This window comes from Corylus avellana, chromosome 6 (genome assembly GCF_965113065.1).
Source record: "Corylus avellana chromosome 6, dhCorAvel1.hap1.2, whole genome shotgun sequence".
Lineage (NCBI taxonomy): Eukaryota > Viridiplantae > Streptophyta > Magnoliopsida > Fagales > Betulaceae > Corylus > Corylus avellana.
This window is the reverse complement of record NC_142495.1, coordinates 23,054,919-23,122,472: the sequence shown is the minus strand read 5'-3', so window position 1 is coordinate 23,122,472 and position 67,554 is coordinate 23,054,919. Positions and strand designations below refer to the sequence as shown.

General features: G+C 35.0%; 5 protein-coding genes across 9 annotated transcripts; 3 read left to right on the top strand and 2 right to left on the bottom strand.

Annotated features, from left to right (window-relative positions):
* Window positions 1-20,622: 20,622 nt before the first annotated feature.
* On the top strand, window positions 20,623-23,103 carry LOC132187284 (Ribosomal protein L7Ae/L30e/S12e/Gadd45 family protein). Of its 2 annotated transcripts, none has more exons than XM_059601547.2 (5): window positions 20,623-20,694; window positions 20,862-20,898; window positions 21,692-21,983; window positions 22,751-22,816; window positions 22,903-23,103. In XM_059601547.2, exons 2-5 carry the CDS (start codon window positions 20,891-20,893, stop codon window positions 22,960-22,962), a joined length of 426 nt encoding a protein of 141 aa, XP_059457530.1. In that variant the 5' UTR covers window positions 20,623-20,694; window positions 20,862-20,890; the 3' UTR covers window positions 22,963-23,103. The 2 variants fall into 2 exon arrangements, with proteins under 2 accessions (XP_059457530.1, XP_059457531.1); XM_059601548.2 differs by having other exon boundaries at window positions 20,688-20,711.
* A 1,529-nt stretch (window positions 23,104-24,632) lies between these two features.
* LOC132186115 (large ribosomal subunit protein uL16c) lies at window positions 24,633-28,333 on the bottom strand. 4 transcript variants are annotated; one of them, XM_059599934.2, is made up of 4 exons: window positions 28,182-28,333; window positions 25,821-25,879; window positions 25,286-25,738; window positions 24,633-24,826 (listed from the first exon to the last, which is right to left on the bottom strand). In XM_059599934.2, exons 3-4 carry the CDS (start codon window positions 25,701-25,703, stop codon window positions 24,792-24,794), a joined length of 453 nt encoding a protein of 150 aa, XP_059455917.1. In that variant the 5' UTR covers window positions 25,704-25,738; window positions 25,821-25,879; window positions 28,182-28,333; the 3' UTR covers window positions 24,633-24,791. The 4 variants fall into 4 exon arrangements, with proteins under 4 accessions (XP_059455917.1, XP_059455916.1, XP_088374022.1 ...); XM_059599933.2 differs by having other exon boundaries at window positions 25,286-25,711; XM_088517896.1 differs by lacking the exon at window positions 25,821-25,879.
* Window positions 28,334-33,900: 5,567 nt separating this feature from the next.
* Window positions 33,901-38,099, top strand: NIP6;1 (NOD26-like intrinsic protein 6;1). Its single transcript, XM_059602167.2, has 5 exons — window positions 33,901-34,186; window positions 34,325-34,549; window positions 34,696-34,890; window positions 36,673-36,734; window positions 37,727-38,099. Exons 1-5 carry the CDS (start codon window positions 33,962-33,964, stop codon window positions 37,929-37,931), a joined length of 912 nt encoding a protein of 303 aa, XP_059458150.1. The 5' UTR covers window positions 33,901-33,961; the 3' UTR covers window positions 37,932-38,099.
* An 8,313-nt stretch (window positions 38,100-46,412) lies between these two features.
* Window positions 46,413-46,999, bottom strand: LOC148585049 (uncharacterized). Its single transcript, XM_088517669.1, has 2 exons — window positions 46,886-46,999; window positions 46,413-46,802 (listed from the first exon to the last, which is right to left on the bottom strand). The coding sequence occupies exons 1-2, from the start codon at window positions 46,997-46,999 to the stop codon at window positions 46,413-46,415; spliced, it is 504 nt and encodes a 167-aa protein (XP_088373795.1).
* Window positions 47,000-48,173: 1,174 nt separating this feature from the next.
* Window positions 48,174-56,710, top strand: GOS11 (golgi snare 11). Its single transcript, XM_059601336.2, has 5 exons — window positions 48,174-48,367; window positions 50,130-50,369; window positions 50,891-51,058; window positions 55,974-56,087; window positions 56,247-56,710. The coding sequence occupies exons 1-5, from the start codon at window positions 48,329-48,331 to the stop codon at window positions 56,358-56,360; spliced, it is 675 nt and encodes a 224-aa protein (XP_059457319.2). The 5' UTR covers window positions 48,174-48,328; the 3' UTR covers window positions 56,361-56,710.
* Window positions 56,711-67,554: the final 10,844 nt, after the last annotated feature.

Below are 67,554 nucleotides of genomic sequence, written 5' to 3'. Positions count from 1 at the left end.
GTCTCATATGGTTGAAAATGAACTATGTCATCTCAATGCATAAAATAAATATTTAAAAAACAAAGTCGAGAAGTTAAGAGGACACAACCATTCGTTTGTAATGAAAGGTTGAAAATGAACTCTGTCATCTCAATGCATAAAATAAATATTTAAAAAACAAAGCGGAGGAGTTAAAAGGATGGTTGAACTATTCGTTTAACCTATTTTAGAGTTGACAACTATCACATAATAGGCTTAAGGGTGCCACCCTTAAACACACTTTAGGGGTTATTAGAAGACCCCTTCACCATGAAGGGAGGGGTGGTCAGCTAGTAGCTACCCTCATAACAAGCTTGGGGAGGTCAGATGACCCCCATATAACAATCTTTAGAGTTGGTCGACCACTCCAAAGTAGTGGTTGAGGAGGTTTGGATACCCTCTTGCCCGGGGGGATAGTTGTCTATGAGTCTAGCTCATCTCATAAAACCGGTTCAATAAGAGAAGATTGTCCATTCCTTATAAACATGCCCAAGATCTTGTCCACATGCAATGTGAAATTATTCCTCAACACCTCTCTCACATGCAGGCTAGTATTTTTCTAGGTCCTTGTCACGGGGTAAGTAGTGTGTGCCCCATTAGTCCTATGGTAGGCTCTGATATCATGAAGAAATTCGTGGGCCTAACTCATCTCATAAAACCGATTCAATAAAAGGGAATATAACTTATATCATAAAATAGGTTCAATAAAATAGGATTGCCCATTTCTTATAAACATGCCTAGGATCTTGTCCACAGGCAATGTGGGATTATTCCTCAATACCCTTCCTCACGTGCATGCCAGTATTTTTCTGGGTCCTTGTCACGGAGTAAGTAGTGTGGGCCCCATTCGTCCTGTGATAAGCTCTGATACCATGAAGAAATTCATGAGCCTAACTTATCTCATAAAACCGGTTCACTAAGAAAGGGTTGCTCATTCCTTATAAACACGCCCAAGATCTTGTCCACAAGCAATGTGAGATTATTCATCAACACATCCATCACGTGCAGGCCAGTATTTTTTATGGTCCTTGTCATGGGGTAAGTAGTGTGGGCCCCATTCATCCTGCAGTAAGCTCTAATACCATGAAAAAATTCGTGTACCTAATTTATCTCATAAAACCGGTTCAATAAGAGAGGGTTGCCCATTCCTTATAAACATACCCAAGATCTTGTCCACAAACAATGTGAGATTATTTCTCAATAATAACAAGCTAATGATTTAACTATTCCTAAAATTTAAAACATGTTTGGGTGGCCTGCCATCGCCAAAAGCATGGTTGGGGTTGTCCAGCTAACCTCGTGACAAGGTTTAGTGTGATTGACCGCTTGCTAAATATTTTTTTTTGAGTGGTCTGACCACCTCCTTAGCCTTTTTTTCTTTCTTTTTTCCCTCCTTTCTTTTATATGTTGAGGTGATGTAGCTTGTTCCTACCCATTCAAGACAAATAAATGGTTGGGAAGATTTTACCTTTCACAACAAACCACAAACAAGTAACCTTTCTAACACACGAAAATAAACATAATATATTCATAGGTTAGGAAAAAAAAAAACCAACAACAACAACAACAACCAAAATTGACCAACAAGAACTAAAGGAGTCTTTCCCATTTCCCAGCTTGGAAAAAATGGATTCTTGAAGGAGAAGAAGAGGTATGTTACTAATCTATAATCAATTACACTAAAAGAAATTCTAGCTTTTTATTTTTGGTGAACAAAACCTAATTGGCTGAGAAACTAAGAGGTGAGAGGTATAGAGTGGAAGAGATTGAACAATCCATATACTGCATTTTCTCCGGGTCCTAAGTTAATATTTTTTTTTGGGGAAAATGCAGTTTACCCCCCTGAAGTTTCAGGGGTTTTTCAATTTTAACCCCAAAGTTCAAAAATTGGCAATCTACCCCCCTGAAGTTTCAAAAATTGGCAATTTAAACCATCCGTTTAATTTTTCCGTCTAAATTGACGGAAATCTGTGAAATTACATCACTACCCTCAGTCTTTTTTTAAAAAAATTTCGTCCAATTTAACGGAAAAATTAAACTGAAGGTTTAAATTGCCAATTTTTGAAACTTCAGGGGGGTAGATTGCCAATTTTTGAACTTTGGGGTTAAAATTGAAAAACCCCTGAAACTTCAGGGGAGTAAACTGCATTTTCCCCTTTTTTTTTAAAAAAAAAAACAATGAAACAAAAAAAGAAAGTGACTCTTATTTCTCTCACCCGATTTTTAGAAAATAATATTTACCTATGACTAGAAGAACACCATGAAAACACCTAGCATTTTTCTTAATTTGATGTCATCATGTTATTTGAGGATCAATGCTGATCGAAGTGGCATTTTTTTTACCTTGTTTTTACTCACGATGCAAACTATGACAATATTGTGGGTCATACATTCCCTACCCTTTATTTGACAATTGTGATTTTTGATGAATCAATTATATATCTAATAGTATTATAAATTGAAATAAATGTTTCGAACTAAAAATAATGGCTAGTTCAAATTCTTAGCATATGAATGTTATTAGACTATATATATATATATTTTACAAGAGAAAGTTAACTTGCATATGCATGCATGTTTGACATCTCTATAAGAGAAAGTTATGTAATTAAATATTTTCGAAGTGTATTTTCATATCAGCTTTTGAACCAATATTAGTTCTTTACTTTTTCCTTCAAAATATGTGTTTTAATTCTTCAATATGTTGTGATTATAGGATTGTAATGTTTCTCTTATCAAATAATTGCATGGTACCTCTTATCCAATATCATAACCCTAGCCAAATGCATGTACATTATCAAAAGGCACTCAACACAAAAACTCTTCTACTTCCCTAGAGGCCACCATTCTCCTTTATATACTCCATCTAGTTATAAATATACCCTAAAAACTCTTCACTAAAGTACCATATTACATAAAATTTCAAGAGAGAGCATAGAGCAATGAATGAAAATTATATGAAGAAGCTTGTAGCGGTGATGATGGTATTGATAATCCCTATTCTAGTTATAGTGCAAGCCGATGACCATCCCCGCCCTCTCCGTCCTTCATTTCCTTTCTCTTTCTTCTCCACATCTACTCCATCTCCCTCTCGTCCTCTCCATCCTTCGTCGGCTCCTTTCTCTTTCCACTCTACATCCACTTCATCTTTCTCTTGTCCTCCCTCATCCTCTGATGGTGCTGTTATTTTAGCAAAAGAGAAAGCGATCTACCCACTAATCTGTTCAGTCAAAAGATTCATGGAAATACATAGGAAGACAAGAGAGGGGTTTTTCTTCACAACAAAGTTTTCTGGCGTTACAGAGTTACCTTCTAAATCCTATGGGCTTCATTATTATAATGAATGTATGCTTGAATGCCTGAAAGGTTAAGGTATCTCTCTCTATTAATGATTTATGTTTATTAATCATGAGAATTTGAGAGCTAGTTTTTCAATTGAGAGGAGAATATTTAGATTTGCAAAGTTAATGCACTTTTATAAAAATTTGCGAAGTATCATTATAGCAATCGGTATGATGTTAACTTTATAACTTCATAAATTCCATATTTGAGTCAAATTTTACGTTGTCACGCCAACTATGTATATGAAAAGAGACGTGCCATACGGTATGCTGCAATCTTAATTCCCATTTTCAAAATCACTAATGGATTTGTGGAACCCTGTGTGGGACCACATAAATTCCAAATATCTAATGGTAATTTTCCAAAATGGGTAGAGGGGAGGAGGACCGTAGCATACAAATAATCATTTCTCATATTTTCAAATTCTAAGTGATGCTCCCACAAGTTTATGAAACTTAAAACAGTCAAACTTTGGTTCAAAAGGAAAGAAAGGAGTTAAATATTTCTTTTCTTATTTAGAGAAATATGCAAAGTAGGAAAGTAGCAATATAGAACTTATTAGTTTTCTTTTTTCATGCTGGGATTCAAAATAGGTACCGATATATATTGTGTCAAATATTTTATATTCAAGTTAGAATTAAGGATGCAATTGCAACCTTCAAAAGTCTTACGTGATATTAATTTATTTATAGTATAATAATTATTTCTAATTACTATAATACTCTTTGAATGTGGCAGCTTTGAATCAATGTGGAGGGCCATGTGGAAACTTGTTAAACATCCTCAAGAGTCACGAACTTTTCATCGAACTTTAATTAAAGAATAAAAGAAGATGTCCAACCTATATGTGTTCTAGACTAAAAGAAATTCAATGTTATGTATCTATATATCATAGACTTTCATTGAATAATACAAATAATGTCTATGGCACTAGTTTATTTTTGTTTTTTTTAGAGAAATAAAAAAGTTTAAGATATGAACCAAACTTTCTTTTCACTCTATTTAATTACCATGCTTGAAACATCTTCACTCTTAAAAACACAAGCATCATCCATTGAGTCACTTATAGCTTACATGCACTTTACTATCATAAAGATCATGATATATTTATATTGAAGCGTTTAAAGAAAAAGGTTAAGTCCAACATTAGAAAGATATCATAATAGAGTTGTTTAGTATAACTTAATTGGGCAAAAATTCATTTAGCTTAGCTTTTCGATTAAGGGAAAACGTAAAATCAGTTCATGTGGTTACACCAATTTGCAATAAGCTTCATGTAGTATAACACTCTTTAAGAACTTCGTGTCACATGCAAAAATAACAAATAGGTTACTCCACCTAACTTCCGTCTAATTCTTTTGACAAAAACCATTAACTAACAAACACGTCTTATGGGTGACACGCGTCATAATAAGATTGTTGCTGAGTTGGCATTTGTTTATTTTTGTTTTTTTTAGAGAAATAAAAAAGTTTAAGATATGAACCAAACTTTCTTTTCACTCTATTTAATTACCATGCTTGAAACATCTTCACTCTTAAAAACACAAGCATCATCCATTGAGTCACTTATAGCTTACATGCACTTTACTATCATAAAGATCATGATATATTTATATTGAAGCGTTTAAAGAAAAAGGTTAAGTCCAACATTAGAAAGATATCATAATAGAGTTGTTTAGTATAACTTAATTGGGCAAAAATTCATTTAGCTTAGCTTTTCGATTAAGGGAAAACGTAAAATCAGTTCATGTGGTTACACCAATTTGCAATAAGCTTCATGTAGTATAACACTCTTTAAGAACTTCGTGTCACATGCAAAAATAACAAATAGGTTACTCCACCTAACTTCCGTCTAATTCTTTTGACAAAAACCATTAACTAACAAACACGTCTTATGGGTGACACGCGTCATAATAAGATTGTTGCTGAGTTGGCATTTGACAGTTTTTGTAAAAAAAAAAAAAAATAGACGAAAGTTGGGTACATGGACCTATTTGTTATTTTTGCATACCACAACTAGCTCTCAGAACATTCTTGGACCTGTTCATGTGCTATAAGAGGATCACGACCTTTGAACAGAGCAAATCATAAAGAACCCAAAACCAACAGTTTATAAAAATAATACAATTAAGAACATAAATAAATCAGAACCCCAATAACCTAACACATTAAACTTGAAATAAAAGAGGTAGATTACAATTCCCCCAAAACTATCACCACATTTTCACTTACATCCTCAATTTTGACTAACTATAACTCAAATTTTGAATTCTAGTAGCGACAAGTCGATGCTAATGATGTTGACGCAAATGCTCCGGCCCTAATTCTTATCAACGTCGACATTCGAGTCAACACTAATAATGATACATCAGCGATGACAAATTTTTTTGCTGATAATATTTTAGAGTCGATGTTGATGGATTTAGAACCTGGTAAGAGATGTTGAAGCTGATAATAGGCTATCAACATCGCACTAAAGTTAATGTTGATGGCCTATTAACTGCGGTGGCTCTTGAGTTAACACTAATAATTTTTTTTTTTTTGGCAAACATTTATTACAAAACATTCAAAACTATATTTCCTATGCACAATCCAAAATGAATTTTTGGATTTACAGAAAAATCAAAACCCAAAAAAAAAAAAAAAAAAAAAAACCCATAACTACACAACATTAAAAAGAAAAATATTAACAAGTCTCAAATCCAAAACTGGTATAGGCATTGTTTTAGAAATTTGCCTGATTTGGTGTGTCAAAACTTAAAGTCTGTTTTATCTTTTGTTCTCTAAAGACTTGTAGTAATTTGTCTCTATTTCTTACATTCCCAGTAATTTCGTTATGAAACCTTTAGGTCCTTCACGGCAAAGCATTGACAGTTTTAATCAGTAAGGTCATGTTACATTATGTGTCTTTTCGTCATAAAAATGTCATGACAAAGTTTTGATGGTTTTGGTTAGAAAGGTTGGAATACTTTATGTAAGCTTTTGTCATAACGACGTCAGCATCTCGTCATGTTAAAATGTTCCTGAAGCTACTATCTCTTTTCGTCATCATCTCGTCATGTTAAAATGTTCCTGAAGCTACTATCTCTTTTCGTCATCATCTCGTCATGTTAAAATGTTCCTGAAGCTACTATCTCTTTTCGTCATCATCTCGTCATGTTTTCGTCATGATGAAATTGTCGATGAAGCTACTGTATCTTTTCGTTAGCATACCATTATGAAGATTTCATGACGAAATTGCTAGAAAGTGATGAAACCTTAGTAGTTCGTTATGACGTTTCTACAACTGTCATGATGAAATCTTAGATCTACATTTTTGTCATCAAGCCAACCTGACGAAATTCCTCGAAAATGAACAGTTCTAAAGCATTTGTTGCACTATTCAAGAAAAATGTATATATAGTGCATGCGTGTTCATTTTGGAGGTCAAGCAAGCTTATTGTATTCTACCTAAATTGGATTCTAAAGATTATCTTGATTCATTGTGTCTTGCTTCATGGTGTTCTTGCTTCATTGATGTTATGTTTGATTTCATATTTACAAGAGAAGACGTGTTAAGTTGAGAGCTTGCCTTCATTGAAGTCTGTGTGTGTATTTAGAGGAGTTTGTTTCATTTATCTTCTTACATTAAGAGTCTACTGACCGATTAGTAAGGAAAGTTACCAAGTAAAGATTGTCAAGCTTTGAAGCAAGTGGGTTATTTGTTGTCGTACGAAATCTAGGATTTGCAAACACTTGTAAGTTCCTCTTGTTTCTGTATTCTGAATTTTTTATATAGGGATTTTCATGGTTTGGTTGCTTCGAAGTGGGGTTTTTTCCATTGATGTGTTTAAAGGATTTTCAATTTCGTGAACAAAAGCTTTTGTGTTATTTGTGATTGATGTTGTGTTGTTTTTAGATTTGATATTTAATCAATGCATGTTTATTGCTCTTGTTTAATATTGCGGAGGTAGAGCCCTTCTTTGGGTTTTACACCGTGAATGTTTCAAATCCATTATTAACAACTTTAAAAAAATTTTAAAAAAGAAAAAAGATAAATATATGATAAATTTCTAAGTAAACGTGTGAATTGAATTCACTCTCACTTTTTAGTTTTCAACTTTTGATGTATGAGTATTCAATAATTCAAAATAGATCACTCTGTGACCATTTTGTCCAATTTTTGTAACGACCATTAGTACTATGTCAACATTTTTCACAAATCACCTTAAAATAATATTTTTAATACTTTTTATTTAAATAAAAAAATTTAATTTCTTTTTTTTTAAAAAAAAAAAACACTTGGTCTTCATCTTCCGTTTCTTTCTAAAATTTTCTTAAACACTTGGTTTTCATCTTGATAGCTTTCACAACATCTTCTCTTCCATTAGGGGTGTCAAGGCAGTTAGTGAAATAGATAACCGCCCGCTAACCGCTTTTTTAAAATTGGGCTTTTTGGGCCTTTTTTGTGTATTTTTAGTGTTTTCTTGGGCCCAATTGCTATAAAAAGAGCCCATATTGAAAAATCAAAAATATTTGACCCAAAATTTACATTTACTTGTACTTTAAAAAAATTTCCTTAAATATTAAAACTTAAAAAAAAAAAAAAATTCAACACAACATATAAAAAAAAGTTCTAAATTCAGACAACTATCACAACATATAATGATAATACATTAATACTTAAATTGTGTTTATAAGTAACACATTAATTGTTCATTGTTTAATCCAATGTCAATTACTTAATTTGATATTATACGAATCATATCACCATTGTACATTAATAATATGATTCACTTGAAGTCTTGAATAAAGTATTTGAATTGTCATTGAATCATATGATTAAGTATTGATATTATATATTTATATTATTCATATGCATATGTAGACTTATATAGACTTATAAGTTTATAATATACATTAGAAATAAGTCTCTAGATATTTAATTGTTGTATGGGTATGAATTGGTATACTTATGAGTTATGTCATATTATATATGTATAATTTGTTATTATATAATCAAATGATTTAATGATCAATTAATCATGTGATATAATAATATAAATTATAGTGATAATATATTAATACTCAAATTGTGATTTAATTATTTTTTAAAAAAATTGTGATTTAATGATCAAGTGATTATATGATATAATCATATAAATTACAGTGATAATATATTAATACTCAAATTGTGATTTAGTTGTTTTTTTTAAAAAAGTGATTTAATGATAAAGTGATTATGTTATATGTATAAATATTTTTATAATTATAATTATAAAAATATATTATATAAAAAGCCGGTTAGCGGTTACAATTAGTAAACTTAATAACCGCTAACCGCTAACCGTTAGGCGATTATAGCGGTTAGGCGGTTAGTGGTTAATACGGTTAAGCGGTTAAACGGTTAGCGGTTAGCAGACGATTTTTAACCGCCCGCATTGACACCCCTATCTTCCACTAAATAATTTTTCTTCAGTGGTATGACAACCTTTTCAATCTCTCTTAGCTTTTTTTTTTTTTTTTTTTTTTTGTACATTGAGGTGACATGGCTCGTTCCTACCCATTTAAGACAAATAAATGGTTGGGAAGATTTAGAAAAAAACATAATAATGCGGAAATAATAAAGCAGAATAATAAAATAGTGACAAAAAGATATATATGGTTCGGTTTATGACATATGACCTATATCCACAAGATAAAGCCCTAAAGTTACATTAAGCTCTTATTTTTCTGAGTAATATTTACAATATAATATGCTGCTATTTATATGAGAATCATGTTGGATACAAATAGACTTTTACTCTAACTAGGTTAGCTATGTGATAATCTTTAACTATTCAACTGTAATTCAATGATAGTCTTCAAACTTAGTGATATTCTTCATCTGTAAGTCAGTAAAAGTTTTAAACTGTAACTATTATTCTTGAACTCCATGATATACTCTAACAGATTTTACCTCTCACATCAAACCACAAACAAGTAACCTTTCTAACACATGAAAATAAACATAATTTCATAGGTTAGAAAAAAGAAAAAAAAAATCAACCAAAATTGATCAACAAGAACTCAAAGAGTCTTTCCCCTTTCCCAGCTTTGAAAAAATGAATCCTTGAAGGACAAGAAGAGTTATGTTACTAATCTACAATCAATTACATTAAAAGAAAGAGAAATTATATCAAAACACGTTGGGTAAGCACGCCAAAATTTTTTTGTCCCTAAGTTTTTTTTTTCCGACAATTTACTCCATAGGTCAATCGAAATGCCAAGAAAATTCCTACCGTCAAATTTTGTTAACTGCCGTTAGATTGGTTAAAACGCACCGTTTTGCCACGTCAACATAATAATTTTTTATTAATTTAATTTAAAAATTAAATAAAAATTAATAAAAAAAAAATTAATAACAATTTAAAAAAAATAGAAGGGGTGGCCAGAAGCCACCCCTGGCCACCCCAAGGGTTGCCACCCCTAAACCCTAGGGGTGGCTCGCGGCCACCCCCAGCCCTTGGCCGGAAGCCACCCCAAGGGTGGGCAAGGCCACCCCTTCTATTTTTTTTTAAAAAAAAATTATTTCATTTTTAAATTAAATTAAGGGGAAACTTCACTAAGGCCCCCTAAACTTCCGGCCGATTTTACAGACCCCCCCTGAACTTCAAAAACTCTCATTTTGGACCCTTAAACTTCTATTTTCTCTCACTTTGGACCCTTTAAACTTTTTATACCCATTTTACCCTCGACTAAAACTACGCCGTTTTGGACTTAAACAAAACTACGTCGTTTTTACTCCAAAACTACACCGTTTTGAGCTTCAGAACTACATCACCACCCAACCCAAAACGACGTCGTTTTGGTCATTAATATTAAAAAAATAATAATAAATAAAATAAATTAAAAAAAATAATTAAAAAAAAAAAGAAAAAAAAAGAAAAAGAAATCGGGGGTGGCTTCAGCCACCCCCTTGGCCAAAATGGGGTGGCCGGACCACCCCATTTTTGGCCAAGGGGGTCGCTCAGCCACCCCTGGCTGGTCTGGGGGTGGCCGGACCACCCCCTTGGCCATGGGGGTGGTCCGGCCACCCCCAAAAGGCCGAAAAAAAAAACGCGGGGGGGGGGGGGGGGGGGGGGGGATCGTGGGGGTGGCCGGACCACCCCCAAGGGGCTGGGGGTGGTTTCGGCCACCCCATACGGCCGGTATGGGGTGGCCGAAACCACCCCAGCCCCTTGGGGGTGGTCCGGCCACCCCCAAAGCACCCCGATCCCCTTTTCTTTTTTTTTTTTTTTGGGCCACGGGGGTGGCCGAACCACCCCCTTGGCCATGGGGGTGGTCGAACCACCCCCAGATCGGCCAGGGGGTGGCTCCAGCCACCCCCTTGGCCAAAAATGGGGTGGTCCGGCCACCCCATTTTGGCCAAGGGGGTGGCAGAAGCCACCCCCGATTTCTTTTTCTTTCTTTTTTTTTTTCTTTTTTTTTTTTTTTTAATTTATTTATTTTGCTTTTCTTTTTTTTTAAAAAAAAAATTAATGCATAAAACGACGTCGTTTTGGGCTGGGTAGGTGTTGTGATTTTAGGACACAAAACGACGTAGTTTTGGGGAAGGGTAAAATGGGTATAAAACATCCAAAACGACGTAGTTTAATGTTAAAAGGGTCCAAAGTGAGAGAAAATAGAAGTTTAAGGGTCCAAAATGAGAGTTTTTGAAGTTCAGGGGGGGTCTGTAAAATCGGCCGGAAGTTCAGGGGGCCTTAGTGAAGTTTCCCCTTAAATTAATAGAAAATTATTATAATGACGTGTCAAAATTGTGCCTTTCAACCAATCTAACTGCAGTTAAAAAAAAAATTTGATGGTAAGGATTTTCTTGGCATTTTGATTGACCTAGAGAGTAAATTGTCAAAAAGAAAAACTTAGGGATAAACAAATTTTGGCGTGCTTACCCAAGGTATTTTGATATAATTTCCCTAAAAGAAATTATAGCTTTTTATTTTTGGTGAACTGAACATGATTGGCTGAGAAACTAAGAGGTGAGAGGTATAGAGAGTGGAAGAGATTGAACATAATCCATATACTGCATTTTATCCTGGTTATAGGTAGATATTATATTTTTAAAAAGTAAAAAAAAAAATAAAAAATAAAAAAAGTGGCCATTATTTCTCTCACCGGATTTTTAGAAAATAATATCCACCTAGGATTAGGAGAATATCAGGAGAACAACTAGCATTTCACTTAATTTGCTGTCACCATGTTATTTGAGGATCAATGCTGATGTGGCATTTTTTTTTTCCCATTTTTTTTTACTGATGATGCAAAACTATGACAGTATTGTGGCTTTATTTTTATTTATTATTTTTTTAAAAAAAATTGGTAATATGGGGTCATACATTCCCTCCCTTTATTTGACCATTGTGGTTTTTGATGAATCAATTATATATATATTACAATAATTCTGAATAACCTTTTATTTGCTAACTTGCATACGCATGCATCTTTGACATCTCTATAAGAGAAAGTTATGTAATTAAATATTTTCGAAGTGTATTTTCATATCAGCTTTTGAACCAATATTAGTTCTTTACTTTTAAATATGTGTTTTAATTCTTCAATATGTTGTGATTATAGGATTGTAATGTTTCTCTTATTCATAAGAAGGATCACATACTAATAATATGTGCGAATATAAATTGTACTCTTATAAGTAGAGAAGTATTTGTCCAAAAAAAAAAAAAAGACTAAATAATTGCATGGTACCTCTTATCAAATATCATAACCCTAGCCAAATGCATGACATTTTCAAAAGTTACTCAACACAAAAACCCCTTCTAGTTCCCAAGAGGCCACCATTCTCTTATATATACTCCATCTAGTTATACATATACCCCAAAAACTTCTCATTACAAGTACCATATTACATAAAATTTCAAGAGAGAGCATGCTCTCAATGAATGAAAATTATATGAAGAAGCTTGTAGTGGTAATGATGGTATTGATAATCCCTATTCTAGTTATAGTGCAAGCTAATGACCGTCCCTGTCCTCTTCGTCCTTCTTCATTTCCTTTCTCTTTCCACTCCACATCTACTCCATCTCCCTCTCGTCCTCTCCATCCTTCATCGACTCCTTTCTCTTTCCACTCCGCATCCACTTTCTCTTGTCCTCCCTCATCCTCTGATAGTGTTGTTACTTTAGCAAAAGTGAAAGCGATGTGCCCACTAATTTGTTCAGTCAAAAGATTCATGGAAATACGTAAGAAGAAAAGAGAGGGGGTTTTTCTTCGTTAATAGCTTTTCCGTCTTTACAAATATACCTCCTAAATACTACGGGCTTCATTATTATAATAAATGTATGCTTGAATGCCTAGAAGGCTGAAAGGTAAATGAAGCCTCAGAATATTACAAGGTATCTCTCCCTCTAATCTCTATTAATGATTCATTTTATTAATCATGAGAATTTGAGAGCTAGTTTTTCAACATGAGTTTTTGAAACATAAAAAGAAATTATTTTTTTCAATTGAGAGGAGAATATTTAGATTTGAAAAGTTAATACACCTTTATAAAAATTTGCGAAGTATCATTATAGCAATCGGTATGATGTTAACTTTATAACTTCATAAATTCCATATTTAAGTCAAATTTTACTTTGTTATGCCAATTATGTATATGAAAAGAGACGTGCTATATGGTATGCTACGATCTTCCCATTTTGCAAGAGAAATGCTTAATTGCATTAAAAAGTTCATATTTTGACCATATAAATCCTAGGTGGCAAAGGACACATGGTCCCATTTTAATTTTTTATTATTTAAAATATTTTAACTTTAAAATCAAAATTAAAATCATAAACGTACAATTAATACAAAGATTAAGAAAAGAGAAAGGGGTGGTTGGCCACCCTATAGGGGGTTGCCAGCCACCCTAGTTGAGCCTTGAGGGTGGCCGAAGCCACCCCCAACCGGCCCTTGGGGGTGGTTCGGCCACCCCCAAGGCTCAACTGGGGTGGCGGGCCACCTCCTATGGGGTGGCCAAGCACCCCTTTCTCTCTCTCTCTCTCTCTCTCTTTCTTTTTTTTTTTTTTTTTTAAAAAAAATTTATTAATTATTTATCATTTTAATTTTGATTTTAAAGTTAAAAGATTTTAAACAATAAAAAATTAAAATGTGGCCATGTCCCTTTGCCACCTAGGATTTATATGAACATGAACTTTTTAATGCAACCAAGGCTATCAAGCATTTTTCATTTTGCAAAATCACCAATGGATATGTGGAATCCATGTGTGGGACCACATAAATCCCACATATCTAATGGTAATTTTCCAAAATTGGTAGATATGGAAGGAGGACTACAGCATACAAATAATCATTTCTCATATTTTCAAATTCTAAGTGATGCTCCCACAAGTTTATGAAACTTAAAACAGTCAAAGTTTGGTTCAAAAGGAAAGAAAGAAGTTACATATTTCTTTTCGTATTTAGAGAAATATATATTCAAAGTGGGAAAGTTGCAATAGAACTTATTAGTTTTCTTATTTCATGCTGGGATTCAAAATAGCTACTGATATGTATTGTGTCAAATATTTTATATTCAAGTTTGAATTAAGGAAGCAACTGCAACCTTCAAAAGTCTTATGTGATATTAATTTATATATAGTAATATAATTCGTTCTAATTACTGAAATACTCTTTGAATTTGGCAGCTTTGAATCAATGTGGAGGGCCATATGGAAACCGATTAAAAATCCTCAAGAGGCACGAACTCTTCATCGAACTTAATTAAAGAATAAAAGAAGATGTCCAACTTATATTGTTCTAGAATAAAAGAAACTCAATGTTATGTATCTATATATCATAAACTTTCATTGAATAATACATATAATATCTATGGCACTAGTTTATTTTTGCTTGCATCTAGCTACTTATAGGTTGGTGCTAACTTGGCATTTGACCATGCTTGAAAGTTTATGATATATTTGTATTGAACATATACGTACGCGTTTAAAGAAAACTGTTAAGTCTAACATTAGAAATATATCATAATCGAGTAGTTTAATATGGCCAAAATTAATTAAGTTTAGCTTTTCGATTAAGGAAAACGTAAAATCAGTTCATGTGGTTACACCAATTTGATATAAGCTTCATGTAGTATAAAACTGTTTAAGAACTTCGTGTCACATGCAAAAATAAAAAATAGGTCACTGCACCCAACTTCCTTCTAATTTTTTGACAAAGACCTTTAACTAACAAACACGTCTTACAAGTGACAAGCGTCATAATTAGATTAGTGCTGACTTGACATTTGACGGTTTCCTTAAAAAAAAAAAAAAAAAATTAGACAAAAGTTGCGTACATTGACCTATTTGTTATTTTTGCGTACCACAACTAGCTCTCAAAACATACATGGACCTGTTCATATGCTGTAAGAGGATCACAACCTTTGAATAGAAGCAAATCATAAAGAACCCAAAACCAATAGTTTATAAAAATACTACAATTAAAAACATAAATAAATCAGAACCCCAATAACCTAGACACATTAAACTTCAAATAAAAGAGGTATATTACAATTCCCCCAAAACTATCATCATATTTTCACTTACACCCTAAATTTTGACTCACTATAAATCAAATTTTGAATTTTAGCGGCGACAAGTCGATGCTAATGATGTTGACGCAAATGCTCCGGCCCTAATTCTTATCAACGTCGATATTCGAGTCAACACTAATAATGATATATTAGCAATGGCATATTTTGTTGTTGATAATATTTTAGAGTAGATGTTGATGGATTTAGAACCCGATACGAGATGTTGACAGTGATAATAAGCCATCAGCGTCACACTAAAGTTAGTGTTAATGGCCTATTATCAGTGGTGGCTCTTGAGTTGATAGTGATAATTTTTTATTTTTGGTTTTTGGTTTTTTTTTTTTGGCAAACATGTAATACAAAACATTCAAAACTATATTTCCTGTGCACGATCCAAAATGAATTTTTGGATGTACAAAAAAATCAAAATCCAAAAAAAAAAAAAAAAAAACCATAACTACACCACATTAAAAAGCAAAATATTAACAAGTCCTAAAGCCAAAACTGGTATAAGCATTACCATGTGTTAGGTTTTAGAAATTTGCCCGATTTGGTGTGTCAAACCTTAAAGTCTATTTTATTTTTTGTTCTCTAAAGACTTGTAGTAATTTGTCTATGTTTTTTACATTCTCTGTAATTTCGTTATGAAACCGTCATGACAAAACACTGACAGTTTAGTCAGTAAGGTTATGTTACTTTCTGTGTCTTTTTGTCATAAAAACTTCATGACAAAGTTTTGATAGTTTTGGTCAGAAAGATTGGAATACTTTCTGTAAGCTTTTGTCATAACGACGTTAGCATCTCGTCATGACAAATGTTCCTGAAGCTATTGTCTCTTTTCTTCATCATCTTGTCATGTTTCCATCATGACAAAAAAGGCAAGTTCTAAGTTCCAACCGACTGTATGATTTTGTCATGATGATGTCAGCATTCCGTCATGACGAAATTGTCAATAAAGCTACTGTATCTTTTCGTTAGCATACTGTTATGAAAATGCCATGAGGAAATTGCTAGAAAGCAATGAAACCATAGAAGTTCGTCATGACGTTTCTACAGTCGTCATGACGAAATCTAAGATTTAAAGAACGCCATGACGAAATCTCAAATCTACATTTTCGTCATCAAACTGTTTTGATGAAATTCCTTGAAAATGAACAATTTTGAGGCATTTGTTGCACTGTTCAAGAAAAAGGTATATATAGTGCATGCATGTTTATTTTGGAGGTCAAACAAGCTTATTGTATTATGCCTAAATTGGATTCTAGAGATTATCTTGATTCATTGTGTCTTGCTTCATGGTGTTCTTGCTTCATTCATGTTATGTTTGATTTCGTGTTTACAAGAGAAGACGTGTTAAGCTGAGAGCTTGCCTTCATTGAAATTTGTGTGTATTTAGAGGACTTCATTTCATATATCTTCTTACATCAAGAGTCTACTGACCGATCAGTAATGGAAGTTACTAAGTAAAGATTGTCGAGCTTTGAGACAAGTGGGTTACTTGTTGTCGTACGGGATCTAGGATTTGCAAAGGATTGTAAATTCCTTGTTTCTGTATTCTAGATTTTTTATATAGTGATTTTCATGGTTTGGCTGCCTCGAAGTGGTTTTTTTCTTTGATGTGTTCAAAGGGTTTTCAACTTTGTGAACAAAAACTTTTGTGTTATTTGTGATTGATGTTGTGTTGTTTTTAGATTTGATATTTAATCAATGTTTATTGCTCTTGTTTAATTATTGTGGAGGTAGAACTGTTCTTTGGGTTTTACACCATGAATATTTCATATCCATTAATAACAAAAAAAAAAAAAAGATTAATGTATGATAAATTTCTAAGTAAACACGTGATTTGAATTCACTCTCTCACTTTTTAGTTTTCAACTTTTGATACATGAGTATTCAATAATTCGAAATGGATCACTCTATGACCGTTCCGTCCAATTTCTATAACGACCGTTAGTACCACGTCATCATTTTTTCCAAATCATGTTAAAATAATATTTTTTAATATATATTTTTTTAAAAAAAAATCTAAAAAAGAAAAAAACACGTGGTCTTCATCTTCCGCTTCTTTCTGAAATTTTCTTAAACACTTGGTTTTCATCTTTATAGCTTCCACAATATGTTCTACTTTCACAACATCTTCTTCTTCTACTACAACTTAAATATCTGTTTATTCACCCACACTTGTAATTTGTAAACCTCCACCACAAAGTCCCTCAGCACAACCCATGTCTTTGAGGTGGTTGGGTTGGAGCTCGAGAGCTTCCGACAGCCACTCCAATATAGCAAGGCCTCATCTCATTATATATCTCTGCAAATCCATCAATGCATGATTGAGAGAATAATGAATGAAACAACAAATATGTCACTAATAAAATCATCTATTATTGGGTAACAAATTAGAAACATTGACTTCATGAATTTCCACCCAAAAAAAAAAAAAATTCATGGGTTGTGGAGAATATATAAAAGGAAGTCAATTTCTTTTTAAAACTATTACTAAACAATTTTTTTTTTTTCACAAAAAATTTAAATCTTATTTCACTTTTATATAACATTGATCACTTCTTATTACTATTTAAAACAAAAACATACAACAAAAGTATTTACCAAACATATCATGGTATCCCTCCCATTAGCTAATTAGCTGTTGTTAGCTTGATAGAAATCGAAATTGGTATTATATGTCACATTTTTTGTGCGTAAGTTTAAATTTGTAGTGACCCAAATAATTAATTAGGCTTAAGATAATTTAGTTAGAAGGATAATTGGACTTTGGGTTATTAGGAACACCTAAAAGGGTATTTTGGGAATTTTGGGTTTCGGCACCACAGTACACAAACGTTCGCTTGGGGGACCACACGAGCGCTCGTGTACGGTTGCTACATGAGCGCTCGTGTGGGGACCATATCGAGTGCTTGTTGACTTTTTGTTGACCGCTGGTTTTTGCTCAAGTGTGCTACCTGCAACTAAAAAACCCTTAGATAAACAATACACAAAGTGCTCGCCCCTTTTTAGACTTCACCTGCAACGCCCTCAGCTTCTCTCCATCTATTTAAACCCCCTTCCCATTCGATTATTTGAGTGTTATTCAGCCTCTAAGGCCTTAGGGAAGCTCTGTTAGTTTGATTTTTGAGTGTTTGTGAGATTGAGTAAGTTCATGGAGTTGAAGGAGGAGTTCTTGTAGGACTTACTTGTTAAGGTAACCTCTGCCCTTTTCCCTTTATGTTTTATAGGCTGTTATGATAAGCTTAGTTGTTAATGCCTAGGAGTTTTAAGCTTTAATTTTGTTTTAAGTTTCCTTTCCGTTTAGAATTAATCTTGTCATTTGGAGATGTTGTTTTGATTAAGGAGGTGTTAGAAACCCTTTTTTTAGCCTCAGGACTAGTCGGGGAGGGCTCGGGAAGCATTTGGTCCAAATGAGGTTTTACCTGAACCTCACTGGCCGAATGCTCGTCCCTAAGGTCGAACGCTTGGCCAGAGACGTTTAGGGGAAGACCTTTCTGGCCGAGCACCCAACGATTCCTGTTTTTGAGTCTTAGGTTCGTTCTAGTTAAATTAGGACTAATAGAAGGTTTTCTACAGATTTGGGGAACTTGGATCGTTTGGAAGAGTACTTGGAGAACTTGTTCGACCCAAGTGAGTGTTAACTCATATAATGCTTGCCATTTATTTTCTCATAATGCACGACTATTTTGTGTACCAAAACATGCATATTTACAACTCTTACAATATACACTTTGCTGCACATGAATTTTATCATTTGTGAAAATGTTATACTTAACAAGATAATGACATCGAGAATTGTAAAAGCATGTATGTAAAATACGGACAAGATTAATTGTATCGTATAAAATGGTATACCAGTACGTACGGGATAACGGTCATATGCTTACTATACATGTTAACTTTATGGTCAAAATGTGTGTATTGTTATATGAGTCTTGGATCCAATGGTTATTTCGTGACCGGCACAGCCTTAACGGGCAATCACTACAGGACGTAGATCATTAGTAGCGTGGCCCACCCGAGGTCGGACTCGGTCAGGCTGCTAGTGTTATAGACGGTAGCGTACAATAGTCGGGGACACCGACATTGTATTACAAGTCGCTTGGTACAGTGCCAACCCTGCTAAGAAGGGATAATATATTGGGTAAATCATATTGTTGAACTATTAATGTTACTCATAAACATAAGCATGTACTATATATATATATATATATATATATATATATATATATATATATGTCATACCTAAAATATTGTATTCTTTAGCAAACGGGGTTCATTATTAAAATGACATGAGTATTATGTGCATTATCTCTCACTAAGTCCATGGACTTACCCCCTTTTATTTTTCTTCAATTATGTATAAATTGCGCAATTTAGCTAGCATAGAGGATGATGTTTACATACTGGACTTGGGTGATTGCTCTGGACTTAATTAGTGTCGTTTTTAAGATATGGATTCGATGTGGCTGAAGTCCATGTGGAATGATCGAGGAATTACACGGGCAAACATGATAGAGATTGTTATCTCATTGGCATTACTCAAGATTAGGCGTTAATCTTATTACCTTATTTCCATACATTAATATTTTGGGATGTAATATTTGATGATTGGTCTTTGATCAACACATTTGATGATCTATTTATGATATGATATTTTATCTTTACGCTGGTGATTATATGTGTGGAATTTAGATGTTGCTTTCTATTCCTGTAGTTTAACGTCTTCCACTGTATTCTTTCGTTTAAGAGAGGTTCAGACCCCTGAGTCTTATCCTGAGAGGGATAGGGTTTGGAGATGGATCATGGAACCAATTACTAGGTAATTGATTTCCACTGGGTGTTACAAAATTGTAGTAGAAGAAGAAGATATTGTGGAAGCCATATTCACACTACCCAAAAAAAAAAAAAAAAAAAAAAAAAGTGACATGTGAAAGGTGACGTTTTTAGCCTTAAAAAAATGTCGCTATTGATGTAGTGACGCTTGCATAGCAATATTTTCAGAATGCTCTTAAACAAAGTAACTGGATTCAAAATTAGAGAGTTGAAGATGTTTGAATAGTATAAGGCGACATTTTAAGCCCAAAAGTTACCTTTTGGAATGCAATGTGTGAATAGTGCACATCACCCTCCAGAAGGTGATGTTGGCACTGTTCACATGCGCCTTTTATAAGATGATATTTTAAGTCCAAATGTCACTTTTTAAAAGGCGACGTGCGAACAATGCACGTCACCTTTAAAAATATGACTTTGAATTGGAAAAATATATGAATAAGATGAAGACCAAATGTTTATTTTTTTATTAATAAAATTATTAAAAGTATATTATTTAAAATGATTAGGGAAAAAGTTTTTTTTTTTTTTTAATATGTCAGCACAAGAGGGGAAAAGAGATTCGAACTAATAACCTCTACTTCATTAGGCGTAATTTCAGCCGATTAAGCTATCTCTTGAGGACGATTAGAGAAAAAGGTTGAAGTGACACAAATGGTCGGTTGAAAAATTGCACGGAGCACGGAGCAGTAATAGAGGGATTTATTTTGAATTATCGTATACTCGTGCATTAAAAATTGAAAATTAAATGCAACAATTGATAAATACAAAATCCGAGTACCCCAAGGCCCAAGCCCAGCCCATGTAGCTGTGCTGGACCGTAATATTCCAAAGGGCAATTCCGTAAATTGGGAGGCCAGAGGTAGGATTTTAGGGTTTGCAATATAAGGCCGTCGTTTTACTCTACTTCGTTTCGCTTCGCCAACGCAGTCATCGTCTTGTTCAAGGTCATCTTCTCTACAATGCATGTATTACTGTTTTAACTGATTCGTTGGTTTTCTTTTGTATTCTCCTTCCTCCTTGTTCGATTTGTACCATGAAAACTCTCAAACAGTGAGCTGTTATTATTTTGGATCTAATTTTGTTTTTAAATTTACGCCTCTATTTTGTTCAGGGACGACAAGTAATTTCTAAGCATCAACAATGTCAGGGTAAGTAATCATTTCTAGTAATTACCGACATAAATTTTCACTTACCACGATTTTGTACTCGTTGGGCTTGTAAGATTATGATATAAGAAGGAAAATTTGCTTTGAATGTGAGTTTTGTTAAAAAGTTTGCTTCAAACATGCTATGGATAATGAATGATCTTACTTATAGGTATTTTTATTTGACCAGTAATGAATAATATTGTGCTGGTGCCATATTGGGATTTGGTTGCGCTAGAGTCTTTTGAAAGCAAGTAATTTATTTATTTAATAAATAATGTTTTTTTTTTTTTTTGGGTTTCCGATCTTGGGATTTTGTTGCACTAAAAATTGCATAAGACTAGTAGACTACTCAAGTATATTGTAGGAGTTAAAGATTTGGGTTAGGCTTCCGTTTGGCGTAATTTAGATTTGCACAGTGAATTGGTAGTCTTTGGCAGTAGTCTGGATTTCTTTTTTTTTTTGAAAGGTGGAGTTTTGGATATTTGAGTTTCATATACTGAATTTTAATTTGATTGAATGTTATTCACTTGTTGGATATGAGTACCACCTAAATGCTCTTTGTGATGAAAATGACTGGTCAAAGCAATTGATCGGAGAAGACTAGTGCTTCCTTTTGACAGGAAAAGGGGAAAAGGACTATGTTAAATATTGTCTATCAAAGGAACTTGTAAAAGTTCAGTAGGATGATATGTAGTGCGTGTCTGTGAGAAGGGAGGTGTTGACAGTTGGAGGGGTAGAGTAGGTGACTTGTATTTTTGGCTTACGCACTAATTTTAATCATTTTCTTGAGCAGTGATGAGGCTCCTGTGCCGGTTGAGACAGTTGCAGCCCCTCTTCCAGGGGAGGCCATGGACATCATGACTGCCTTGCAGCTCGTGCTGAGAAAATCGCTTGCCCATGGTGGGCTTGCTCGAGGCCTTCATGAAGGTGCAAAAGTGATCGAGAAGCATGCTGCCCAGCTTTGTGTACTGGCGGAGGACTGCAATCAGCCCGATTATCTCAAACTGGTTAAAGCACTTTGCGCTGACCACAGCGTAAACTTGATGACAGTTCCTAGTGCAAAGTCCCTTGGCGAGTGGGCTGGTGTAAGTACCATTTGTTAGGAATTTTCTTGATACTATGTATCCATTCTTTGAATGCTTCTATTCTCTGTTATAGTAAAATGGTGGTTGTGTCTTATTTAAAATTTCCCCAAGTTATAAACTTGAATTATGATCATAGTCAATATTAGCTAGAAATTGAAAACCAAATTGGAAGATCTGGTAATTGTTCTTGTAGCCTCATTTTACATAAAGATGTAACCTTGACTTTGAGCACAAAAGATTACCATGGTTAACAAAGATGGATAGGGTTCATTGCAACATGTTCTGACCTTATTCCTGACATGCATCTGTCATTGACTGTTCAAGTTGGTAAGAGACCAAACTGGGGGTAACAGGAAAAATATGGAGTATTTACATCTTGGAATACAGTTGATTGAAGAAAGTTTCCTCCTACGGAAGTAATATCTAATAACTAGTTTAATGTAATAGATGTCACTGCATATGGTTTCTAGTTTTCCACTGTTTGACCTACCAGCTCCTCCTGTGTGGTAACTCCTATTACATTGCCATCGCTTTGATGTGTAGATTTATGCTTAAGATACCAATAATCAGTAGTTCTCTCTCATGTTTTTTATTTTTCTGTATAATATGGTTCCTATCACTAATTGCTCACAGATTTGCATTATTGCTTTGTTTTAGATTATTATATTTTGGCTTTGAGGTGTCATCAAATCTGATTGCTTCTAAAGGTTTGGAATATCTACTGTAATTCTCCATAACATGGGTTGGTTGGTGCATTTTCTATGCAGTTGTGCAAGATTGACTCAGAGGGGAAGGCTAGAAAAGTAGTTGGCTGTTCTTGTGTCGTTGTGAAGGTAAGAATCTTAAGAGTTGTACATTTTATGTTATTTTGTTGTCTATCAAATGGAGTCCATAAATTTTCTCCTACTTATGTTGACAGGATTTTGGTGAGGATCATGAAGCTCTTCATATAATTCGGGAGCATGTCAAGTCTCACTGAGTAGCTAGCTCTTCATATGATTTGGTGGAGTCTCCCCCTAGGGGTTTTGTCGAGTGTTTACTAGTTATTACAACTTCCATGTTTATCACTGTTTGCTTTGAACACAGTATTTAATGCATGCTACTGCTTTTTTTCGTTTTATTGTTATTTTCTCGTAGTTCTACAAGGAACACTTTTTTTTTTTAAAAAAAAAAAATCCGAGCTATAAAAAGAATCTATTTTGGAATATTACAAGCCATAGTTCCACATAAGCAACCGAGAGAGAGCACAATTGAAACTAGTGATTCTCTAAATACAAGGAAAAAGGTCTTTGCCTCCTAAATCCTAGTAGAAAATTTGAGGGAATGGAACCAAACAGGGTTAGATGTGAATCTAGAAATCTTCGAAGCAATCCAGCTGAAAAATATGAGCAATTTTTCCTGTATGTCTGATACGATAGGTGATGCTCCAGTCGCAAAAAGTGGGGCTTTGTTGAGAGCCTTTTAGGTGTAGAAAGGGGGAGGGCAAAACTTCAAAGAAAAACTTTTTGGGGAGTAAAAATTTTGATTTTGAAAAGGTTATAGTGGTATTTAAAATAAAAAATTAATAAGGAGGGAGAATCTCCCTCTAACTAGATCAAAGATGTGGTCATGGATTGACAACTAGAGGGCTTGTCATGGGGTGAAATAAAAGACGTTAGGCTTTAGCTAATCCAAGAAAACCTTTACAATTTGTTAGATGGTTAATTGTGCTTATAATTCTATGGATTTTTTGTTTATTCTTTTTTATTTATCATTTTTTAAAAGAAAGGTATGTCAAAATGGCATGAACAATGTGGATTCTTTACCACTCCCCCCTTTCCCCTGAACTTTCATCTATCTTGAAAAGTAAAGAGCCGTAAACACGTGAAATTGGTTTGGTGAGAATGTTTTTGGGTTTATAAAATAGTTTTTAATAAGGAAAAACAAAACTTGAGAATTGATTTGATGGGCTACATTTTTTTTTTTTTTTTTTTTTTTTTTTTTTTTTAAATAAGTTAATTTACTAAACTTTTAAAATAAAATAGATATTATTTATTTCACAGTCACATTGCATCCATCATAATTGATTCTTTAGGATAATAATTGTTGATTGAATTGTAAGCTTACGTTATTTCAATACTTGAAAAAAGATCCAGAGTGGATAACCACTCTAAGTAAAAAGAGCATGAAGCTCTAGATTCACAATGTCAGAAATACAACTCGACGTATCCTCAATCCAAGTACGCTCAACAGTGGATGACGTTGCTTCCTTTGCTAAGCCATGTGCAGCCTGGTTGGCATCTCTCTTAACATGACAAATCTTCAAGTTCGAAGAGATCCCAAAACTTTCTTTATGTCCTCCACAATCTGTCCAAAAGGTTTCCAGCTAGCCTTTGACTCTCCAATTGCTTTAACAACAATTAGGGAATCTCCTAGAATGATATCATGGAAACCCATTTCTCCACAAAATTCTGCTGCCTGGTTGCCATTCTATTTCCTCTTTATAATCAAGTAAGGTCTCAATCTATTTGAGAATGTATGTTTTCGTCAATATACTATTATTATTATTATTATTATTATTATTATTATTTAACAAATTCAAAATAATAGAGGACTTAAAAAAACTGAAATGCAGCCTGATCTAATGCTATCTGTAAAGTACATCTCATAAACTTGTATGCAATGTGATATCCCATTCCCATTAAAAAAAGAAGTGTAATACTAATTTAAGATTTCATAATTTCACAATTCAATTTATTCCATTCATGTAGCAAGACTTCCTCAAAATTTCCTCTCTCTGACTTCTAATTGCATACCTTGCACCATTTCTTAATGCTTCGAGCCACTGCCTCTTGAGGGTGTCACTGCATTTCAATATTACCAAAATCAATATCATAAAAATATGGGTGGTCAGAAATTGAAGGAAATGATTGCAGTTTGAAACTTAGAAAAAACTATAAGTTGCAGGAACTGCCATTTTAAAAATGTACTATTTTAAAAGTAAAATTGCGATTTTGATAAACCCTTATCCGTCGGGCTCACAATTTTTGACATGACATGCAAACCTGGCACAAATCTAACACGAAATTAAAGGATTAGGGTTGATAAGTCTAGCCCGTTTAATTAAATAGATCGGATTAAGATTTGCCTATACGACTTGAATCCAACACGCGACAATACAAAATTAAAGATTTGACATGCTTGGAAACAACACTACCCAAACCCGACAAGCAAGTATGAATATTTTAAAATTGGAATTTAAATTCATACATTTTTTTCAAATAGAGTTATTTTTAAACCGCAAATAAAATCGAATAACTTACGGGAGTCAACAATGAATCGAGTCCGTATGGGCATCTTGGATGCCGCAACTAAAACGGCCTTTCTGGCAATATTTTCGGCGACTCCGCCCATTTCGTAAAGGATTTTGCCCGGTTGAACTACAGCAACGCTATATTTGACACCTCCTTTCCCTCTCCCCATACGCGTCTCGGCGGGTTTTCCTGTAACCGTCTTGTGGGCAAATGTACGCGCCCATACTTTTCCGCCGCCGCGGTGCACGTTCCGCGTGATTGCTCGCCGTCCTGCTTCTATCTGTTTCGCTGTTAACCATGCTGGTTCAAGTGCCTGCAGAGCATATCGGCCGAAGCAAACACCCTCGCCTGCCTCAGATATTCCCTTCATTCTTCCTCTACGTTGTTTTAGCCATCCAAAAGCCATTTTGAGCCCAGATTTGTCCATCTTGTTTGCTTACATCAACCACCGGAAATGTCAATCTCAAAACAACAATAAAATAGATTGCTTCAGCTTCATCAAAATACCCAAAAAGCCCTTTTTCTCAAAAGATCTGATGCGTACCTTGTAAGAACTGGAGTAGATTGGTGGATTGGCCGTTCTTCTTGTCAATAGTATTTGATCTAGGACACCATAGCAATGGAGAATGAGATAGGTATAAGAAAGAGAAAGATGGTGGGCAGGTTTTATATGGAGAGTTTGACCAGTTGGGTTTGGGCCCATGGGTTATTGGGGTGAGTAGAGGTTGGGGTCGGTTGAGAGTTGGAGATGAAGCTGTGGGCCGAGACATGAGATAGTTGTGGGTGATGAGAGCTTTTGTTTCTAGTGTTTTGTTTATTAGGAGACACTTTGGTTAACTAGTTTCTATAATCGAGCATTTAAAAAGTAATATGTGTTCTTTAAGCATGTGAGAAGCACATATTATGCTATAAAAAAAAAGTGAGAAGTAAAGGCTCATTTGGTTCGCGGAATGACTATTCCATCAGGAAAAGAAATAGCTATTCCTGGGAATAGAATAATGTGGAATGGAATAGCAATTCCTATTCCTTAGTTTGGTTGAAACACTGGAATGGAGTGTGGAATAGAATAGCCATTCCTATTCCTTTGTTTGGTACAATCCAATAGGATGGTAAATGGAGTCATATTGTAATCAAATTTTCTAAAATACCCTTATGATACAAATATAATTTATTTTTATTAAGGACCCCCTTTTTTTTTTTTTTTTTTTTTCCAGTTATGCTACAAAATTATTTATAAAAATAAATAAATAAAAAGCACATAATCATCATATCACAATTTATAAGGTATAAGAACACAACCAACACAGAAGGATTACAAAACCAGGCCAGCAAGAAACATAACAGAAGAAAAGGAGCACTAGAATAAGTATCTAACAAGAAGTCATTGCTCTAACAGCATGTGGGGATTTAATACATATCACTGTTACTACTCTCTATGTTGGACCATAACTGTTAATGCTCTCCGTTTTGTCAATACCTTATCATTTTCTCTCATTCATAATGTTCAACCAACCAAGGGAAGAAATACTTTTTTCTTTCCCTCAAACTCTAATGTTCAACCTAGGCAAGAAATACTTTCCTTTTTTCTGTTTTTGGGCAATTCCTCTCTCCTATTGCTTTTTAGAATATTCAAACAATGATAGCTTTTCCCTCTCCATTTTCCAACCTCCTTAACATTCAAAAAGGTCATTGACAAATTCATTTTTGTTTTCAGAGTCAAACAAGTTTTTTAGTGGGACTTGATTTTTTCGTGGCAGCAAACGTTAATCACAAGTCAAATGGTCTTGTTTGTGTCACTGTCATGCATGTTGCAGTCCGAAGCAAATTATATGATTGTTTATATAACAAAGGGTTACAATATAATATAAGGTAGAAATAAATTCTTGCTAAATATTGGTTTCCAATGTTACAAATGAAACCTTTTTTGCTTGTGAGCCTAAGAATCAGATTACATTAATCTGTACAACAAAAGTCTACTCTACTCTTCTACAATACAGTTAGGTGTGGCTCTAATCGGCTCCACATCAAAGAGACCCTATGCTGGTTTCATAAGCAGAAGCAACAAATCATAAACCCACCTTTCTATGGTTAACTTAATTCAAAGAGAAGAAGAAAAACAAAAAACTCAATTATTCTAATAGCTGCAATGCTGAATCTGAATGTGCTGAATCAACCGGGCTAGAACTAGGAGATTCTGGAGACTGAAATCTGACATTCGAGTCTGGTGGAACTGAATCTGGTTTCTGAACAAAGCTCTTCAGCCTAGTTTGTCGGCTATAAGCATGGATATGATTCAATGAAGGTTAATTAAGCCAATACCAACAATCCCGACCACCAAGAAATTTTTCCATTTTTGAGTTAGGCATCCACAAGCATGTGTTTATTGTTAATTATTTTGCTTTTAGGAAGCATAAGACCCTACACATTATAGGTCAGTTCCATCTCAAAGCACCCATCTAATTAAACCCTTAAAACCAACCAGAATAACAAATCATAAGCCTAAGATGAACTACAAACACAAACACCCAATCAAGACCCAAGTTCGGCCATCCCCCAAAAATCACCAAATCAAAAGTCCTCTAGAAACCCAATTTGTTTGATAGCCAAGAACATTTCAATTCAACCACAAAACCTCCAAAATCAAACCCCAAGATTTGCAATCAATTAATCAACTACAACTGAACAAGAACACCTAATCAACCCTTCAATCACCTAAACAAATACCCAAATTGATTTTAGCTTCATCTACCACAATCACCCGAAATCAATATGAAACAGAGACAGAACGGAACCACAAACGCAGCACACACAAAAAAAAACGAAGCCAGAAACAGTGAGATGAGAGATAGAAATACAGAGAGGGGGCGAGAGATGAGAGATAGAAGAGATGGAGAGAGAGAGATACCTGGTTGGAAGACGGACGAGTTGCAGTCGGAGGAAGACGATCTTCGAGCTCTTCTTCTTCAAGCGGTCACGGTTCTTGACAAAGAGGTCGTGAGTCGAGAGGCATCGAGGGCCTTTGAGGCAAATTAAACGGAGTGCTTATTCCCACCGGAAAGACTAGGGTAAATGCAAACAGCACGCGGCGTGCCGTGGAAAATTTTTTTTTTTTTTAAAAAAAAAAAAAAAAAAAATTTTTTTTTTGTACGGGCGTGCCTTGCATGCCGCGTACCCTGTATCAGTGCTCGAAAGACTAAGAGGAATAGCTATTTCTTTGGAGAAGCGATCCGCTATTCCCATATAATAACCATTTTTAGGAATAACTTTTTACCAAACAAAGAATCGATTATTTCACCGGAGTAGCTATTTCATTCTAAATGCCTATTTCGCGAACCAAACGGACCCTAAATGTTATTAAAAGGAAATTATTTTTTTAGAGGTTGGATGACCGAACACTGCCACGACAGCATAATCAAATGGAACTCGAATGTAAGTCTACTAAATAGAATTTCTCTAGTTTATAAACCTTTTTTCTTTCTTTTACTTCAAAAGTTGGACATAAATTTTCAGTATTGATATTCAACTTCAAAGTTTTTAGGAGGTTATTCAAATGTAGCCTTTTGCCTTTTTTTTATTTGTTAAAGTAAATTTTTAGACGGCTAGCGACGAGTCACATACAAAACAAGAAAAATGGTCTTCGAAAACCTTCGGTCTCTAAGGTACCAAGAATACTCTGATACTTAAGTTGAAAAACCTATTTCAAATTTAGATAAAATTTAAAGACTTAAAAATCTAAAGACCAAATTGAAGCCGTACAAAAACTTAAAAAATACATTGAAAAAAAAATAGTTAAAATCACCATTTTTCAAGTATCACACTCACAAGGGGAGTAATGGTATAAACAAATTCAAAAGTTTGTGTTATTGAGACAAGTGGATTTGACATGTTGAAAACTAAATTAATTACCTCATAACATACAAACTTCTCAAAAATGTTAAATAAATTGGAGAGTTCAAAATTTAAAATATGAAAATTTCATATTTTAGAACATTTGAGAAAATCTCAATCCCCATTTCAAACACTATAAAATAGTGCTCCACATTATTACATATCATGACGCTTTTGATTTTGGCCACTACTAAATGGTCAAAAATAATGAATGAACCAACCTTTAGCTTTATTATTTTAACGTACGAGTTAAAAAAAAAAAAAAACCCTAAAATCATTGTGCATGGGAGCATAAAGTGGAGTTTGGGTAATAAATTCAGAAGATAAATGAGCAATTTTGGTCGTTGAGAACCCACACCACTTCCAAGTATGTGCGTTGTGGGAGCATACTTGTGCAGTGGGCATGGAGAACCCATGGCCATTACTTTTCCCTTGTGAGTGGAAATTTGACTTTGATGCATGCTGGAAGCCTGGAACTCTTAATAATTTGTAGGGACTTTTTTACTGTTAAAGCTTCATTATAAGCCTCATATATAAAACAAAGTTTTCCTCCAAATTGGGTTGAAAGAATTTCTTTCGACCTAGTCTATAAAAATTTATAGACTAGGTTGAAGGAAATTCTTCCAACCCAGTTTAGAGGAAAACTTTGTCCTCATATATATATATATATATATATATATATAACATTTCATTTTCACACCCACCAACTTTCAAGCCTCATATGTTGCATCATATAATAAATTCCTTCGGGGTAGGCCTTCCCTTTGTTATTAGACCGGCTCACTTTCAATACGACCTTAAGCCAAGTTCATTGAAAACAAAACCTACAAGCCGGCTGGATGATGTCTATATCAAATTTTGTTAGCTCCAAACACCTCTCTCAATGGAGTATGTGCAGGAAACACTCTATAAAAATAAAAAGGCTAGATTGTTGAGAGTTGCGTTCATTTTTCTCCTTCCCAAACATTTTTATTTTTTCTAATTACTTTCCTTTTTAAAGTCGACCCATCACTGACTTAAGTATTGGAGTGACCTACTGGTGATCTCCACTTTAACCTTTCTCTGTTACTTACCTTGCAGTCATTGTCAATCCAGGGCTTAGTGTGGCACCAAGACAGTGGGCTAAAAAATTGCCATGAAAAATATCAACGAATCCATAAACTTCCATCTAGTTGAATGGTTGATGTAGTAAACGCTGAGTGCAGGACAAAATGATACAAAAATCCACCAAACGCTCAGTGTTGAATGGTTGTGTATAGTCATTTTTTAACTCAAAACAAAACCACCAACTGAAAAGGAATTAACCGAATCTGAAAGGAGAGTATGTAGAAATTCATAATAAAGTAAATAGATGGAAGTAGAGAAAGAGAAACACGAAAATTAAATAATTCAGCCATAAGCCTACATCAACAGGTGAAAGTATTAAAGGCTACACCTTTTCTTGATTTATTTGATTGTGAACAGATTACAATGCTCTATTTATAGAGCTTTACAAGTGGTTTGAATAATTTCAAATGTAAACAAATCCCTTAATTGATGGTAAACATATTAGGCCATCTATTACAAAGGATGTGTATTCTTATTATGCTCCTCAGGATGAACAGTCTTGAACATTGAATGGCTGAATTGGAACATCGGCTGCTATGTATGTAAGTTGGACATTGGGGCGAATTTGGTTGGCATAGGCTGCTATGTTGGAGGCCTCATCTCTCTCTCGGTGTGGTGGGGCGGGGCCTTAAAAGCTGCCCAAATGGGCAAAAGACTCTAGTAAAGCTTTGGCCTAAAAGTTTTTGTCAAGACGAGCGCCCCCGCTATGTTGATGATTTTGGTCATGGTTGAAGATGCGAAAGGGATGAAAAAACCCAAGAAAAAAAGGGCACAAAATAAATGTGACATTTTGTGTAAAACTTAATAATAAAGTAAAGAGATGAAAGTAGAAAAAAAGAGATACGAAAAATGACGTGGGCTTACATCCAAAAGTGAAACCCTTTTCATAATTTATTTGATTGTGTACAAAACTCTATTTATAAAGCTTTACAAGTGATTTGAATAATTTTAATTGTAAACAAACTTGTTAATTGAGGGTTAACAAATCAAGCCATTTATCACAATCAAACGATTTTAAAATCAAATTAAACCAGAGTAAACAAATCAAAGAGTATATGTGCCATGAGAGTCAAAAGAGAAGAGAGAGAGGGAAGATTTCTATCCTCATCATAGTGGATTTCTATTTGAGGGTAGACAAACCAAATCATTTTATTTATATCCTTTTAAGAGCCACAAAAGAGGAGAGAGAGAACATTCTTGCATGAAAAACAGAGTATATATTCCCCCGCCCCCAATAGTTATTATTCTTCCTGAATGAAACCTTTAGGGTGTTTGATTTTTCAGCTTATTAAATATAGTTTCCAACAATATTCTTAACTTGTTCAAAGGAATCCAACCTTAAAAAGCAACTATATTCGGTCTTGAATCCAAAAGCACCAATAAACCCTAGCAATATTTTTTTGAAGAATAAACCCTAGCAATATTGCCGAGCCACACAATGCCATTGCACCACCAACTTTCCTTCTACCACCGCTCAATACAGAAAAAAAAAAAACAAAAAACAAATTAGTGACATGTGAATAATGACTCTTTATGCTCAAAAAAGTGATTATTTATTTAGAAACGTTTGAATAGTGATGCTTGGTAAAAGACCCTAAATATAGGGTGTGGAATCAAGAATAATATTGTTTACTGTACAAACGACACTATTCCATAAGGTGACATTTAAACAATGCAAGCAACAATAAAAATCAATTTTTTTTTTTGAAAAAAAATTAATAAAAAAGAAAATATTAAAATAGAGAGGTGGCCAACTAGCGAGCCACCCCCATAGGTGGCTGGTCAATGGGGATGGCCTATTTTTTATTTTATTTTATTTTAAAAAATTAATTTTTCTAGATCAAAGTTTTTGATTTTAATTTCCAATATTGGGAGATGTGCGGCTTATAAGGGTAATTTCGAGTGCGAAATTTTCAAAAATTTGTTAGTGTCAGTAACACATTGTTCAAACGATACCTTCTGGCGCGTGAATAGTGTTGTCTAAACAGTAAAAAAACACATTTTAGTAACGTTTTTCCTCAAACGTTACAATCCCAAATGTCATTAAACCCCTTTCTTTTTGTAGTGATTAATATTACCTCATCCCATCAATCCATATGCAACCATTACTTTGCAGGGTAGAACCGCTATAGGCCACCATCATGATTGTTGTAGGTTTCTTCATGAAGAAAGTAATTGACAGAAACCAATTGGGTTTTTCCCCACCGCCCAAATATGTTTCTTTACAGTGAAGAACATATTCTGAGGTAACATGAGTATTCCCGCAAGCCCAGAGCCACACCCTTGAGTGCATTTTTATTCATATATATCCATTTGCGGAAAAGAATAATTGAAAAAAGCATTTAGGTTTTTGTAAAGCTGTAATGAAAGATACATAACATCTTTGGCAATAATATTTTGTGCAGAAGTACTGTTTTTTAGTATGCTTTTTGGTATGTGAGAAAGTTAAGCATTTCCTCACGACAAGAATCACAATTTTCAGTAACAGCTTTTATGTATGATGCATGCATGATCTTTTCTAGTCTATTCAAAGAATTACAATAAAGAAAATAAGAAAGGGAACTTATTACTCATAATCTTTCATTATTTTTGTAATTATACCCTTATAAACTTTAAAATGTGTTAATTTGAGGTTATTATTTTTCAGAAGTTTGCAATGTCAACCATTCCGTCCAAATTCAACATTAAATCCTAACGGAGGAAGTGGGATCTCCAAAATACCTCAATCCAAATTCAAGGTATTTTTGTAATTTTATAAACGTCTTAGTGGTATTTTGGGGATTTCATCATCGACCGTTTTTATTTAATGTTGAACTTTGACAAAAGTTGACATTGTAAACTTCTGAAATATAGTAACCCTAAATTGATACATTTTAAAGTTTAATGGTGTGATTGTAAAAATGAGAAAACGTCATGAGTGGTAAGTGAAGTTTTTTTTTTTTTTTTTTTTTTTTTTTTTTTTTAATTTTATTTTTAAAAAATTGACACTACCATTATAGATCCCCACCAATAAATAAGGGAGAAAAAAGAAGCAGCCATCTAATCTGGCAATTGGCATCACCCAAATATGACTTTCTTTCACCTGCAGCCAATATACCTACCACACAATACACACTCATCCAAAGATTGCTTTTATATCATAAGGAAAGGGTTAAAAATGTTACCATACTAATTTACCTACCATGATTGAATCTCTCTATTGTTTAATAGGCACACATATCAACACAATAAAATAGGGACTTCATTATTGGGTGAACACATTGAATAGAAGAAAAAAAAGGAAAAAAATAAAAAATAAAAACAAAAAGTAGGATCCTTCTGTAGCATGGACAAGAAATCCATAATTCATGTCCCATCCCATGTTATAAGCCTCTTTCCAAAATTCCAAATTCAAGACTCTGCAAATGTCCCACCATCCACTTCCCACAGGCCACAGTTACAGCTACTTTCTTTCCTTATCTCCAGCACTTTCAACCACTAACTTCTTTTCTCTTGTGATTCCCTAAGTCAACCACCTTTGTCACTATAAATATCAAACACCTCAGTACTCTCTTCAAAGCAAAAGGACAAAGAAGTGGAACTCAAAATTCAAAGCTTCTCTGATCTCTCTCTCTCTCTCTCTCTCTCTCTCTCTCGAGCTTTGGTTCTCAGTATTATTTTAACCATTTTCAGTAGTTTTGGTTTGGAGTGATGGAAAATGAGGAAGTTCCATCAGCACCTTCAACTCCTGCAACACCAGGGACTCCAGGAGCTCCACTCTTTGGTGGGTTAAAGGCAGAGAGAAGTGGGAATGGCAGGAGATCCCTTCTCAAGAACTGCAAGTGCTTCAGTGTTGAAGAATGGGCCTTGGAAGAAGGCACCTTGCCCAAAGTCTCTTGTTCTTTGCCACCTCCTCCTATTCCACTTGCAAAAAAGGTAAGGCTATGTCAAACAACCACACCCCGGGTAAAGATTTTCAGCAATTTTTTTTATCTCTGCACGTTCGAATAGTCTAAAATTTATTTGATCAGATAAATTTACGAGTTGTTGTTCACATCTTGATGCAAAAAACAGGTTGGAGCTGAGTTCATAGGCACTCTCATACTGATCTTTGCTGGGACAGCCACAGCCATTGTGAACCAAAAGACACAAGGCTCAGAAAGCCTCATTGGCTGTGCTGCTTCATCTGGCCTTGCTGTTATGGTTGTCATTCTCTCCACTGGACATATCTCAGGAGCCCATCTCAACCCAGCTCTCACCATTGCCTTTGCTGCCCTAAAGCACTTCCCATGGAAACATGTATTAAAACATTTCATTTGCTCAATATCTCGAAAAATAATGATCTAATTTTACTGTCATGTTATTTCGGTCATATAACTGTCGTATAAAAGTCTACTAAATAACATTTTTCATTTCTAAAAGTCCGGTTTGGTTACTTTTGGCAGGTGCCTATGTATATTGGAGCACAGGTTGTGGCATCTTTGTGTGCTGCATTTGCACTAAAGGGGATTTTCCACCCAATAATGGGAGGGGGAGTCACTGTTCCTTCAGGGTCATATGGCCAAGCTTTTGCTTTGGAGTTCATCATTAGTTTCAACCTCATGTTTGTTGTCACAGCCGTGGCCACTGACACAAGAGCTGTACGTTATTTCTTTAAACCTTTTAGTGTCATGAATTGAGAAAAGAGCAAATTAAAGTAAAATAAATTTTGGTATATTACATTTTATTGAATTAATTCTTATTAAAATATATATATATTCAAAAATTGATATAGCATTTGATGTATTCTTAAAAACTTTCAGAAGTAAATATACAACAGATTAATCAGAATTACTTCTTCAACAGATTAATCCTCTCAATTTTTTTCTCCATGTCAAACTACGTATTGAAGAGACATATATATGATCAGTGACAAAATAATCATTTTCTTTTCCTTTCTATTGAAAATAGAAGACACCTACTGATCACACTTAGGATTGTGGTTTCCCTCATAAAACAACGTATTATTTCTCCTTAGGATTGAAAGTCAAAGAGACAAGAGTCAGTAAATAGTTGGCAGCAAGTTCCATTTTGGATTTCCCATAAATATAATAAAGTAGTACAAACTAGTTGTCGATTTCACCAGCCTCAAGCCTCAAATTAAGGTAGAAAACATCCAGAGAAATAAAATAAGGAACATTTAACTATAATATTCAGGTTTATATATATATATATATATATATGAACACCTCATAATAATTCAAAGCACTTTTTCCCAAGTGCTTATGTTCAAAATCAGAAGAAGGAATTAAACAGAAAATTAATTTTGGGGAAACTTCAGAAAACCCCCATGAAGTTCCAGCCGATTTGAAAAACCCCTCCTGAATTTTCAAACCTCTCACTTAGACCCCTGAACTTTGGTTTTCTCTCACTTTGGACCCCTTTAACATTAAACTACGTCGTTTTGGATGTTTTATACCTATTTTACCCTTCCCCAAAACTATGTCGTTTTGTGTCATAAAATCACAACACATATCCAGCCCAAAACGACGTCGTTTTAAGCATAATTTTTTTTTAAAAAAAAAATTAAAAAAAATATATATATATATATATAAACCAGGGGTGGCTCCTTGGCCAAAATGGGGTGGCCGGACCACCCCATTTTTGGCCAAGGGGGTGGCTACAGCCACCCCCTGGCCGATCTGGGGGTGGTTCGACCACCCCCATGGCCAAGGGGGTGGTCTGGCCACCTCCTTGGCCAAAAAAAAAAAGGGGATGGGGTGTTTTTGGGGGTGGCCGAACCACCCCCAAGGGGCTGGGGTGGTTTCGGCCACCCCATACCGCCTTTTTTTTTTTTTTTTCTCCCTTTTGGGGGTGGCCGGACCACCCCATGGCCAAGGGGGTGGTCCGGAAACCCCCAGACCGGCCAGAGGGTGGCTCTGCCACCCCAGTTTTTTTTTTTTTTTTTTTTAATTTTTTTTAAAATTTTTTTTAAAATTTTTTAAAATTTTAAAATTTTAAAATTTTTTCTTTTTTTAAAAAAATAAAAATTAATGCCTAAAACGACATCGTTTTAGGCTGGGTAATTTTAGGACACAAAACGACGTAGTTTTGGGGAAGGGTAAAATGGGTATAAAACATTCAAAACGATGTAATTTAATGTTAAAGGGGTCCAAAGTGAGAGAAAATGGAAGTTCAAGGGGCTTAAATGAGAGTTTTAAAAATTCAGGAGGGTATTTCAAATCGATTGGAACTTCAGGGGGATTTTCTGAAGTTTTCCCATTAATTTTTGATAATTGGAAAGTAGCCTGCAGACAAGCAATTTGCACTTTATTGAAAGCAGAGTATTCTTAAAAGAAATTGGCATTTTGCAAAGAAATTAAGGGAGATAGAAAGAGTAAACATAACGTGACACTAATGACAAAATATTATGCATCATGCAGGTGGGAGAGTTGGCGGGAATCGCGGTAGGAGCAACTGTCATGCTCAACATACTCATAGCCGGGTATGTCAGAACTCCACTTGCTCTCAACTAAAGAACTTGGAACAAATAATACTGACTAAGCAAACCACATAACATGGGTTGTGTCCCCCGATCGGGATTCATAACAATTTGTTGTTTTCATCGGTTATGTGAGAGAGTTTTTATAAAGCCTACATGTTAAAGTAAAAGATTGGGTTGTTCGATACTTATTCGAACATTTGAGCTCGATAAAAACTTTCTTATATTTACTGTCTAAATTGCTAGTAAACCGTGCAACAAAATTGCTAAGATCTAGATGCTATGTCCACCTACTTTGCCTTTTAAAGGTTGTCAATGACATAATCATGTGGTCTAGTAGGCTTAACAGATATTTTAGCGTAAAAGTTTTGCCCGTTAGATGCTATGTCCACCAACTTTGCTTTTTAAAGGTTATCAATGACATAATCATGTGGTCTAGTAGGCTTAACAGATATTTTAACGTAAAAGTTTTGCCCATCAGCTCACTCAAATGGCACCTTCTCCCATGAAAATGGCCAGCGGATGAGGTCCTGAATTCAAGACTACTATTGAATGCCTGTAAAACTTGCCAACAAAAGAAATTGAAAGAAAAAGTTATAAATGCTTAATAGGTTACATCTCTTACCACTTCAACAAAGGATCATAGATTCATTTTAGTTTTTCATGTGAAAAAAATATTGGGTACCTTTTGAGTTAGTTTTTGGGGTTGAGAGAGGCCCAAAATCACCCAACACTGATATCAGAGTCCGAGTTCAACCAACAAATCTTAACCCAACAGTCTACGGGAGAAACGGGTTGTCTTTGCTCCTACCCAGGACCCGATGTGTGGGGGATAGATTATTGGAGTTATTCCACATCGATTGTGGAAGGGGCTGGTGATCAGTTTATAAGTGTGAAGAAAAATCTCATCTCTTGACAAGGGATTTCAAATGCTTAAAAAATTTCAAGCACAACACTCTGGAAGATCTATTGAATTGTTATGTGCTATGTTATAGGCCAACAACAGGAGCTTCAATGAATCCAGTGAGAACACTAGGGCCAGCCGTTGCTGCAAACAACTATAAAGCAATATGGGTGTACCTCACTGCTCCCATCCTCGGGGCACTGTGTGGGGCAGGAATCTACTCTGCTGTCAAGCTGCCAGAAGAAGATGGTGGCATCCATGAAAAGCCTTCAACAACAAGGAGCTTCAGAAGGTGACCGACCGACCAACACCATCATCACACCTACATTAATAACATCGAAACTCCATCACAGATTATAATGAAGCTGGATCAAAATGAGCATGACAACGTACAAGATGGGAGACAGTTTCACATCGAGTCTGGTGGCCTTTGGGTACATATATATTACACTAATAAGACAGAGTAACACTATTTAGTAAACTGTTATACGACCATCATATAACTTGATGGCATAGTAGTAAAAATCAACTTCGGATCAGATAAAGTAACGCTATTTAGTAAATTATTATACGACTTTCATCTTCAAGTACATATTGATCCTGGGTAATGGAGATATAGTAGTCTAAATAGGCGGAAAACGAAATCTGAGGGTTTATCATTCAGCTCTCTCTTTTCTCTCTACTGTATTCGTATCTCTTTTTGATCATGTAAAAATATTGTATCTTTATGCGATATTTCTGTTAAAGTATGATTAAGTTATTAAATTTATCTTTTCTTATTAGCTTAAGCTTTTGGGACAAGTGGTGATTTAACATGGTACTAGAGCTAAAAGTTTTGAGATTGAACCTTAACTCCATCAATTCACCATCCATTTAAATTAAATATTTCACGTGTTGGGCCTCCCCTATTAAAAAGAAGTTTTGAGCTCACACGTGAAGGCAGTGTTAAACTAATAATTAAGTGATTAAATTTATCTTTTCCTATTAGTTTAAACTTTTGGGGTAACTGGTAATTTAACATTGTATCAAGTGATTAAATTTATCTCTTCCTATTAGCTTAAGCTTTTGGACCAATTAGTAATTTTAACAATTTCCTCGTCTTTATGAATCAGTGAGCTCATTTTGCAAGTACCACAACAATACAAAGATGGTTTAGCATTAATCTTATGGTAGATTGGAAATGATTCAAATAAGATTTAGCTTTGACTCTTTGAGGACTTTTTTACGTTCTTTCTGGTATGAGCCTTGAAAAAATCTAAATTTTGAAATAAATGCCTCCTAAATCTTCCCACTAAAGACACTCACTCTGTTTTGTTTTATGGAACACCTATGTTGAGGTTGGAGACCAATCCTAAGGTCACATGCATCCACCTATAATATTGCATTTCAAGCACTATTTATCTTGACGTAAAATGTTTTCTCTATCTTTTGTTGTTCGATACCAAGAAAAATTATGACCAAGCCAAAAACAAAAGGTTGACTAGAAAACCTTCTATAATTTTTGTAAAATAGTTTTTTATTTTTTAAAACTGTAAACTATTTTTTGAGTTTGAGCTTCTTCTTCTCAAATTTTCGGACCACCATCGACCACTGTTGGACCTCCGCTAGACCACCGCAAACCTCTATCAGACCTCCTCCGAACCATCGCCGGAGTTTTCTGTCATTGCTCATTTTCCACACAAGCAAAACGCCTCTAAAATTATTATTTTTTTCTTGAAAAATGATTTCTTTATCTAACGTAAATATTTTACAGGATGAATTATGTATCAACAAGACTCCCATCGGTATCCAACATAGGCATATCTTTATTTGAGCCTCTAGGCTCTAACACATGGATAGAACATCTTAATCAATAGAATATAGACTACTTTATAACCATAGATAGAAGGTGAATATCTGCTCTCTTTTTTTTTTTCTTTTTTTTTTTTTCTTGAAAAATAAAACCACTTCAATCATAGTTCAGTAAACAGCCATGACTGCATAACATTAATAGAATGATCAAGAAAAGCCCGAGGAACATGCCAAAATTTTGCAGTGACAATCCGTACAAGTGAAGAAGAATTTGTTACAGTTCCTCAGTCAAAGTAGTCTGCATCGGCAACAAAATTTTGAATCTTTGAAAATTTGTCGAATGAGTTATTAATTTAAGATGCATTATTTATATTAAGTTAGTCTATATTTATAAAGTATATTGATCCAAGTAAAAAAAATGAAGCTCTTTTTTACTGTGCCAAATTATTTCCAAATTATAATTCTTGCTGCAGTATGACATATATAGTGGACTCGCAAAGAAAATCAACAAACAATTCATAACTCTTCTAAAAAACCAAAAGTCTACTTCTTTTATGGCTCATTCACTATAAAAAAAACAATTTTTTCTTTATTGGAGATTTCTGACGTGTCATGGTGTCTGACACGTCAGAAATTTTTCTAACGTGGCACTTCTACCATGTCAGAATATTTTCTGACGTAGAAAAACTCCCACGTCAGAAAATTAGGTCCCTTCCTTTTTTTTTTTTTTTTTTTTTTTTTTTTTTCATTTGTTTGTTTTATTTACAATTTATTTTTTGTTTGCAAGGCCAATTTGTTTGAAATGCCATTCACATTTGTTTGAAAGGCCAATTTGTAGGATAGTTTGGAGTTGACCTAATACACATTAATCATCCATCACATTTGTTTGAACTATATATTCATGAAACGACGTTAATCATCCATAAAAAATTCGTTAAACCCTAAACGATTTTTTCATTAATCATCTATAAAAAATTAACCTCCACATTAATCACAAACATGCAAATATCACAAACTCTATCAAGTATGACAAACATGCATTTTGTACAAAAACTACAAACAACCAAACTATATCTGTTACCCCAAATTTAGACATAATTACATGTAACGGTAAACATCAACAAGATAAGAACAAAATATTTATAAGTTTACCAACTACAAACTGACAAACAAAGCTGATTACATGGCAATAGATTCCTCATTTGTACCACCTCTCCGCATTATCTGAAAATGATAAAACAACCAATCAGCACCCAATACGCACCCTTCTTGTCAAGATCCTACGCCAAACACAAAAAAGGGCACCGTAATAACTCTAACATATATTAACCAAAATAACATTAATTACTATAATAAAACAAAAAAAGCTTCCACTAGAAATAATAACAAACATCATCAATGCAATATTTATCTCTTACAAAATGTATAGGAATAATAATAATAAAACAAAAAATGCTTCCACCAGAAATAATAACAAACATCATCAATGCAATATTTAACTCTTACAATGTGTATAGGAATAATAATAACATAACAAAAGTAGTTATAAGCAAAAACAATACTAAAGTTCAATAATAGAAATAATAACATGCAAACCTCATCATCATCAATAGTTAGAACATCAAATAACAATATTTATTATTGTACAATTTCGGAATTGATCCAATACACATTTAACGAACTATATATTCATGAAATGATACTTGATGGAACGAACTACCACGTTAATCATCCACCAAAAATACTTAATGCAACGAACTACCATGCACATTAAACCTTAAACGAAATATTGATTAAACATCCATAAAAAATACTTACTATTTATCATATAGACATCATTACATGTATCACAAACATGTAATTTCTACATCAATCATATACAACCAAACTATATATGTTACCACGAATATAGACATAATTACATGTAACGTTAAACATCAACAAAACAAGAACAAAATATATAATAGGTTTACCAACTACAAACTCACAGACAATGCTCAATTCAGGTCAATAGCATCCTCATCCTCCAACCTCTCCACATTACCTAGAGATGATAAAACAATCAATCAGGAAGCAATAGGTACCTTTCTTATCAGAATCGTAAGCCAAACACAAAAAAGGGGCACCATAACAACTTTAACATCTATACTAACCAAAATGACATTACTATAATAGAACAAAAAATGCACTAACTACAAATAATAAGCATCATCAATGCAATATATATATATACCAATTCGTATATATAGGATATATATTCAAGAAAACCCAAACTAAAAAAAAAATTGCATTACCTGATCCACTCCCCACCGACGATCTCACCACCAAACGGGCTGGGGACTCTTTGTCTTGCACATCCTTAACTCGAGTCATATCGGACGCGAACGTCGACTGCAACATGGACTTAAGCTGACGAAAACGTGTCTCATACAAAGGGTTTAGGGTTTTCTTCATGCACTTTTTTTATTTATTTATTTATTTTTTTCAAATTTACATTATTTGATGTTGTTTAACCATTAACATTCTCCATTCACATTCAGCTTGTATAATTTTTTTCCCAAAAGTTCATATATATGCATTTGTTAGATGTTGGGAATCTAGTTAAATAAAATAAATCTAGCTAGGGTACGAAGTCAATTTATTTACTTATTATTTTTTTTTCCTATTGTCAAAGTTTTTGGTCGTATAGCATTTATAAGTATTAATAAGGCAAAACCTAAACAATATACAAGTCTAAATTTAAATGCATTTATTATTATATATCACTAAACAAATTAAATAAATAAATCTAAGTTAATTACTTCTGGATATAACTGATCAAAATCACATGGTTGTTCATATATACCATGTCCATACCAAATAACAATCATAACACAACACGAATTACCTAATTAATTAACAAATTAACAATAAAGAACTATCTCAAATAAAGCAAAAATCTAAATAAGTTACACAAAAAATCAGTATGTACGTCCATCTTAAAAATATTATTTAACCCTTTTATTATTATTATTATTATTATTATTACTTTTGGATGCAAATTAATGGTGGAATATTTTGTGTCCATCCATTCATGACTATATACCTTGCTGCCAAGTTAAGACACTTGGGAGTAACCAATCCTAATTCCTAAGCTTAACTTTATGCCATCTTACTTTTATGCTTTCCAATATTTAATCCAATTTATGTCCAAAGGGCAGGGTTCCATCTTACTAATTTTGAAAAAGACGCTTAATTAGATTAGCTAGACTATGTTCCATACATTGAACTTAATCAATTTCCTTGCAATATTGACATCGATTTGGTCAGCTGGCAAGATTACAAAATATATGCAATATCTTTGCCAAGATCTTACTGACCATGATTAATATTATTGTCCCATATCATATGCCTAGTCTAATGCTCTTTAATCATAAGGAAATTTCCTTATGATTAGTCCTTCGCAATATTGAGGGGTGTACGTACAGTTAAATGACTATAACAATTAGCAATTAACACGTTATATATATGTAAAATTGTTATATATAATATATATATATACCCGGCCATATATATATATATATATATATATATATATATATATATATATATATATTTCTTTATTTATTTTTATATACTATATACATATACATATAGAGAATAACTTATATAGGGAGGTTAAGGTGAATTTTGTGACACCAATCAGAAGATGACACCTAGGGCTGTTAAGTGAGCGAAGCGTCTCGCGAGCAAGCTCGAGCTTGGCTCGTGCTCGACTCGAATATTAAATGAAACACTTCATGAACACAAATTCTAACTCGAATATTAAACGAAGCAAGCTCGGCTTGACTCGGCTAAACTCGTGAACAGCTTGTATAAGCTCGAGTGTATATATATATATATATATAAACTAAGTAATACATAATTAATTATAAATCTCATAATTATTAAAACCTTAAAATTGCATTTATATTTAAGCGTTAGAGAATGGAAAATTCTAGACCCTTCGTGATCAAAGAGAGAGAGAGCAATCATTAAAAAGACCTCGATTCAATTAGAGCATATCCAAACGAAAGGAAGAAGAATCAAGCAGAAACTATTGAGGGAGATTGCGAAAGGCATAAACTATTGAAGAATCAAACAGACCCAAACACTATCACTACCTATCTGGTGAGTGAGAGTGAGAGAGTGGGAAATGAGAGTTTAAGTGGAAGATCCGTTGTGACTGGTGAGGCGGATTGAGAGAGAAACGTTAAAAAAAATATTTTTTTGTAGGGGGTGTTGTCCCAATGCAGTTTGAATGCAACATGTTAACTTGTCCCACATTGTTAAGAAAACATCAGTCTCCAAGTTTGCTTATCTATAAAAGGATGCATATCCTCTCTCTTTGAAACCAAATGCCTTGCTGTATTGACTCAGGCTCCATACTCGACTAGTCAGGCTAAGCAAATGCTCATATGCAAACTAACTTCTTAAGCCGTTTAAGAATATTTGAAGTTAAAAAAAAATTTAAAAACAAAAACATTAAATATAAGAGTTAGCTCGCGAGCTAACTCGGCTCGACTTATTATTAGCTCGAGCTCGATTTTTTTGGCTCGCCCTTAAGCTCGACTCGAGCTCGAGTAAAATTTAAACGAGCCAAGCCTGAACAAGGGAAGCTCGCTCAAGCTCGGCTCGTTTACACCCCTAATTATTGACACCTAAGCTAAATTTATCAAACTCAAATCTTTTAAAAAAGCCTAACTACACCAGATTATAAATAAAAATTAATTATAAATTTTTTTTTTTTTAAAAAAAACAAAATTGAAGGCAGCCACCCCTCCCCCACTTGGGGTGGCCGGCCGCCACCCCTGGCCATGGGGGTGGCTGCGCGGCCACCCCCATGGCCTGGGGGTGGCTCGCCGGCCACCCCATAGGCCATGGAGTGGCGGCCAGCCACCCCAGATCCGGATCTAGGGTGGCTCGCTAGCCACCCCATAGGCCATGGGAGTGGCCGCGCGGCCACCCCTAGGCCTAGGGGTGGCGGCCAGCCACCCCAGATCTGGATCTGGGGTGGCTGGCCCCCACCTCATGGCCTATGGGGTGGCCGGCGAGCCACCCCAGGCCATAGGAGTGGCGGCGCGGCCACCCCATGGCCTGGGGGTGGCGGCCGGCCACCCAAAGTGGGGGAGGGGTGGCCAACCTGCCACCTCTTCAATTCTGTTTTTTTTTTTTTTTTTTTTTTTTTTTTAAATAAAAAAAATTAATTTTATATTTTATTAGAGTGTAATCTGGTGTGGTTGAGTTTTTATTTTAAGTATAAGTCTAATGAAATTGACTGATATGTCAGTTTCTTATTGGTGGCACAAAATGTGACTTTTGTGCAACCTCCCTATATAAGTTATTCTCATACATATATTACCCATATATATACCCAAACGTATTACACGAAAATAGCACGTGATCACCCAAACTTGCATACAAACACTAAATCCAAACCAAACAAATAAATAAATACAAGGATGCATGTACATATATATATACCTGTGAGGACGATGGCCGGAGATCGATGGCGGAGAGATGGCCAGCGGGTTTAGCTGCGGAGGACCGGAGACTTCATGAGTGAGAAACTACTGAGCTTGAGAGAGAGTATATATAAGGCCGGCGGGTGGAGAAGAGAAAAAAAAAAAAAAAAAAAAAAGAAGCTTAATCGAGCTTCAGCTATGGTGGAAGAAAGAAAGAAAACCAGAGAAAAAAAGAGAAAAAAGAAAAGCTGAGAGCTATATTGGGTGGTGGTACTCTTCCAGCTGGGGGAAAGAAAAGATCAAAAAAACAAAATCAAATAGGCCAGGCCTCTTAATTAAGAGGCATGGCGTGCTGCACATCGAGGAGATGGGACGTATGTGCACGGGGGCGAGGGTCTCGAGGGGATTCCTGACATGCCATGTGTGACACATCAGGAATTCCTGACATGTCACACATGGCATGTCAGGAATCCCCTCAAGTTCCTGACGTGCGACACGTGGCACGTCAGGAATTACTGACGTTCCACAAATGGCACGTTAGTAACACAGGTACTATGCTGCCGGAGCCGACGGATTGTTGTAGCGGTCCTTATATATCGTATTAACAATCGAAAGATGGTCGAAAGAAAAAATCTCTATTTGACAGTACTTCTTCCTATACCTATGAATTTCATTGGACTCAGAAATGATACATTGGAAGAATCTTTTGGCTCTTCCAATATCAATAGGTTGGTTGTTTCGCTTTACAAAAAAAATAAAATATAGATAAATATTTTAATTATAATTAAATAATTTTCTAACGGGGGTATATTACCACGTCAAAATTTTCTGACGTGGCAATTTACCACGTCAGAAAATTCTGACGTGTAAAATGTTGACCATTCAGAAAATATATAATTTTTAAAGTTTTAAAACCAATAAAAATTTTCTGACGTTGCAATATTTAACACGTCCGTATTTTCTAATGTGTTTGTTTTACCACATCAGAATTTTCTGACGTGACACTATTCACGCGTCAGAAAAAAAAAAAAAAAAAATTCTTACGTGGTAATTTTGTCATGTCAGAAAATTAGTGACGTGGCAACAAAACATGTACTGTAGCCACGTCAGAAAATGATAGTTTTTTTGTAGTGATATTCTTAAGGTAGTTCGAAAGGATGCTAGACCTAGTTCGAAGGCCCACACTCTGATCTACTCTAGATGTCTTTAGATACTTAAATGTTGCCTGATCTATATCTCTTCCCAGGTTAGAGATAATTTTGTCCTCAAATTCAAGTCCTTATTCAAAGAATCTCCCGTGAATGGAACAAGCTACTTGACATTGAATACGTTAGAGGTCTTGATGTGGCTTGGAAGCTTCAACCGGTACACATTAGAATCAATCTTCTCAACGATTTCCAAAGGTTCAATCTTACGAGTAACTAGCTTGTTGTATTCTCCCACGAGAAATCTATCTTTACTCAAGATGACCCATACAAAATCTCCATCGTCAAACTCCACAAGTCACTTCTTATCCGCATTGGCCTTGTACTTCGCCGTTGACTCTTGCAAATTTTGAGTAGTCATCATGTGGATCTCTTGGATTTGAGCAAAACAATTCCTCATCTTTAACATGTACCCTCTTTTCAAGTCAAGAACAGATGCTATATCCAACGATGCACGAGGATTAACACCATAAACAATTTTGAACGGACTACGCCTGGTTCTTCTATTAGTTGACTTGTTGTAGGCAAATTCAGCTTGATATAATATATAATCCCTTGACTTGAGAGGCTCGCTAACCAGGCTTCGAAGCAAATCTCCCAACGACTTATTGATAACCTCCAATTGCCCACTGGTTTGAGAATAATAGAAGCTGTTGAAATTGAGCTTCGTCACTCCACGAAAACTGTCCTGCCTTTATGGACTCTATAATTGGTTCCATTATTGTATTGGAGTTATGGATAAAATGACATCAAGCCATGAAAACTCCTCACTTCATGCAATGTGGTAGGGATGAGCCATTCTTTGACAACCACAACTTTGGACTCATCCACTGAGAGGCCATTCTTGGACACCACATAGCCAAGAAAACGAACAGAGTTAATCATGAACGAACACCTGGCTCTCGCTGCGAAGAACTTCTCCTTGCGCAACACAATAAACACCTCTCACAAGTGTTGAAGATGCTTACTAATGTCATAGTTGTACTTCATACGGTCTACACAAGTTCTTGGTAAGGTGATCAATCACCCCTGGTCCAGTGCCTGTTTTGGCAGTTTTGAGGTCTAGGGTAGGTTTTTAGTGTGACAAAACCTTCCATGTTAGGATTTTTTTGCAGAGGATATTGTTGGGGAGTATGTCAACAATGCTACTTCAATGTAAAAACAGAGAGTTAGGGAAAGAAAGAAAGAGAGAAATGAAGAATAAGGAGAGTTGGAGAAAGAATTCGTATTGCATTGAGTGAGTGAAACTCTTTACAATTACATTGTATATATACTCCTTGATTATAAACTGACCTCAACTGTACGTATAACAACTCTAATAGTAAGCAAACTAACTTAACAGAATGCTAACTAATTACAACTAACAAAACTATAAACTGTTTTCTTCAACCAAATTGCCAGCTCATTCTTGATTCGCTGATAGAGTACAAGGACATTTATCGAGGAGATCCCTACGACTGAAATGAGTGAAAGTCATGTGGAAACTTTTGATCACTCTTATGGTATGTTTATTTGTAATGACAGTGACTGGTCACATGTAGTCAAGTGGCCATGGCTTCACCAAAGTCTTGGATCTTGTTTTTATCATTTGAAACTAAATAATGTTAAAGAATGCTTCCAATGGAAGTAATATTTTTCCTCCCACTCATGTTTTGCCAAAACCAAAACTCAAGATCCAAGCAAAGAAGCGTTGGAGATAACTGTTTACAATAGGAGAAACCGTAGAAGATTTAATTTTTAATAAATAAAAATACAACGTGTATAATTTTTGCTTAATAGAATAGCAAGACGGTTCCGCTCCATAATTGTCAACCCATATTAACCGACCCGCCCAACGGAAGAAATTGCCAGCTGTCAAGGAGGATTTTATCATCTGCAGTCCGTTCCATACAATTCATGTACTTGTTCAATGTTATCATGCTAAAAATGCTTGTACATTTAGGACCTTGGGGGCATTTGTAGATCCAGATTACAACTACCTAAAGCAGTTGGGAGTAAACGAGAAAGATACAAACTGTAGAGAATCACGTCCTCTGTAAATGTATTTGTATTAAGGAGCACGCAATCGCTAAGTTGGCCCAATCGCCAAATTGCCGTTGAGAAATCGGACGATCTGTCCTCGTCGCCAAACGACCCCTAAATCCAAACCTCTAACATCAAGAAGAGAAGAAGAAGAAGTAGAATTTGCCAGAGAGAAGAGGAATTGGAAGAGCGATGGATGTGCCGAGCTCATGGGACGCCCTTCGCAAACAGGTCCGATTTTGTCTCCTTTGATTTTTCTCTTAGATTCTGTTTGCTTGCTGGGAAAATGTCGGAGGCGATAAGAAATTCGGAATTCGATGATAGCCGATGTTACAGATTTTCTTTTTGTTTCCTTCGGGTTGTCGGCAGCCGGAATTGGATGTTCTTCTCGGTGGAAAATATGGATGTCGGAGATCAGCTTTTAATTTCTCGTATTTTGCTGCGATTTTTGGTTAATTTATGGATTTGTGTTGCGTTATTTGTGATTTGATGCATGTAACGAAGAAATTTGTTTTGTTTCAACGTAATTCTTTGAATAAAATTGTGATGCAAACTATTTCTGAATTTTCATTAGTTTTGGTTAATTGCTGAGAATGATGCATAATTAGGGAAAGTTCATTTCTGATAGCTCATTATGGAGGTAATGAGAGATGCTAGCTGATTCTAAATAAAATGCAATCACGGAACTTATGAACTTCAGACAGGGCCTTTTTTTTTTTTTAAAGATAAGCTTACGAGGTGTTTGTTTGAGCATTTTTCTTTTGGCCGTTCATTTATCCTAGTTTTCCATCTCTGTCTTTGCCTTCAGAACTTTTACAGGTTTCAAAGATTTGTTCCGTTTTTTAGATTCTTTAGTGTACAACCTTTGTCTTTGATTGTGCCTTCAAATTGGTATCCTTTAGTGCATTAATACTTATCTGAAAAAAGAAAAGCAAGTAGAAAAGTGGTTCATCCCTTCAGTCCCACAATCAGTAGAGGGCTTGATAAAGAAAATAAATTTTTTAAGCAAGAGAAGAATCACACAGATGTATTTGCAGCTGCAATTCTGTCCTTGAAATTTCTGTAGCTGCCCCTGTAGGGAATCTACCCGGCCAACTATGAAAATCAGCAAGGCGGTGATATATATTAGCCTATCTTGTAATTGTCATTGCTAAGAACATCTTGTGATGAATTCCATCATGAAGCTTTTGAATACGTTGAGCCAACCCTTCAGCCATGGTGCTGATTCATGCTTCACTAGGCAAAGAACAAGAGCAACAGGACGACTGGGCAGAATTCCATTGTCTAGAAGGAGGGCATCCTGTGGATAAGATTCGTTGAACGGTTGAAAGCATATTCATACATATGGTGTAAGTACTTACCGAGGATGGTACTGATGTAGGAGCTAGACCAATAGTAGAAGACTTGTTGCACCTCCCTTCTTCAGGATATTTTCCATTTCTTTATTTGTTTGCCATGAGTTACCCAGAAACTTGGATTTTTGGTTCATGAATAGCATGCATGGTCATTCTGTTGCCAACTTATTCATAACTAAAAAATTGGTCATTCTGTTACCAACTTATCCTATAGATCAAAAGCTTAGGTAAAGATAGCCTTTAGCTGGCCTAGATTGGTTCTGTACTTCTAACTGTTGCAATCATTGAGCATGTAACTATATAAATGGAATCAACCTCTCAGATATTAGAAAAGAAGGTAAGATCAATAAATGGATTCAGAAATCTTGTTAAAATTTCATTGTCTACCAACCTATCTGACTTAATTTTTGTTTAATGATTTAGCTCGTTTCTTCATTTAAATTTGAACATAAGTGATTTAGCGTATTAGATCTCAGATGATAGGACCTCATCATTCTAACAGCTTATATGCCATTTTGCACGTCTTGAAAAGGGCATTCATCACAGATGTTTTGTGTGCATTTTCTTTTCTTACTTGATCCTTGCTAGCTAGAAAATATTTTTCTTCTCATGAACATTTTATCTATCTATACTTCCAGGCTCGGAAGCTTGAAGCTCAGTTGGATGAGCAGATGCATTCATATCGTAAGGTGGTTTCTACAAAAGTCACTACAAAAAATGATACTTCAGAGAATGATATTGAATCTGGGATAGACCGACTGTTAAAACAGCTCCAGCAAGTAAATTTGCAGATGCAAGCTTGGGTATCATCAGGGGGATCAGAAATGGTTTCTCATACCTTGACTAGGCATCTGGAGATTCTTCAAGATCTCACTCAGGTACTGTGGCTTCTTAATTAATGTTTAGCAGCATTTTGCAAAATGAATTTGAATTAAACTTCATAGTACGGCCTTCTGGCCTTGTGTAAGGGGCCTTGCATATTTTTTTTTTTCCCCTGGGCCTTTGTCACTTATGTCTCATGAGCTCTCGCTGTTTTTTTTTTTTTTTGGAAATTTTAAGATCATGTTTTAGGTAGAAGATAATGTGACTAACCCAAATTAATAGAGCTTTAAAGCTCCCATCCTTGCCCAAATTAACAACAAAAAGAGGACTAAAAACTCCTAGGGCCTATTTTAGTTTTGTTTTAATGCTTGTTTTTATCCTTGCCGCACTTCTTTATAAGAGAAAAGGAAAGAAAAATTAAACATTCTTCGCTCTGACTTTTTTTTTTTTTTTTTTTTTTTTTCTGGTGTAAATATTCTTATCACGTCTACATTATTTTTCTTATATTTATAATTGTTATTTAGTAAGATTGAGTCTATCAGACACTAACTTCTTGTTAGACATGATTGAAGTGCAGGAGTTTTATCGTCTTCGGTCCAGCCTCAGAGCTAAGCAAGAACATGCTTCACTCTTTGAGGATTTTAGAGAGTTTGATAGAACAAGATTAGACTTGGAAGAGGGTGTTGGTTCTCCAGAGCAAGCCCTCCTAAAAGAGCATGCATCTATTAGCCGAAGTACAGGACAGGTATGCTAAGTACAAATGGCACCTCTTTGTGTGTGTGTGCGTGACTGTGTGTATCCTTAATTGGATGCTTTAAGTTCTAGTGATGTGGAGACTTGGAATTAATCAGTGGTTAATCTGATAGTTTCTCTGAGAATGAGGAACTGACAGAGGAGCAATCACATTGTATAATGTCTTGATCGCTTTACAAATTGACTATATATAATTTTATGCAGGCCTCTCTTCAGTTCTCTTTTCTCTTCCATGCTGCAATTCCCTGACTTTCCGTATATGCTGTTTCATTTTAGAATGAATGAACACATTCCTTATATGTGTTCATGCCAGAATTTACATATATCCTGTTTATTTGGACTCTACTGTTGCACCTTGTGTATGTGTGGTTGAGTCCCCAAATTTATATACATGCCATTGTACTTATTAGTTGTATTTCTTAGATGTGTGTCTAGATGCTTATGGTTATTCTATGTGATGTGCTTATGGTTATTATATTGGAGGGGGCTCATTTACTATTGGGTCTTTAGTTCAACAAGTAGTCCTTTTTCTTTATTTAAGGTGCACAACAATGACAGGAGAGGTATATGACTGTTCACACTCAATACAATGCCCTCTCCTTTTTATTTTATTTTATTTTGTTTTTTTTGTTTTTTGTTTTTTGTTTTTTAATTTTTAATTTGTTTTAATGGAAATGAACTTTTAGATGACCTATTTCACAAGCTCTGTTTATCACTTACCTGTACTGCTTCTTTTGTGTGACATTAGACTAATAAGCTGTGAACTTTTAGATGATCAATGGATTGATTGATCAGTTGATTGATCAATCAATTACTTCTTCGGAATACTGAAAAAAGGTTATGTGATTTTCTTTTTATTAATATAGGCCTCTACTCTTTTGGATAGCTTGTGCTATGTCGTTCTAAATAAGTTTATGATAGGTAATGCACAAGTTCAGAATCCTAGAATGTCTCATACTTTTAAAGTTTCTTTAAATATTTTTAGTATTTTTAATTAGGTGGATTCAAATAGAGTACTTGTTTTTGTTCTTTCTATTTATAAGTTAAGAGTTAGTTCCCTAAAAGCCAATTTATAACTTGAAATTATCGAAGTAAAATTGTTTTATTTGTAGAATATGATATTTGGGCATTTATAATTTATAAGATGAATTGAAGTTCTTAAGTTATATTGTATGTAATTCAGGTGCACTGAGAATGACTCATGCATTTTTATTTTTGAATCTGAGTATGACTCATGCATAGGAGATCTAAATAAAAAATTCCTTATAACTTGTAAAATTGAGTTCAGTCTATGATAAAATTGGGTATTTTATCGAATAAAACTATAACATATTAACTACTATATGATAGAATGACCTATCTTGGTCATTGAAGTGGTAGAAGCCCATTCATTGATTAGGTTCTTGAGCAAAGCCTGTTGATTGCGAAAGGGCTGTGGTGGGCTGTGAGAACCCGAAGCAGGGCCCGTTGCTACCACATTTTCTTTAGCTCGAGGTGACCTTAAGTGGCATGGGCTTACGAATTTCTCTGGGCCTGAAGCTCCAACAGAGTAGTCATAAACTTACCCCCAGGCCCATCCTGCATTGGGGTCTTGTGAAGATCTTTTATGCATGGGATCCCGTGTAGACCATCTGCGATTGATTGTTTGTCCAACAGATGTGGCGCCTTTCTTTATCATCCATGTGGGAACTCAACCGTGGCCCTTTGCCAGCACTAGAGGAGTATTGGAGCTGTACTCTTTTAGATTTATGTGTCATCCACAAAGGAAAATACAGTGCTCCCATCATCCTGCCCCTAACAATTTGCTTTGGCTGGCAATGTTGGCAGCATAGAGCAGCTGTACTGCTATGCTTTGAGCCGGCCTAAGGGGCCATACCTTATGATGGGCTCTGACAATAATCCCTTTGGTACCCCTCCTATTTGCAGTGGACGAGCTGCCCCTTTCAGCTACCACCTGCGCATAGGATCGATACTCTGACAAACTAGTATTCTGATGAGGGCAGAACAACAACCGGGGGTGCTTATTTCACAGATGAGAATGGAGACATAAAAAACTATAGCACCTTCAAGAACCCACACGATCCCCGTTTCTTCTTGCCCTCGAGGATAATAATAAATATCCCCTCCACCCACCTCCGTTGAACTCCTCATTGGCCACAAGTAGTTCCCGTGAGAATTTCTACAATGCTAACCCAGAAAGGCTCTCTAAAAGCCTTTGAAATTTTGAATAAAATTGTGGAAAGGCCACTTATCTCCCTTAAATTACCACCCAATTGACAATGTCCCCCAAAACTACAAAAAATTGTCAATGTCCCCCTTAATGACAAAAATACCTTCAATAAAAAATAAAAAAAGAATTGTTTTTAGTGGAAAAAATTAATTTTTTATTTGTTTTTATTATAGGGGTATTTTTGTCTTTTAACAATTATTTAGTGTCATTTTTGTCTTTTTGTTGGCCTAGGGGTGGGGGGGGGGGGGGGGGGGGGGGAGACATTGGCATTTTTTTGGTAGTTTGGAGGGACATTGTCCTAATTGAAAGTTTGGGGGAGATATTGTTAATTGAGTTGTAGTTTGAGGAGGGGTATGTGGACTTTTCTCAATAAAATTTGTATTGTCTTCCACTCTTGCCACCTCATTGATAGTCGAGAGTAACCACAAAGCTCCCTCTGTTTTTCAGGAAAATCGAACATGAGTAGGCCTTCTCTCATTCCACTATTCTTGGCCTAAAGGAGTTTCTCCATGGCTCGATAGTGAACTCAATTCCCTTACCGACTAGGAATAATAATTTATAAGCTACAAGGTTTATGACTTAGATCTTCTATGTGATAGTCCAATTACTCACACTTAAGTCATATTTAATTTGTCCCAAGGGGTAGCTCAATCAGCTGAGGACGACGCCTCATGAAGCGGAAGTCTTTAGTTTAAATGTCCTTCCCCTCCTCCTTCCCTCCTTTCCTTGTGCGGACATGTCAAAAAAAGAAAAAGAAAAAGTCATATTCAATTTAACCAATGGACCTTACATGTATATGATAAATAATAATCATTAAAAGTATACATGTAAATAGCTATTTGCCCAATATTCATTAAATAAATCAGAATGAACAACTTTATTTAATAAAAGCTAAAATATCGCTTTAAGTAATTGGACTTTGGGGCATAAACCCCAACACTCAAAGGACTTCGCTTCTACCAAAAAAAAAACCTCACCATGCAGCCTTTGTTACACACAGACTCAACTACACAACCCACACACCTACCTCTTTGGCCATCGTCAACAAACATCAACCCAAGACACCCATGCACCCAAACGAACAACCAGAGCAGCTAATAAACAAATAAAACCAACACACCACAGATACTCAGTGGGATGCGCCCTCACTTGCCGCCATGATGGGATTGGGTGGCCGGGGGTTGGCGGGGACTGTTATCTTTTGCTGTAAAAAGTAGTTCATATGATATTCATGTTGCTCACAGATTGATGAGAATATCGCACGTGACACAAGAAAAAAATTCACACATTATGCAATTATGTTTTATATCTAAAATTATATTTACAAATTACAAGCAAAAAATAAAGAAAAATTTCCTTCAGTAGTGTTCTAGATACAAAATATATTGGTGTAATTTTTTTATTTTTTATTTTTAAAGTCACATGCCACATATAGATTTGTTCTATAGTGATTGCCATGTGACATAATTCGGTTAACAGTTCTTAATGGTGTTAATGGATGGAAGGGGTGTGATCAAACCAATCCTAAAGCATACAGGGGGTGATCAAAGCAATTTAAAACTTGGGGTGTGATAAGAAAAAGGTCAAATAAAGAGAGGTGTTAATACATTTTACCTAAAATTTAAGGCTATCGCATCCTATTTTTTTGTCACATATGAAGCAGAGCGTTTGTGGTAAACTGTGGAAACTTTGTATTTCAGTAGTCCCTTTTCTTGGTTAAGTCTTATATTGTAGCTAGAGTCTTCTACTTGTAAATGTAACTATAACTGATACAACGACACCTATTTCTTATAAAAGAGTCTAATCTTGTATATTTCTGGGGTGACCAGATGATACCTTTTTAATTCTCATTCTCTTCCTATGTTGTCTGAGATGTACGTCTTCTATGTTGGTCATGTTTAGTTTATACCCTTACCCGAGATATAATAAAGTAAGTCACTCCTATTGCCTTTCATTTAATCTGCCTAGGCTTGTACGGAAATGTAGAACTGATCTGCAATACAGTCCTAGTTTAGGCTATTCAATTCTGACAGAATCTTATCTTTTATAAGAAATTTGATGTGGCAGAATAGGATGGGGTGATTTCTACATAATCTGCTAATTAGGGCAACCTGCCTATATCTGTCTTAATGCTGTCTTGTTACAGATGAAGCAGAGTCGTCATTCCTGTTCTTCAATAGTATATGATAATGTTTTGTTTATGAGATAACAATATATGTCCTGTTCTTGTCTTGTTAGAGATGAGACAGGATGGTCACGAGATTAACTTTATTATGTATATGTGTTTTCTGTTTCTAGGAAACTATTGTAAATTAAGTTGGGAGTGTACATGGATGGGGTAACTTCTGGTCTCTAATCAGTATGATATATTTATGCATTTTAAGCATAGTCTGCACATCAAAACTCAGTGGTACGTGAAAAATGGATCCCTTGAAATTTTATCCGTGTTGAAAGAACATAAACTTTCACACCTACTTGGATCTTAAACATGTTGGAGTGGATTAGTCTTCTTTGTTCAATGATGCGTCTCTATAAATTTCACATGTTTCTGTGATGTGGATAATGTATCCTGGACTTTCTGCAGAATCATTTTATTTTGATGATTATTTTTACTTAAGGGGGGAAAAAACAAATATGAAGAACTGTTAATTTTTAACTTGTGCCTTTTATGCTGTAGATGGATACTGTGATTTCGCAAGCTCAGGCAACACTCGGTGTACTTGGCATCCAACGTTCTACTTTTGGTGGTATCAATTCAAAGCTCAGCAATGTTGGCAGCCGCCTCCCAACGGTATAAAAATTTCATTGATGTAGTTATTGATACTTATTATTTTCTATTACTGAAAAAAGTAATCCTGGAACCAAAAAGAAAAAAAAAAAACGAAAAAAGAAAAGGCTTTGAACTGTTTGTATTAGTTGATTGACATACTACATTGACATTATGGTGCAGGTTAATGGTATTCTTTCAGCAATAAAGAGAAAAAAGTCAATGGACACCATTATACTTTCACTAGTTGCATCGGTGTGCACATTTCTCATTTTTATCTACTGGTTGAGCAAATGAGGCTGTTTAATTGCGTTTTTCTGGCCAGCGCTTTTGGTGAAAATTGTTGTATTCTTGTTATGATGCTTCTTGTGGGCGAAGGAGGTTGTCTTAACGTTGATGAGGTGACTTCTTATTTTTTCAAGGGTAAAGTGCATTATATCTTCCTTGGTCTCTGTATCAGATTGCAATGCCTAGTGAAGTCCACAAACTTTCTAGCTTAGACTACAATCCAATCCATTGAAATAAAATTGAGGTCGCTGGTTCTGGACTGGTATAGCCTTATTATGCCTTACAATTGGCAAATGTTATAGAATGATTGTAAGTTGATAGCAAATTTAATCGAGATTATCTTCATATTACCATCCTAATCATGTGTTGATTGCAGAGATATAATTAAATACGACTTGGTTTGTCGAAATATAATGAAATACGGCTTCTTCTGTTTAAGCTTATATTGAAGTTAAAACTAAATTTCTTCTACCGTATTGGGAAGAAGATGACCAAGCCTCTGCATGCTGGTGCTAGAGCTCTATGAACAATCTTTGAGGCACTTCTATTGTACGTAAAGATGCGAAGAATTGGATCTCCACAAACGGTTTTGTAATGGGATTTCTTTTGCTGAACCATTCAGCGCGAGGCATGCAAAGCCTTGGGCTGGTTACGAGCCAAGATGGTTCGGCTGGTTCTCTTTGATGAGGTACATCTCAAAGTTTATTAATTTAGGTCATAATTTTGAAATTTGCTGACAGATCGTGCTTAAATAACTTATCAAAAAAAAAATCGTGCTTAAATAAGATTAGTTAATGGTTTTTGGATCCAATGACATCTCCTTTCTTAATAAACAAGGCGGATCAGCCGAATGAGTTACCCCTAAGGATCAAAACTGGTCAAAGTGATCTTTAAGGTTTAATCTATTATCAAATCGCTCCCTCCATCTCACTTAAGTTAACTAATTTTTTTTTTTAATTTTTTTGAATGAAATCTCATGTCATATCCAATAGTGATGCTACATGTATATACTTTGCATAAATCCGCTTCACCATGTCAAACGCATACTAGTGAGTCAACACATCATAAAAATATCTTGTTAGCAAATCATTAAATCCCGTGTAAAAAATAAAAAGTGAAGGATCTATTTGTTGTGGGGCCACCCTCTCCCACAACAAAGGGATGGTTGCGTTGCCACTCTCTCTCACTATTTATTTATTTATTTTTTTGGTTTAACACGAGATTTAGTGATTTGTTGATGGGGCATTTTTATTGATGTGTCATTGACATCAATACAAATGAGGAAGGGATTAGTCATTCAATGTTGAACCGAAGAGAAGCTTAGTGATCCACAATCATAGGTTCACATATTCTCTCCCTTATTTACTCGCTCATTTCCTCATTTCTATTTGTCTAGTAAATTATTATTGTGGATATCATTTGATGAAGCGTGCAAAATTTCATTCATGCAATTGATATGCCTATGACTTAATTTGGCGCGGCTACACGCGATTGACGAAGCTGCTCCCGCTTTGCACATATCGCAATATCGATTGTGGCCTCATCAGGAATAAACGAATCCTTGGGTTTTCCAGTGCCCAAGGAATCAAATCGAGTCGGCACGTCGCGCCTCTCTAGTCCTTTGATTCGTCATCATTTTGTTTAAGAGTCTGGGAGATAGCAAGGTGGTTGTTGTCAGAGGAGGAGGTTCTGAGAAAGCCTTAGAGCATTCTCAGCAGATTTCCTATAAGGGAGTTTGTTCCATAAGTTTAGGAAATATGTCTAAAAAATTGCAAAACATCCTACAGCAGATTCCCTAAATGAACCATAAACATTATGATTGCTATCGTGGAACCCAATGTTCTGGGTTCTACTATTACAATCTTTATGATTATTAAAATAAAAAATAATAATTCACTCTCTTCTCTCCTCTCACAATTCTCTCTCATCTTTCCTCTCATATATATAATATAATTAAAAAAATAAATATTTTAATGATTAAGAGAAGCTATTGGGGTGCATTTTGACATAGGAAAGTAAAAAGTAGTTTGGATCCTTAAATGTAGGAAAAATGACGAGGAAACTGCTGAAAATGCTTTTAGAAGATGATGGCAGGTTCAATGGAGGAGGAAGAGAGAGGGGTGAGGGCCTCCTTGGTGTACGTACCAATTTAGGGCCAACTTGGAGGTGACAAAGGTGGAGGAGAAGTGTAACGCCCCGTGAAAATCAATTAACTTGTAATTGACTGCATGGTTCGTCTCCCAGCCTATATCCCTCATAGGACAAAACTCAGGTATCATTACTTCTCCGAAATGAGAAAATACAATGGAAGACTTTAAACTACATGAATAGAAAGCAATAGCTAAACATCACAAGCACAACCACCAGAGTAAAGATAAAGCATCATATTATAAATAGGTCATCAAATGTATGATCAAAGATCGATCATCAAAATATTACAACCCCAAATCATTGTTTTAAAATAAGATAACAAGATTAACGCATAATCTTAAGTATCGCAAGCATGATCACTATCTCTATCATCTCTGCCCAGATAGTCCCTCCATCGTCTCACATGGATTTTAGCCAAACAGGGTCCATGTCTTCAAAAATTACCTGAATCAGGTTTTGCGTAATCACCATGATTCGATCCGAAGGCATCCTCATCTACACAAGTTATACCGCGCAATTTATACATAGTGGGAGGGAAAATAAAAAGGGCTAAATCCAAAGACTTAGTGAGAGATAGTGCGCACAATACCTATATCATTTTAGTGATGAACTCCGTTTGGTAAAGAATGCAGCATTTTAGATATGACAGTTATCCATAAATGTGATATAGATATATTACATGCTTATAATTATGAGAATGAGTGATAGTTCAACAGTATGGTCTACTCGAGATATTACTTCTTTCAGCAGGGTTGACGCTGTCCCAAATGACCTGTAATACAATGTCAGTACCCCGACCATTGTACACTACCGTCTATAACATTAGCAGTCCAACCGAGTCGGACCTCAGGTGGCCCACGCTACTACTGATGTACGTCCTGTAGTAATCGCCTGTTAAGGCTGTGCTGGTCACGAAACAACCATTAGATCTAAGGCCCATATAATAATACACACATTTGATCATAAAGTTAACATGTATAGTAAGCCTATGACTATTATCCCGCACGTACTGGTGTACCTTGTCATACGATGTAATTAGTCTTGTCCGTATTTTACGTGTATGCTTTTACAAATCTCAATGTCGCTATCTTGTTAAGAAATACATTTTCACAAATAATAGAGTTCATGGTGCAGCAAAGTGTATATCGTGAAAGTTGTAAATATACATGTTTTGGTACACAAAATAGTCGTATAATACGGAAAAATAAATAGCGAGCATTATATGAGTTAAAACTCACTTGGGTCGAACAAGTTTTCCGAATATTCCTCCAAACGATCTGGGTCCTTCAAATATGTGGAAAACCTCTCATTAGTCCTAAGTCAAACTAAAACGAACATAAGACTTAGAAATAAAGGTCGTAGGGTTGTCGGCCAAAAAGCCCTTTCCCTGAATGTCTCTGGTTGATGCTCGTCCCTAGGGGCGAGCGTTCGACCAGTGAAGTTTAGGTAGAACCTCATTTGGTCCAAATGCTTCCTGAGCCTTTCTCGAATAGTCCTAAGGCTACAAAAAGGGTTTCTAACACCTCCTAACCAAAACAATGTCTCCAAATAACAAGATTAAGTCTAAACAGAAAGGAAAAGCTTAAAATGAGATTAAAGCTCAAACTCCTAGATATTAACAACTAAGCTACTATAAAACAAGAACCTAGCATAACAACCTAACAAAAAACAAAGAGAGAGAGAGAGAGAGAGTAGTGGTTACCTCAACAAGCAAGCTCCCCATGAACACCTCCTCTTTCTCCAAAAACACTCACAACCTCACACACACACACTCAAGAATCAAAGCCATAGAGTTTCTCCAAGGTTTCAGATGCTGAAATGAGGGTTTAAAGGGGTAAGGGGTGGGTTTAAATAGGGAAAAAAGCTGAGGGCGCTGCAGAAAATTTTTGAAAAGATACGAGTACTCGTGTACTACAGCGTCGAGCGCTCGTGTATTGTTTATCTAGGAATTTTTAAGTTGTAGGTGGCACACACCGGCAAAAACCAGGGGCCAACAAAAAGTCAATGAGTGCCGTCCTGGTACCCAGGCGAGCGCTTGTGTATGGTTTCTAGGCAAGCGCTTGTGTGGTCCCCCATGCGAGCGATCGTCTATTGTAGCTCCGAAATTCAAAAATTTTAAAAATGCCCCTCCAAGTGTCCCTAGTGACCTAAAGTCCAATTAACCCCTTAATTAAGCAATCTTAAGCCTAATTAGTTATTTGGATCACTACAAGAAGTTTTCCAACAATCAATGTGGTAGGTCATCTTATAAAAGGAGGAAAATGAGGCAGAGAGCTTGGTTGGACACTTGGATGACAAGAAGAGGGAAGAAGAGATAGAGTGACATAGGGAGGGTGTGGTCATGAGGGATTCCCCACCCTCGCGACCACTTCTGCAGGGTGGGGTTCCCCACGAGCCGCCACCTCTGTGGGGTGGTGTGGCTCACCGAAGAACCCAACCACCACAAGTAGAGAGGATTTCTTTACTACTACTTTTGTTTTAGGGAATATGCTGATGTGACAAAGATGTACACGTGGAAACATTTGGTAGGTCTTATTTATTTATTTATTTATTTATTATAGGTGGTAAATAAGCCGACGACAGATGAATGAAAAGATTAATCTTATAAACTTAAAAAGCTCAATGACCAATTCTATCACTTTCTAAAACTCAATGAGTATTTTGATAAATATAAAATCATAGGAACATTGTTGGATTCAACCAAAAAAAGGAAATTAATAATGATTTTATTATTATCGCTATTATTGTAATACTCCGATTCCATATTAGGAAGATAAGTAACTCACATATAGAGTGAATGAGTTATAAAAACAATGGGTGCTAAGTTCCATATTACTTACTTATTAGGTGAAACTGAGTTTTATAAATAATTTTAGATAAGATTCAAATTAAATTTTAAGGGTTTTCCTTTGTGGGTGGCCAAGCCACCCCCACCCCCATGACCTTTGCGAGTGGTTCGGCCACCCTCAAAGGCAAATCCTTAATTTTTTTTATTTTTTATTTTTATTTGGCCCTTGGGGGTGGCCGAACCACCCTTAGACCGGCTATCTGGAGTAGCTGAAGCCACCCCCAAGCCAAACGGGGGTGGCCGAGCCACCCCCAAGGCTATTGGGGGTGGTTTGACCACCCCCATTTTGCAAGTTGGTTGAGGCACCCTGTAGCTAGCCACCCCTTATGGCCAAAATGGGGTGGCTAGCCACCCCCAACCCAACTCCCCAGAATTTTTAATTTTTTAATTTTTTTAATTGTTGACTTCAGGTTTTTGGTTTTTTTTTTTTTTATTACATATTATTTTGAACACAGGTACCACGTCACGTATTGCCTTAAAACCACAAGTATCAGTCCACGTATAAGTGGTACGTGACGCTCCGTTAAAAAAAATAACAGAATCATGACGGAAGTACTAAGTGAGTTTATTGGCTTCCTATAAGTACCATTTGTGACATTTTTGAAAACTAGGGTGACTATTTGATTATAGCACAAAGCACAGGTATTGAAAATGCATTTGACCCTAAATTTTAGCAGTTAAATATTTCAAGTGTGTTGAGCCTCATTTATTAAGGAAAATTTTGAAGGTATACGTAAAGAGAATTGTTAAAATATTAAGTAAATACCTTATTAACTCATAATTAAGTCATATAAACAACACTTGAGCCTTAGCCATCTTCAGTCAAACTTGGTTGCTCAAGAAACGACGAAATGGCAATTGGTTAAGATTAATCTGACCAAATGTTTTCATATTAAGGTTATTTCCATCGATATGACATCTCCCATTAAGACTTTTGTAACAATGGAGAGAAGCCAAACGTAGGGACGAGCTCGAGAGATCTTATGATTTCTGGTGTGACTTTTGGAGTAGAGAGTTGTAGAATTCTATCTTCCTCTTTGAGTAGTAATCGTAATCCATATCCTCAGCTCTTTCTCACACGTGGGGTGATGGGATATATATAGTGATGGGAAGCCCTTAACTTTCTCTCCAAACAAACAACTATCAAACACCCATTTACACGTACGAGACAAGCAGACAAAAAATCCAACATTTGATTTGCTTCCAAATCGATTTGGCCAAAGCAAGCAAATCACAACAAAAGGAATCATATTGGGTATCTCCGAAAAAGACAAGCAAATGCATACAACAAAGCAAGTGCACTCAAACCCAATGACATGTTTCTTCAATATCCATCAATATCTCTCTTTTGTGTGTGTTTCATTAATTTAGGCCAAGAATGATACTTATCCAACGGGCTTACTTTGGGGATTTTGGATTATTGTGTTAATACTTTGACGAAGATGCATAGTCTTTTGGCATAGGAATGCACTAAACCACCAATTTAGGGCTCCATATCCATCAACTTCTCCATCTACTTGTCGGCCACTTGTCGCCGTCCCCATGCCTTCAAATTTCTTTCATCAACTTGTAGGGACAAAAACTACATCTCCCATTGACATGTGGGAATCTGTATCTCTCGTTGGTTTCTTACCTTAGATTCATTTATGCACACGAGGATTACAATTGAAAAGACTAACACCTTCCACAATCTTTATAAAGATATCATAATAATATCTAGTATGTTGAGATATTCTTATTCTACCCAAAATTTGAGTTCATCGGTTTTAACCTATTTGTATTATATTCACAATTAATCATACTTCTACTCCCAAACCTAAGTTCATGGGTTTTAACCTATTTGTATTATAGGTATTTTGGGCACTTCACTGCCCTTCAAACCGCCATCTAATTAAGGTAGCTTCTCTCTTGGCCTTTGAGTCAAGAACACGATAGATCGGGCCATCTTCAATAGTTTTTAAGCTTTTTCAGGCATTGTCTTGGTTATTCTAATTTCTAGTGTAGTTGTTGGTTGTCCTACCCTTATTTTGTGTTTTGTTCTTTGTTGTTTCTCCCTCCTCTCCCTCTACCCTCTAACTTGCTTAGAAAAAAAAAAAAAAAAACCGATTTATATTATATCGACAATTCATACTTGTAACCCTTCTTCAAGTGATATAATATTGTTTACTTTAGGCCTTAGCCTGTATGATTTTGTTATTAGGTTTACCCCAAAAGCCTTATACCATTTAGAGAGCATGCTCTATATAAGCACATTCCATTTCTCACACATAGACAATGTAAGACGTCACAATCACTCAATTTCAGGACCCAATGTCTTCTCTAGTGACCCTTATGGGCTTGTGCATGTTCTCCACATCTCAGGCTAGGCTTCGACTCTAATACCATATGTAACACCCCTCTCCAAGTGGTATGATATTGTCCACTTTATGTCTTAGTCCGCACGATTTTGTTATGAGGCATTTTAGGGGTTAAGACCCAAAGCGAACAATATCATACCACTTGAAGCGAAGTGTTCCAATACTTGTCCACTTTTTATAGATTAACCAAAATTTGGTTCTTTCTAATGGATGTGATTTATGATTTCCTTTTTTTTTTTTCTTTTTTTTTTCAATAAAAGCCTTGGTTGAAGTTCATGCTTTCTCTTCCATTTTTTTTTCCCCTCCCTTTTGTTTGTGCGGCAGCTAAATGAAGAAAGCGGTGAAGTCTTAACATTTTAATTAAAAATTTATACATTTAATTATTTAATTAATATTTTAATATTATTTTTCATATGTACTAATGCAGATGGAACGAGTTGACAGGGCATCAAAGGATCGTGGCTTGATGGAGCATTCTAAGGATCGCGGCAAGGACCATCAGAGTTCAAAGATGAATTCTTTCCAACCTGGGGAGGATGATATAGGGCAGAACGGATACTCGACCAAATTGATCATTATAAAGATCATAACTCGAGTTTTAGATATCGGATTGGAGCGAGCTTGATGGCGTTGGAAAGTTGATTCAAATATCTAGAAAGTCATGGTTCACGAGGTTCATCTAATTCCAATGTTTACTAGGTCAAAACGGACATAGGCCTAAATTGAAGTCTCTAAAATTTGTGTCCGAACACAGATCTAGCATGTCGAAACAGAGCTTCTGGCCGTCCAGACACTCCTCTATGTTTCATTGGCGCACTTTTATTTAGTGTCCATCCAGACAGGGGTATGTCCTGTCCGAACGGGCCTCGTAGAATTACAAATCTAACTTTATTTCGTATTACTATTAGATTTAGGGTTTGGGGGGCCTATAAATATATGTTTATATTCATAAGAACATAGCTTTTTATTATTATTCAGTTTTTATCAACAAGAATACTCAGAGTTGAGTTTCTTTATATTTTTCCTTCAAACCCTAAGTAGACTACAGCGTTTTGAAAGATTTCTTAAATTTTTGATAGACTCAAGATCTAAGTTATATTTATCCATTCTTCTTGCTATTCTTCTTTGCATCCCACGACGCAACGCTACATCATGTACTTAAACTATAGTTTAAAAAAAAAAAAAAACTCTCTTTCTAAATAAATAAGACCAAACAATCGAAATATTTAATTTACATAAGAGGTGAGTTCAAAAACTTAAACTAATAAAAAAATAAAAAAATATTTAATTAAATATCATGCATCAAATGAATTGCCAACAACATAAAGTAATTAGAGTTGCTTAAGTAATTCATGCTCGGGTGGACCTACATACACTATTGGGGGGACGAGTGTCCCCCCAAACTTTTTTAAAACTCCACTATTACCCTTTGTATTTCATTTTTTGTCCCTCCAAATTACTATTTCGTCCTCTCAAAGTTTTTTTTTTTTTTTGCTTATTATATTAGGGATAAGGCTGCACTTCTTTGCTTATTATATTAGATTTATCTACTAGGGACAAGGCTGCACTTCTTGTGTAGTGTGAAAAGAAATTATCATTTTCTTATTATATTTGAATAAGACGTACAGTGTGAAAAGATTCTGAAAATTGTAACTTAAGGGCTTCTTCAACCTTCTTATTTATTTTATTTTTCTACCAATAATAATAAAATGGTTAGTTAAGAGGGAAAAACTTATTTTTTATGCCTTAAAAGTTTTATAATAATAATAATAAAAAAACCCCTTTATATTTTATCTTTTTGTTATGAACCAAATTTATTTCAGAGGCTAATTTAGCACAAAGTTAGGGGCTTAAAAATTTAAACATTCATCTAAATTTTATTTTATTTTATTTTATTTTTTTTTTGATGATGTAGACCCTTAAAAATTAGTTTTTTCTTTTTCCTTTTTTTTTTTTTTTTTTCATCCACCCTCACTCAAACTTCTGGTTCCGCCCCTAGATTCATGGCTTAGCTTGTTTAGATTGATGAAATATATATAAAAAGAAATTTTTAGAATATGATGAGGAAGCATAATTGGGGAACAGAGAGAACATAGAACACGATATATCTAAAGTCATTCCGCTTTAAAGAAAGAAAAATTCAAACTAGAAAACTGCTTTATTAAATTGAAAAAGAAAAACCATTTTCCAAAACTAAAAAAAGTTTTTTAATCAAACCAAAAACAGTTTACCAAACACCAGAAAATAAAAAAAAATATATATTTTTACGCAAAAACAAATGAAACCTTAGCAAAGAACCAATCATAAGATCTTTTAACATATTTGTGAAACATATATACTTAGATGTCCAACTAATGTTGATTTGGAGTTTACCATGCATGCAATAGTACTGGAATAAATATTTTTATATTTGAATTATTTCATCATCAGCTTGTGCAGGCCTCCACGCATCTATCTCCTATATATAACGACACAGATAAACATCAGGCAAAGATGAATTATATATAAGTCTCATCATTTAATTAAGAAGCATACAATTGTTTTTTTTTTTTTTTCTCTTTCATATGAAGGAGTACTAAAGTCCTCTAAGGTAGCTTTTAAAATTCCATAATTTTTTCCGTAGGCTCATGCATTCAACAGTCAACCTGCAGCTTCAAAACAAAATAATATATATATACACACACGTCTGAAAGCGCAATCTTTGGTTTTTTTCTTCAAATTGTTCCTCCTTTTTATTTCATTATGTCCCCCTAGTCATGATTAAGGAACAGCAATTATGTACGGAAAAGAGTATTAATTATGATTAACTGATTAAGTCGTATCCTATTTACAATTATTCTACAAAACAGATCGACAAGATTTTTGGGGTTTGTTGGACGTGAACCACAGTACTTTTCACCAAATCTTTTGGCAATTTGATTGGTTCGCCTTAATTAATTATGAATTTGCATCTTAGTGTTCTCCATAAAAGGAGTACTTATAGATTTTGTTAATTATTTTTTGTTCAACAAAGTATTGAAAATATATATATATATAAGGATTTAATTTGGTTCTCTCAGTCTCAGCCTACAAGGTAGCTAGTCTTATTACGAGGGTTTGCCAAAAGTATTTGCTGTATGAATAATACTAAATAATACATACATTTCCATCCATTATATATATATATATATTCAAGAGTTGATTAGAGCTTTTACGTCAATATTATAAAATAATTATAGAATAAAAAAGTAGAATTAGAATTACTCTTGATATATTTGGTTGACCAAAAAAAGGTATCCCCAATAAGGCAATCCTAGCCCCATGGTAGCTAGAGCATGGGTTGCTATATCGTACCAGAAAAGGACTCCCATAATAGAGAAGTACTATTGATCATTTGAAATGATCTATGCACAATCATTGATCCCTTAGAAGTTCTTTCTTTCTTTCTTTTTGGTAAAATGATAATCAACCAAGACGTGAGGATGAAGCACTTGCTAGAAAAGAAAGGAAAAAAGTGGGGGCCGAGCAAAACTGCAAAAGTATCGAAAAAATAATAATAAAATAAAATAAATCCATACTAATGTCATTAAACTTACTTGCCGACAATAAATAATAATAAACAAAAAATAAAAAGTAAAAAATAAAAGCCTTAGTTGGCGACAAAAGAGTACTGTATTAAACATAAACTCTCATGGGTGTCCTGTCAAAGATAGTGCCAATTGAAAAGGGCGTTTCTTGTAGTAAACGGGTTCCACAGTGAGGGTATTACCTTTTGGTGACTCTGACATAGCTCCTTCTAATATGGTTTGAGATTAGTTTGAGAATTCAATTTTATATTTTTTGATATTCGGATTAAGATCCAATATTA

What these genes read in the sequence shown, in the direction of transcription:
- LOC132187284 (XM_059601547.2), top strand. An exon ending in CCCTTGGCGAGTGGGCTGGT is followed by an intron (nt 21,984 to 22,750) that starts GTAAGTACCATT and finishes TTTTCTATGCAG; the next exon opens with TTGTGCAAGATTGACTCAGA. An exon ending in GTTCTTGTGTCGTTGTGAAG is followed by an intron (nt 22,817 to 22,902) that starts GTAAGAATCTTA and finishes TTATGTTGACAG; the next exon opens with GATTTTGGTGAGGATCATGA.
- LOC132186115 (XM_059599934.2), bottom strand. Translation starts at nt 25,703, where the DNA reads ATGGACAAATCTGGGCTCAAAATGGCTTTTGGATGGCTAAAACAACGT. An exon ending in TCGATTCATTGTTGACTCCC is followed by an intron (nt 24,827 to 25,285) that starts GTAAGTTATTCG and finishes ATTGAAATGCAG; the next exon opens with TGACACCCTCAAGAGGCAGT.
- LOC148585049 (XM_088517669.1), bottom strand. Translation starts at nt 46,999, where the DNA reads ATGATTAACTCTGTTCGTTTTCTTGGCTATGTGGTGTCCAAGAATGGC. An exon ending in TCCCTACCACATTGCATGAA is followed by an intron (nt 46,803 to 46,885) that starts GTGAGGAGTTTT and finishes CCATAAAGGCAG; the next exon opens with GACAGTTTTCGTGGAGTGAC.
- GOS11 (XM_059601336.2), top strand. Translation starts at nt 48,329, where the DNA reads ATGGATGTGCCGAGCTCATGGGACGCCCTTCGCAAACAG. An exon ending in TTAGCCGAAGTACAGGACAG is followed by an intron (nt 51,059 to 55,973) that starts GTATGCTAAGTA and finishes TTTATGCTGTAG; the next exon opens with ATGGATACTGTGATTTCGCA. An exon ending in TTGGCAGCCGCCTCCCAACG is followed by an intron (nt 56,088 to 56,246) that starts GTATAAAAATTT and finishes ATTATGGTGCAG; the next exon opens with GTTAATGGTATTCTTTCAGC.